Below are 72,089 nucleotides of genomic sequence, written 5' to 3' on the forward strand. Positions count from 1 at the left end.
GCTGCTAGCCTCGTTGCTGTCATTCTTATTGCTGTCATCTTCAAACACTGCAGTATCTTCAAGCAGTAAATGCCACCCTCATTACAGCGCAGGCAAAAAAAAAAAAACATCTCCCATTGCTCCCTCCAACAACGGACGTTTTTTTATCGATGCCGACTTCCTGCCCTGCTTAAAGCTTTGAGGGTGCCTCTGCGGCTAGCACAACTTTTCATTTGAAAGCAGCACTATAGTAGCATTGCCTTTTAGTGCCATAACGATAACGCCACGCTGCACACCGATACCACAGAATAAAAAACCAGGTCAGATACGACATAGGTCAAAATCACGTCACTTGTGTGCTTCAGCTGCCTACTGGCATGGACAGTAGCGGCTGCAGTACTGACGTCTCTAGATGGCACTAGCTGTGCACCATTTTATAAATTTCAATTAAAAACCGGTGCATGTTTTAAGAACTTCAAATCTGAGCTGACCCTAGAGTTCGGTATATGATTATTTGAAAAGACCTATATATCGGCCTAGATTCGAACAAATATGGTATAATCTACCATGTGCCCTTGTAATAAAAAATATAGAGCACTAGTTCAAAATTAGATGTTTGTGTAATATTTTGTTTGAGATAAGTGAGTGATAGTTGTCCAAATGGCATGGTGAAGTAACATTTTCCTTAAACTACATAATAAAAGATGAGTAATATGAGATGCCATCAAATGGCTTTAGACTTGCTTTAGCCATTCGCTGTCTGGAAGTTGCTCACAAGACCTTACAGTCACTTTCATCACTTGTTACAAAATGACTACTGCAGCTGCGTTTTGATTTTCCAACACCATGGAAAATGTTACATTACCTTGCAACAGAGTTCAGTTTTGTTGGAAAGCTCTATGGACTCTTTTGAATTAAGCACATCCTATTTAACCATGTTTGCTTTTGTTAAGTTATTACGTGATGTTGTGCCACATTTTTATGCTTTGGTATGATGTGTGCTGTGAGCAAAAGTGATTTATACAGATTTTTTCATCTATAGTATGCTTTTGTACACTATATTGTGATGCCTGTAAATAATAAAGAGCATTGTATGTCTGGTTCCTTGAGTAACCGCTGCTTGGGGGATTAACATACAGCTTCACGAGTGGCCCCTCATATTATCACAAGCAATACATTGGAATCATGGGGTGGCACAGAACATGTGTTTCATTTTCTCTTCATTTGCTAATCCACGTCTGCAAATCTGAAAATTAGTGCAGCAACACTGTGTGGCCAACAGCAGTCTTCATTTGCATGCTAGATCTAACTCGCAAAATATAGGTCTGTTGGGGCATATATTATAAGTCCAAACAATGTGACATATTTCGAATGAGCTTTTTCCTCTGAAGACAAAAACATGTTTCTTATTCGACAATCACTTAGTGAAATAGCTAGGGTAATTGAAATGTACACTTGCAGCATGCTAACAAACATCATTAAACAGCATTGCACTTGTATCAATACACGCTGGCTGCTTGTAAATCTGCATATAGACAGGTACATTTAATAAGAAACAAGCAGTGCAGTAGAGTGAGAGGTGGTATTTTCTTTCATATTGTAGGAGACGGCTATCCTGACTCCCTTTAGGATAGGATGCATACTCGTACTGTAACGAGTGTGACCCAGCTGACCCTCGGGCAACAATCACGATGGTTGTCAGTAATTCGCAGATAGTTGCTGTTGCCTTGCTGCAGTGTGCCTGTACTCTATCCTAATTTACACCTCTGGAATATTAAGAAAACATGGATGCCTGTTGAGAAAATGTAGAGCAGAAAAACATGGACAGATAAAAGAAACTAGATGACAAACAAGCATTCGTATCATTCTTTTTGTCTGTGTTTTCTCTGCTCAGTTTGTCAATATGTGGAACAACAAGCCCAAACAGCCACAATTCTGAAGAACGCCTGGCTTTCGTCATTCCATCTAATACTGGTGTCACAGAGCCACTTTCGATTGCAATCAAGCCTGATATGGATCAAATTTCTTGATTGCAAGTGACAGTGACAGCTGATAACACTGTCCAAATAAGTGATCCTCATGGAGTTTCAGGTGTCGCAGGTCCAAGGGACTTGTCAAATTTGTCTAATGTGCTGTAAAAATTTCAACATAAAACATTTTTTAAAGGAAAATATTTCGTTTGTCATTGAGAATAGGGCCGTTATCATCAGCTGATTGTATGACGCTGTTCTCGACGTATTCTTGCTCCTCATTATTATTCGCTCTATTATGCTATTCCTTCATTCTCTCAGTTTTCTGTTTCATTTCTATATTTATGATTTCAGTAGTCTTCAGTATGTAAACAATTGTCCTAAAACATTTAATGCTACTTATAGTGCTTGGATCCACACTAACCTTTGGCTAAGCATCGAGACACTGTATCAAACAAATGGTAGTCAGCCTACGATCGCGATAAAGAGGCTCGAACGCGATGCGCGTATTATTGATCCTAATGGAGAAAGATCACGATTGAAAGTGACCATGTGGTACCGGTATAATTGCAACGTAAAAATACAACGCGAGATCAATGGGGACGCATTCAACGGAAAAATCATTGTCAGTGCACAACGGAAATTCCGTTGAACTCTCGTTGTAGTGAGTCAACTGGTGTTGAAGTTCCATGTAATTTGACTTGACTCAATTAAAGTACAACAAATCGACAATGGAAATTCAACACCCATTTTCGTAAGGGGTGTTTCCCAAAAAGAAATTAGTCGCCGTATGGCTGCCGTGTACGTTTAACATTGCATTTCATTAGCCACTGTGAAGCGTTGGAACAAACGCTTCAAAGAAGGACGTGAAATTTGCAAAGACGATCCCAGACCGGGCCAAAGCCATCGTGCAATCACCCCTAACAAAATTGCAAAGGTTGATGAGTTGATGAGACAAGAACGGAGGATAAGCATCGATGAACTGGCAGAGCGTGTGAACATCAGTCACGGTTTTGTTCACGCCATAATTCATGAACATCTCGGCTATCGGCTCTTGTGTGCGCAATGGATGCGCAAGATCTTGAACCACCGCCAGAATACGGAGAAGATTAGCGCTGCCTTTACTCATCTGATCCGGTATCACAATAAAGGTGACGATTTCTTGTCTGCAATTGTGATCGGAGATGAACCATCATGCCACTTCTAAGAGCCTGAAACACGACGGCAAAGCTTACAATGGAAACATTCAAATTCACCTTCCCCAAAGAAAGCAAAGGCCGCCATTTCCGCCAGAAAGGTGTTGTTGGCTTTTATTTTTCGATCGTCAGGGGCCATTACTGATAGAATTTGCTAAATCTTGAGAGACTATCAATTGTTTCCGATATTGTGAAACGCCGGATCGGCTGCGTGTCGCAATCAAGAACAAACTACGTGGAAAATTGACGAATGGGGTCATCTTGTTCCACGAAAATCCCCCTTCCCACGTCGCTGATGTGGTTCATACAAAACTGGCAAAGTTCAAGCGTGAAACGCTGCAACATCCGCCATACAGCCCAGACCTGTCGCCTTGCTACTTCCACATTTTGGGGCAACCGAAAAAACAGCTCAAGGGAACCAGATTCGTCTCGGACGATGTCGTGAAAGTCAGTTGCAGACGTTTTGAAGCAGCAACCCAAGAAGCTTTATGAGATGGGAATTGCGCGACTCTTTAGTCAATGGGACAAATGTCTAAATGCTCATGGGGGCTACTTTTAATTAAAGTACCCCGTTTGTTATATATTCGCATTGGCTCACTTTCATTTGACTCGCCCTCGTATATTCTGCAGAACGTGGTCTACGTTATACGTGGTCTCTGTTGCAACTATAATTTCGGTGCAATTACTCAAGATACACGACCGGTGACAGCTGCTGCTGCGTAATACATTGGAACAAATGGCAGCGTCATTAAGAGTTTTCACTGGCCGTTGCATATGTACAAGAATGTAAACAAGGATCTTGAATGACAAAGTGTCATTAACATATTTGTCCTCAACTTGTTCATTTCATGGCCTTTACATTTTTCATATCAGCGGCATGCACTGCTTTGCTGGCTTCGAACTGATGTAGTTCTAAAGTTCGTGAGATATTTTATTTACTTATTAAATAGACAAAATACATGGAAGCATTGACATCAGTTATGTTAGTTACAATTTTTGGCACATACGAGTATATTCTTTTGTAAACAAATACATATAATACTTGTATTGACAGTGCGTAGCGCTCAACACTTCGTTTGCAGCATCTTTGGCAATGGCAATGCAGTTATTATTCGTGTATTTGATCCCTAGGCAAATTGTTTAAGAGGAAGTTTTAGCTCGGGCCCAACTCCAACGCGGCCTATTCAGATACATGTAAAACGCAGAAACGGTTTTCTGAGATAACTCCTGAATCGCTTTTATTAAATTTGTTGCATTTGAGAGAGTATGTTAAATTCTAGTGTCTGTTGCAAGCGGAATTTCTATTTAGGGCCTGAACTTTGTTTAAAATATTTTGAAAAATTCGAAAGTTCGAAAAAAATTGAATCACGTAGTTTAAATATTAGTAGCTCATCATCAAGAAGAGATATCGCGGTTCTGTAAACGGCATCCATTACACCATTCAAAGCGGACAAATTCGATATGTCAATTGGTATCTTACGTGAATTGGTTATGTTATGTCCAAGGGTTCTGCAAAGCCGTATTTCCATAATACTTAATTTTTAAGACTCATGTGTAAAAAATCAATTTTGTCCGCTGTAGATGTATTATTATGTGCAATTCACAGAACTGTGATATCAATTTTCAATGCTGATTTACAGAGTTGTAAACTTAATTGTTTCGTTTTCTGAAAATTTTCGATTTTTGCCACTTTTCAATAAAATATTGACGACCTAAATCGAAAATTCGAAACAAACAGTCACTAGAATTTAAGTTTTTCTTTTAAATGCAACAAACCTCGTCAAATTTGGTGCACTGGTTGCCGAGAAAAACGAATTCTCCTTCTACATGTATTTAAATAGGAGCATCCGACCTAATGTTTCCTCTTAAGGAGGAGGTCCACCTGCAACGTGAGCCCCCCCCGAATGAAATTTCTGGCTACGCCACTGATTCCAGCTAAGATGAATAAGCGGGCTCAGCTCAACAATGGCTGGCTGCTGAGACTAAAGTTGTAATTCTTTCTACTGGCGTAGCGATCGTGTCAGCTATTGAACAGTACAATGAATATTGTGATCGAACTTGATGCCTCGAATACATGGCGTGATATACAAATGAGAAGATTGCTTTAGCATGTCTTGCTGTTTCCCTGATGATCATCTAAATGAACCTTTCTCAGGAACTAACTCCAAACATCTCGTACATGTTTCCTCTGCTTAGCATTCCAAAGCAAATATTATCGAGCATTTTCTCGAACATTTAAAAGAAAGCGAGTTTATTCTTCCTGTGATTGATTCGAAAAACAACCTTCGAGGAGAGCTAAGGCACACGTGCTCTTGCGTCTAGAGAAATACCACCCTTCCGGGCTGACCCTCGTCACCTCCACCAGGCATTCACAAACCCCGTACACAACCAGACGCCTGGTACGGGGGACGTCTGTACCCTTTTCTGGCGGGTGTCCGTCGGTGGGTTTCGAACCAACCACCTACCGAAGCCGTGGCGGACATCCTCTCAAATACGCCACGCCAGCGGTGAAAAGCAACCTTCATAACGCTTCCATAGGGCTTCGTCGTGGATGCTATCACAAGTCACGAGGAATGTCAATACTCGCTTAGGCGACGATTTATTGATGGTTTGAATGGTACAATGGATATTGTCCTAAAATTTATTACCCAGAATAACGCGCGTGATTGACAACAGCAGGAGACTGCCATTAACGTAAACTAATAATCTCCGTGATAGGCGTTAATTGTGCAAATCTATGAATATTTCCCGCTCCTTGTTTATAGAGCATTTTGCAAGATTTAAGCCCTTGCTCAACTGTCTTCAAATACACATAATTATTCTCATGACTAATACAATAAAGCGACCTCCATAATGCTTACGAAGGCATTGTCCTGCCTGTTGTCACAAGTTGAAAAAATGACTGCTTGCCCGGGGGATTTCTCAGTATATAATTGATTGAAAAGTACAATCGCTTTTGTCAATAAATTGACAAATAAAGGAACTTGAGTTATATGAAAAAAGAAGAGACGGTAGTTAATGCAAGCTGATTGACTCCTTCTTAGGTTGTCTTAATTTCACCTTTTTCAGCTTCCTTGTCCTTGAAGATATCGCAATGCTCAAGCTGTACCTCAGCCATCTGCAAGACTTCAAAACACATTTTTTGACGAACGCAGAAGCGTTCGCCTAATTATTTCTCCCAAAATCTCTGTTCCGACTGCCGTCAAACTCACATGTGCGGCTACATGTCTAAGGGGGCTGAATTCTCGCAACGTTTAAATGTTACACTGATTATTTCATTAAAAAGTACATAAAATGAAAGACGTGATTTAAAACACTCGAGGGCACCGTTTCATTTAGATGGATGGTTTTCATGATAGCCTTTTCTAAATACTCGCTTTGCGGAGCCTTCCTAGACGTTCTGTTTATTGAATATTTTGCAACATCCGAGATGTTGCTCTACTAAGATCAAACTAGTTAACTTTTTCATGACCAGAGTTTGACTTAATTGCAGCTTGCGGCCTTCCGCAGAACTGAGTAGTAGTTAATAAAGGGAAAATGAGACATCCACGCAAAGGTAGCAAATTGCTAAAAAGGAAACCCATTATTTATCTTGAACTGCGAGGCTTTTCTTTCAAAGAACCCATAGGGGTTTCCTTTGTAGCAATTTGGTACGCTTGGGTGGACATTTTTCCTTTAATAACTACTTCTCTCCACTTTGCGGGCTTAAGCCCAGCTATTACGTCAAACTCTTGTCTTTGCTTCAAGTTGTTGACAAATGCGATTTCTCCCTGCCATCTGCTAGCCGCCTGGTTAGCTCAGACGGTAGAGCGGCTGCCCCGGAAAGGCGGTAGTCCCGGGCTGAAGTCCCCGATCAAGACGAATTCTACAATGAATTCTCTACAATGAAAAATGTTTCTTCGTAGGATTTGTTGTTCGCTGAAAGTAACAGCCGTACTTTTTCATGCGATGCAGTTTTGTTTCCAAAAAATGCCGTAAGCGTGACCCGGCAGGATTCTGTTGGCTTATCTGGTAGCGTCTCAATGTCTCGTTTCGAAATAACGCAGCAGTTTGCGACCGTGTCTAATCTGCGCGTCATTGCTTCAATATGAACCGTCGCATTCTAGTCGTCTGTTATGGTATGCACCGTTAAATTTTCCAAGAAATAGTCCTCGTCTGCTTCTTTACGCAACTCACGCAAATCTCTGCGTCTCTGAACCGCGTCTCATGATGGCGGCGGCGTCTTGCATACTTGGGCAAAATGGTTCCGCCTGCCGAACTTCTTGCAAGTCTTCCCGTTTGTAGGGCATATTCCGCTGCGATGTGTCTGGTAACCGCATTTACTGCTGATATTTTTCTGTTACTTCCTACTCTATGAATTCTCGTGCTCTCGTTTCCTGAGCGCTTGCGGCTGCTTCGCTTATCTGGCGAAACTGCTCTTTCCCTTGCTCATGGGCGCGACAGATATTGACAGTCTTCTCATACGAAGGGTTTTCAGCGATCAACTTTTACTGCAAATTCTTGTCTTGAGTGTCCAGAATAACGCGGCTGCGCAGCATGCGGTCTTCTAGCGCTCCAAATTCGCAGTTTTCAGCTACTACACGCCGTTCGGTCAACCATTCACTGAAGCTCTCGCCTTCCTTTTGGTTTGTTGATCCGAAACGGAATTCCTGAAAGGTTAGATTCGGTTCAGGCTTGTAGTAATCCTCAACTTTCTGTAAAAAGATGTCGACGTCGTTTTTGACTTCTGCTTCAACCTTGAACGTGTTGTACGCCTTTCTAGCCTCCTCACCAATCGTTACTAGCAACGCGGCTGCCTCCACATCTTTGCACTGTTTGCTTAGCTGAGTGGCAGTAGAAAACAAGGTAAACGCGCTCTTCCAAGTTTGCCATCCAAGCCAAGCGTTGCCTGATGTGTCCAAGGGCTTTGGCGGTGGAAGAAGGGACGCTGGCATCGACATGCCTACTAGGGACCGCTGCCACCATGCAAGCAGGTCGAATGTCGGTGAAGAACAACTTTATTGCCCATGGGACGCTGGCATATACTGGAACAGGAGCGTGACGTCACAGGTCACGATGCCGCGTTGATGGCAGCTCTGCTACAATCATATGCTTGGGTACTTACGGCGCACGTTTCCCAAAGCATTGTCTACGTTAAGAGCACAGCTTTACAAAACTGCAATGTGTTTGAAACTTGAATATGCACCTGCAGTATGGGATCCCAGTCGCGTAGTCTTATTACTTCACCTGAGCTAATAAAATTTACTCGTTTCAGACATTCTAATTATAACTGTACTGCGAGTATAGCCTCGATGAAAACTAACCTTGCACTTACTCAACTATATCTAACCGCCGTAATATCGCCCGTCTTTCGCTGTCTCATGAAATTTTTCATCACACCACACTTCACAGGGACTTCACACTGCGGCCTCAGCACATTTCAATATGCGTCGATCATCGCAGTAAAGCAGGAGTTCATTCATGTTACATGAAGTCTTTTTCTCAATCTTTCATCCCCCGTACATTTCAGGAATGGAACTACCTTTCCTCAAGTATTGTAGCCATCACCGATGACAAACGTTTTCGCAAAACATTAGCTAAAATTGTACAATGAGGAGAATTATTAAATTACCAGAACTGACCACACTTCTTTGTCCTTAGCTACTTTGTAACCACTCGCCTCTCTAATGCCATATGACCCTGAGGGTATTTTAAATAAAAAATAAAATAATAGAATGAACTGTGACTGCCAGAGTTTCAGTCATCATGAAGTATCACTTCCTCAAGATTTCATTGACCATTTGCATTGCAATGACCTGAAGATTGCATTGACCGCGTTCGACCGTTTTAAAATTGTTTGCATTTTAATGTAACACATTATTGTTGTGAGGCAGCATGTGATACTTGGTGGTAACGCCCATCAAGCTCCTTTGCAAAGAGCAGATTACAGAGTTTGTGCATTAGCAAGTAGGAGCTTGCTATATTCTTTCTGTTCCGTTCGTCATGGCTGTAATGACTTGAAAAGAAACAACTTGGGATTCAACATGTTACTTCTCCGTTTGTCTTTAAAAACGCCCTTGAAAGGAAGTAAGCTTGTACGCAAAATTGCTTGTACGGCAGGAAGGCAAGCCAGCGGCAGGTGTCAGGAGACAGAAACAGCTTAGGCTATAGAAGGGCATAATATCAGAGCTGCTAGCCTTTTTTTTGTGTGAACTGCGCAGGCGAGCACCATGACGACGTCCTGTGCCATAATTTTGACAAAGCGTCTTACAACAGAAAAAAATTATCTTGTTTGGGTTTGCCAGCGTCGTCGATTCTAGAGTTCGGTCAACTAACGGTAGGTGTCAGGTTATGAGGACTACAAATAGGGCACCCAGATACCGAGCACGGCGCTGCTGTCGGGGTACCCTAACTATGAATAGTCCTGGCCCACCACAAAGTCATGATTTCGCGTTCCGTTGAAACATCGTTCCAGCGAAAAAGGATGCGAAGTCGATCAGTGACTCACCAAGAGTGAGGGAAATTTGGATTGTATTGTACTCTCAATGTTCTGGAGCGAAACCTTGTCACAGTTTTTTAAATGAGAAGCGACATGACATGTGCACCACGCCGGGAGCTTGATTCAGTAATTAACTAAGGAATATGGATGATCAAAGCCTCAATGGTTTATGTTTACTATCGAGACGTAAACGCTGCTGCTCGTTTGAATGCGTCAAGTTGTGAATAAAGCTATGTCGTATTTTTTTGCCAAAGAACTAACAAATTCCCCCCCGCCGCCCTTTAAGAAAGAAAAGAAAGAAGAACAAAACGGTGTTGGACAGCTGCCTACTGCTGCGTTTTTCTTTCTCGCCAAAATATAGTTTCCGCGTCCACTACCCCCCAAAATTCGCCATGTCTGGGATCACTAATGCGTCTTAAAAACGTTTGCTGTTCCAGCAAGACTATGTCCTTACTGCTCAACGACGTGTTGCGCATTAGCCCTTGCCCCACCGCCATTCTAGTAGAAGTCAGGATGAGCAGCGGGAACCATCCCTTTCACGCTGCGATATATTCGAATTTCTTTGTTTTAGTGGTCAATATAAATGAAGAACGCCAAGCCGTGACTAGTTGCTGAAACTCATTGTGTAGACTACTCTGATGCGCTAGTAGAATTATACTTTCTCGCGAATATCACCAAGAAAGATGGCAATTTCTTGTGTTTATTTGAAGAAAAAAGATACACACGATTTCTGCAGGTCCAAGTGGCTACCAAAGAAGTATACTGAAGCAGAATTTCAAATTTGCTTTAGAAAACGCTTCCAAGGAGTATAGACACAAATGCAGATGTAATAAGCTAGAGTGCATGCAGCAAGAAATTATCTTTATTCCTCAGGGAAAAAATCAATACTGACATTATCGCTACAGGATAATTGTGGGATTATTGCATTTGTTTGTCGGTGTCGTATATATCGAAAAGATGAGGGTGTTAGCTACAGGCAGAATCGATACTAAATGTATTTTTAATAACGGTTAGTAATTTTGTTATTAAAAATAATTTGTTTGCGCCGCTTTAAAATCATGCTAAACGAAATCGGTAATAGTTGGTAATTGGCAACTGCCTGCACTTCTTGCCTTTGGTTCACGAATCGCAGAGGTTAGTCGTATTGTGCTATTGACGTCAGCATTTTTACGTTGCGCACTTTAGAAGCCCCATCCTATAACAGACTGTGCAATGCTGGCAGTGAATAAATTACCATTAAGAAAATATAAGATGAGTTTCACACGAAAGTTTTATGAGTTTTGACATCACAGCCATTAAACTTTCTGATGAGTTTCTTCGGAATTTTCTGATGTATTCCAATCAGAAAACATATTGGCCACCGTCTTTCTGTTGAATTCTTGATGAGTGTTTTTCTTGTGAACATGAAATGGCTTCCTAATGTGCGCTTCAAACTAGTTTTCTGGTGATTTTCTCATGTCTTCCTAATGAATCTCTAAAGAGTTTATATATTAGACTGGTGGTGCTCATAGCAGTGCTATAACGAAATTGGCTACCACGTCTGGTGACATATTCTGATGTGTTCCAATGGCAGTCAGACCTTATTTAAAATCTTACCTGTGCGTGACTGTCTTTGGTGCTTGATACATGCAGCCTGTATGCATGTATGTATGCCCAGCGAAGATGCAGCACTTTTGACATGTACGTGGGCCCGTACATATGCTGCATGTTAGACATTACTCAACGAAATAAATTTAGTAAAAACATTAATTGGGCATATTAATGCTTCCTTACATGCAGAAGGAGGTTAAATGAAAGGAAAACACAGTATCAGTCTGGTTACGGATGTGATATTTTCCTTTCATTTAATCACGCTACTTATCATTGAGGAGAAGCTGTTCTTGAGGTGGAGGATCGTTGTCTTGGAGTGATTGCACGTGTACCCTGCATGGTGTAGAAGGGACAGAAAATTTTAAAACTTGGCAATCAACCACAGAAATACTAGCTGTATCACTTGCTGCTGAACGATCTGGGGATGTTATAGCTAGTTCTGCGAAAAATTTATGTCATGTCGCTTCACACAAAGTTGTTGAGGAACCAATGTGTGGCCTATGGGTGCAGCAGTAACTACAGTAAGCAGAAATCGCTCTTGGCTGTACCAACGTGCAACGTGGATCAGCTGTGACGTGTGTACATGTTGTGAACTACTTCGACTGTATCGATTTCTGCTTGACAAAGGGCACCAGTCTGTGGACTGCTAGCGTGAATTGGAAAATCTCACTATCTGATTACTTGGGATGGAAATGAGCACAGGAGTGCTCGTTCTCGGGCAATCCAATGTATCCTTGAGAAAACCAACTGCCACTTGTTATAGAATATTTGCATCAGCTACTGGCATAGTTCTCCTACATTTCAAGCCTACTGTCATGCCTGTGTTGGCCGCCGGTATGATGGCATAAACCCCAATAAAAAAATACACCACACCATGTCTGGTTTTTTTTATCGTTTTCACCCGAGCGCTGTTTCAGAGGGAGGGCACAAATTGAACAACAAATGCATAGAAGCATGATAAACAAACTTGCATGAAAAGAATTTAATAATTAAGTATGGTGATTGCTATTCCATGTCATTAGAGAGTATTCCTCTTTGTCATGCAATCATAATGAGCGTTGACTGACACACGTCCCATATTTAGATGTGGTATTCCTTACTGATTTTGTTGTATCAATCGGTTGCCATAGGCGAACAAAACAGATGAACAATCTAAATCCAGTGCACAGCTTGTCGTGTCAATGCATGGTCAAATGGGACGAGCACACTGGTCCTTTGTACGACAGACAGCTGAGCTTGTTGGGAAGGATTCATTACGCAAAAAAGAAGTGAGGCGTGTCCTGTGTCCTGTCTGCACGCCTCACTTCTGGTCTTTTGAGTGAATTATGGTGCTCTCCTAGGCGCATGCTGAGGCACCGGCTAGTCTGCATGCCCGATATACAATGGACCAAATATGTACGTGGTTAAAAGAATAGACTACACTACCCCTGACTGATACCAGACAAATTTTTGGTATCTAAGCAAGCTTCCAATGCCTGGGTGCCTTTGTCAATTCATTTGTAGACTGCTATGCACAACAGTTCACAACTGAATTGAGAAAGGCAAGGAGGCAAGCGAGGTTTGCTTGGTTAATGATAGCACCAAATTAGTCCAGTACGTGTCAGAGGCAGTGTACTGTATTCCTTTCACATGTGGTCCAATGTACATAGGGCAGACTGGCTGGTGCTTAAATATGTACGTATGAGATCAGCATATTTCACTCAAAAGACCAGTATGCTCGTCAGACTTGGCCACACATATCCGCCATGGGGTCTCAGGCCGGATTAGGACTGTTTATCTGTTTTCACCCATGGTTGAAAATTGGCAAGACAAATCAGTCAGGCACACCACATAAATAACAATAAGTGTGAGCCAGCCCCCATTATCAACGCATGAAGGCGGCCTTTCTAGATTACAAGGGATATAAATTAGTGTGTGCCTATTTACCTGCTTTTTTTATCCAAACACCGTTTAGCGCGATTTTATGCCTTCGTATTACAACTTATGCCCCCCCCCCCCCCCCTCTAAAAGTAACTTGTGCACAAGACAAGCGCACATCCAGAGCTATTTTCGTTAATCCTTCCATCAACTTAAACAGTCAGTTGTTAGCCGAGGTCATGTTGTATGGTCTCCTTTCCCTCGCTGCGTAAATATTGTCCTGAAAAGTTACATGAACTGACCGGCAAATTCAAATTGACACTACAACTTTCGCCGAGTGGACATGGCTGGTTCTCAGAAATGCACAAGAACAGTGATGGGTATCTGTTGGCACATTGTAGTGTGTGCAAACTAGCTGCGACATTGCTGCAGTAGACACACTCACAACTGCTACAATGCCTAGTAGCATGAATGGGGGCAGCTTGCAAAGAATATGAAGAAAGTGAGAGAAAATACAGCAAGCTTACCAGAAAACACCTCACTACTTAAGTAACTGCAGCACAATGAATACTGGCCTTCCTATTTCATTTCGAGAAATTCGAGCTCATCAAATGTATATTGGCCTGTGGCAGTTATTCTGAGGACAAGACAGAAGTAATTGTAAATATATATGTTAAACAATGGTATGCACACCGCGTGCTTAGACCTGTGACATATATGGTACACAACACTTCAAATTTTTACATGGACAAAAGGGGCACATGTGTAGCAAAAGCAGAACGGAAAGTATGGATATATATGCTACAGCATAGGAAACAGTTCCAAGCAAATAAAACCAAAATAGAAATAAAATATACTGTGTAATAAGCGAAAATAAAATTTAGCTAGTAGCCAAGCAATTGATGCGAGAAAAATACTAAACGTCAGGACATGTGAGGTGTAGTTTTAACTGAACAAGATAATGTGTGCATAATGTCTACAAACACAAGTAAATAAAGCAAGTGGAATAAAGCTGTATAAATATTTAGCCTATTTAGCAAGCTGCATTAAGTAATATGTCGATAAACTTATCCACTAATGATACCGAGATCCTACTTTTGTGAACACGTACACTCAATGCATACCTGACATGTCCATCCAGATTACACGCCGTGCTGCTGCAGCCATGGCCACGGGTTATGTGGACACTGTAGGGGGTCACGGCTTCACCACTAAAAAGAGAATTATGTGTTAACTTATATCTGTGACACAATAAGACTGTCACATCGTGAACACATGCAAGGTGCATGTAAAACAGTCAAGAAAACAATGGCTGCACTGGTGCAGGCAGGCAACAAAGCACAAAGTCGAAGTCACTGATGAATGTCATGATAACAGGGACCCCTTCAACAGAGCAAACTTTTGTACACGCACGCAGCAGCAGCAGCAGTGCATTACATGAATGTTTGTTTACATAACAATTCTAGATTTTCTTTCATGACTTTAAAGGGAAGCTGAAACGGTTTTCAATTTCCATGAATTGCTGCGATGGGGAAGAACAGCCCTAATAATTTACGGTTCCGTAATTATTTTCTTCATTTTATTAACATAAGGGGCGGAAATCGCTTTCTAAATCACCCCCGTGGACACGCCCCCATCGCTTCCCGGAGCGCCGGGTGAGGTGGTTGCCAGAGGAGAGAACCGGCGAGAGTGACGTCACTGGCGGGGACCGAGCTGCCGGACCGGCGTGCTGGCATGTGCTGGCATGCCTGTTTCCGTCCTGCGCTTTACTGAACGACGCTATGAGAGATCTGCCGCCGCCGCCGCTCACGTTTGTTTTCTTTTGCGATTTTCGTAAACTGTTCTTTCCTTCTGTGCTGCGTGAGTGCCTACAGCCAAGGGCGCCCAACATGCCCTCGTTCTGTGCAGCATTCGGCTGCGCGAACACAGGCGGGCGAGACGATGTGGTGTTTCACAGGTACCCGAAGGACAAGAAGCTTGCAGCGCAGTGGGTCCGTGCGGTGAGGAGAGATAAGTTCGTGCCGATGAAATCAACTGTGCTGTGCTCTTCATCTTCCATCAATACGCAGCACATGCAGGTGCACCTAGTTTAATGAAAGCCTGATTAGGCCCACATTGATGCACTCGAGAAATGCGAACATTCGCAGCCGTTAACGTCTGGTAACACAGTTTTAGCGTAGCCGGATAGCCTTACGACAAATGCGGAAACGCGTTGTTGCTAGCGTTGCTGCACTCCGTTTCATACATCAGGTGCAACGCTGTGGAGGCTTGAGATACTTCTTGCAGTGGCTGCGTTCGCACTTAGAAAAAGTTCGGTGTTTCTTGACCCGACTTTTGAGAAAATTTTCCATATATAAGCTCAGTTCTGAATGAAAAAAAGAAAGAATTTACCCATAGAAACAATCCGGGTACTTATACGACTGCTAACACGTTTTCTTAAATCAATTTTCTTTTCGGTATTTTTTAATTGCAGCCCGTCGCGGCAGCTTCACGTGCATGCTCGCGCGAGCAAACGCCGCTGGCACGCTGCGAAGCATAGACAGAAACGCGCGCAGTAATAAATTTTGGTGACCGGACTTCGTGCGTAGCTTCCACAGCGTTGCACCTGAGGTATGCAATGGAGTATAGGCTTGCCTAGTGACATTCGACGTATGGTTGCAGTTATTGTGTTTACCACACGGCGGTGCTAAAACTGCCTAATATCTTTATGTCAACACTAGCATGCAGCACGCATACCGATTTTTGATCGAGCCACAATCGCAAAGTCGTCGAACCATAGTATAAATATTGTACACATAATACCTCTGGCCATCTCTGGATTTGTATGATAAGCTGCGCGGGTGCGGCCCGCGACTACGACAACGTAGTCCCTTCGGTCCAATTAAAGTTTCTTGTCTGTCTGTCTGTCTGTCTGTCCGTCTGTCTGTCTGTCTGTATGATAAGCAACTTCCATGACTGTACCCCGCAGCACTGCATGTGCACGCTTTGAAACGCGGCACTTATGTTCGCGATCGTGTATCAACACTCAAAAAACCACGGGACTACTTCAGACAAGCAGCGGCAAGGTGCTTGACATCGCGGAACCGCACGCGTGTTTACAATCTAATGAGAAGTTAGTGCTTCAGCATTCTTCCAGCAGCAAGTTCCCAGTGGCACATAGCGCATTTTTTCTCCCGGCATTGGAACCTGCAGCTACATGAGAAAAAAATACATACGTACCAGCTAAGATTTCCAACGCGCGAGAAGGTGCACACATCGCTCTCGCTGTTGGCACACTCAACATCGTCGTTGCCGCCATCGTTTTCCGTATCGGCTGTCGGTTCAAACATGTACGGCGAAAATACAAGCTGTCCGAGACAGCGAGAACGTTCCATAATGCTTACAACTATTTGAGTCGCTTCGGCTATATACAGCCAGCAAAAGCATAGCCTTCGAGATCAGAAAATGTTATCCCTATAGAAACCCGTCGCTGTAGCGTTATTAGAACGATTTGCACTTCGGTTACCTCTCTTAAAGCCCGTGAATTACGTATTTCGCTCCTGCCCATGCTACCTGCGCGATCACTTCATTTTAAATAACTTCCTGCTGTCGCTAACATCAACTGTATAGCCTCAGACATCGTTGACGCAATCTCCGAGGGACACATGTGCAGTGGGCGATGTTTCAGTGCCCGTTGCAACAGTGTCAGACGGAAAGCATCACATCTGCTCGTGTGGCGCAGCTTACACCCCTGTCGTCCGTATCTTGCTTTCGTGTTATTGTGTTTTATGTGCGCGGGTTGCACTCCTGTCGTCCGTGCCTACTGTGTTGATCGTGCGACCCACGATGATTCCTCGAAAACCCGACATGTCTCGGCAGCGTGCATTTCTCCTATGTGGTATGTGCCAGGAATGTGCGCTGGCGTACGATGCGTTTGCAACCAAGTACTACAGTGCGTTCCAGCAAATAGACGCTGCCGCTTACGCGCAGTTTTCCTTGTCATGATAATGTCAATCTGCACAATTGTCGGTTGCCACATAAAGACAAGTAACACAGCCAAGAAATCAAACTACGCAGAACAAGGCATACACTATATGTTTGCACTGTTTACCAAATGTGATAACCGGGTAACACGAACTCACAGTGCTCTTTAAAGAGAAAGGAAATTGACGTCGCTGTTTGTGCCTAGCCCTGAATAATCGAAATCGTTTCCAGAGTACTCGGCGCTCCCGCTGTGTTATATGGTATGGTATGAAGAACTTTATTTAGGTCCTGAGGGATCAGTCTGGGACTGATACGGGCCGCTTCCACGTCGGTACAGAGAGGCCGAGCCCCTCTGCCGTCACACGGACCATCTGGACAGCCCTGAATTGGTCCGCCAGCACTTCGCTGTGCAGCATCCGCTGCCACCACTGTTCACCTCGAGAACCATCACCGGCCAACGCCAAGCAGCGCCAAAGCATGTGTTCTAAATTGAGCAGACCCCAACACTTACTACAATAGACTGAAACCCCGCAGTCCGGATTAATTTCATTCATAATGACCGGGTTGGGGTACGTTCGTGTCTGCAGAAGCCTTAATGTAACCTCCTGTGCCTTATTTAATTTAGAATGTGGCAGGGGGAATGCCCTGCGCCCTAAGTAATAGTGCTGTGCGATTTCGTTGTAGGTTAACAGTTGGTCCCTGTATTCAGGAGCGGGAGATTCAGCCCCTTCAGGGAGAACACGGCACACTACTTCTCGTGCCTCCCTGTGCGCCACCTCGTTGAGGTTACGCGGGGCTTCCTCCACTGTCCCCATGTGCGCCGGGAACCAAGTAACTGTATACGAAGTGATATCTCTACTCTGCAGCAGTCTGTTAGCCGGTTCCGCAACAAGTCCTCTCGAGAAGGCTTTAATCGCAGATCGCGAGTCACTAAACACCAAAACTCTTCTTGAATCAATTAGTGTTAGAGCAATCGCCACCTTTTCGGCAACCACCAGATTTTTGGTATAAATGGAAGCAGCATTTCTAACGCTCCCTTTGCCTCTTAGACTGCTCCCAACGATGAATCTGAACCACTCCCATCAAAGGCCAAGGGTCCGAGTGCCTTAATTAACCATATACTAATTAACTGTACCTTAATTAACATCGTCTTAACACCAGTGGTCATATGTTCGACTCCCACCTATAGTCATGGGTCCGAGTGCTTTAAGTATATCTTAATTGTACATTAATTAATACCACCTTCATTAACACCAATGTTCGTGGGCACGACTCCCACACAAGATCATGAGTTCAAGTGTTTTAACTATATATTAATTAAATGTGCCTTAATTAACATCACCTTTAACAACAAAGGCAGTGGGTCCGAGTGTCCTAATTGACTATATAATTAACAGTACCTTAATTAACATCGCCTTCATTCATAACAAAGGTCGTGGGTTCGATTCCAACCCAAGGTGATGGGTTCGAGTGACTTAATTGCTACATCTTAATTAAACGTGCCTTAATTAGCACCGCCTTTATTAACAAAGGTCGTGGGTTCAGGTGCCTTAAGTAACTATCCTAACAGTGCCTTAACATCGCCTTCATTAACACCAAAGGTCGTGGGTTCGAGTGCCTTAATTAACTATATAATAATTAACTGCTCCTTAAATTAACATCGCCTTCATTAACACCAAAGGTCAAGGGTGCGACTTCCACTAAGGGTGGTGGGTTCGAGTGCATTAATTAGCTATATCTTAAATAACTGTCTTAATTAACTGTGCATTTAATCAACACCAAAGGTCGTGTCTTCGACTCCCATGAAAGGTTGAGAGTTTCTAACCTCTTTGCACATCGTGTGCTCAAACCGACAATGCCGGATTTTCTGCCACATGAGCCATTTAATGCTATCGCATTACAAAGAATTTTTCACGACTTGGCATCGTACACATTCATATATGATGTACTTTGACATTACAAATAACACAAAAAAGCTGTATACTCTTCTCATCAGAAATCATAAGGTGCTTTGTCATTTGAGTCTCTGGTGTACTTGCGATGCCAAAAAACATTAGACGATGCATTTCTTATGAATGTCTGATGTTACATTAGGAACACATAATGTTCTCGACAGAAACTCATGGTTCATTTTCATAAGGGCAGTGAAAAAGAAGTTGTCTATAAAAATTGTAATTTAGTGTAGATCGGCGTACACTTACCAAACAATACCTCGATTGCAGCACGCGCCTTGGAACTGTACAGGTCTCCTGAATTCATGAATCACCATTTGTTCTCAATAAGAAAAAAACGTAAGAAAGAAAACGTCGAAAACACAATGCTTCTTTATTCAAGCAATAAGAGTTCACCGTGCATCGTGGCTGCTGCCACTGTCCATGTGGTCTGTTGTTCCAAGTTTTTCCATGTCTGTTATTCGGGTGCGAACAGAGGCTCCCCCATAAGACCTTGTTTTTCTTTCTTGCCATCTTACTCTTACATAGAACATGTTACGCTTTATTTTCCTTCACGTTGAGTTTTCTTTTTAGACTGCACTACCTCGCGAAATCGGCCCACATTTTTAGGCTGCATTGTGTCCAGGATCGGCGCGCATTTTTTATTAAATAAAGCCACACTTTCGGTTCAGCTTTCAGGCACGCCCAGTTTGAACGAGAGCATCTGTGTTAAATTTTGATCTTGTTTCCGTAATGACTCCACATTACGGCTGAATACGTAGCCCTACAATAAATTGGTGAGTATGTTTCGTTCCCAGTTTCATTTTGGAGGCTTTTCCTTCTCCTACATGCAATATAGAAAGCCTCAAATTGCCTCAGGAGATCTCGCCACAGAAGATCGTGTCTCCAGAAAGCAAGAAAGACAAACATGATGTGCAGGAACAAGGGCCCACGCACTCTGGGTATCGATGTTATGCTAAGCAGTTTGCAGATAGGTGGCTACCTGGCATTGTTCGAGGTTACGCAGTGCCGCCAGGTAGAACAACGCGTTTGTGTAAGGCGAGCTGCTATTTGGCTTAGGCGAACCTGTCAGCGACGACAGCAGTGAGACGACAGTGACAACTATCGTGGAACGGTGACGGCACGATTTCGACGACGGCCACTGGACGCGAACTTACGAAATGCTGATTGCTGGATTCTACATAGGTACTGAGAGTGCGAAAGCGAGAGAAACAAATAATTGTGACGTCATCAATGAATACCTGTTATACAATCGTACACTGCTGTGTCTATGGCATGCGGTCTATGGTAAAAAGCAATGATATTTTCACTACGGTAATGAAACGTTAAATCTTTTTGACCTGGGACGATCATAAACGCAGTAGAATCTTAAATAGCTACTGCGTAGTAGACGACACGATATTGGTAATTAATGCTTGACAAAGACGAGACGATATTGACGATATCGTCTCGTCTTGGTAAAGACGAGACGATATTGGTAATTAATGCTTGACAATACAGAGAGCAATCGGAGTGAAGCTGCGGGCTTCACATGAAGAAGCGCATGCGGACCCTGCCTCCTGGCGCTGGTCGGGGCATGTGGTGCAGCCGCTGCACCTCGGCCGTCACGACGGCGCAAAGAACGAAAACGGCCGCTCCGTAGCTGGCGGTTGGCACGGCATCCTCGGGCAGGAACGTCCACGTGAGAGCGCACGCCATGAGCACGTCCATGGCGTACTTGTACATGTTCGCCAGTCCCTGGTCCGTCTCGCGCGCCTTGGACACGAAGAAGACGTAGGCGAACGCCGTCTGGCTGGCCATGCTCATCTCACCCATGTCGACCTGGGCGCACAGTTCGCACCAGTGTTGTGCACTATGCCACAACGTGGCTACCGAAATTTTAATTTTCACAGGCGCTGATGACCTCGGTGGCCAAAGCACAGGACCCGCCGACCTAATTCGCAGTAACTGAAGATGCATTCTTATAAAGATTGAATTAAGAAACGCCCTTGTCCAGAGCAGTGATGGAAAATTGTCGATAGTGCTATCGATATTTGAGATACTGTCGAACTATCCATGGTGAAAAAAGCCATCGACTGTACTTTTGACTATATAATTCTAAGCGTCTTACCGCACGTGGTCACTATAAGGTAATCCCGGCGATGTTTCACTGCACGTTACGAGCTTAGAATGAAAAGAAGTAATGTTTTTGGCCTTGTGCAACAGAGGCTAGTTTTAGCCATGAATATGCGATAGTCATATCTGGAACTTAGATGTCGGAGACAATTTTATTTCAGTCGACAAACCATTGCAGCTACAATGCATGGACTGTGTTAGTTGCAGTAAGTTATAATATTCTGGCTTCATTGCGATAGCAAATATAGGGACACTCCAGGCGCATTTCTGCAGTCACCGTCGGCGCCGCCGTAGGGCTCCGTATCAAGTCTTAGGGCGATAAAATCGTCGCCGCGCGCCGTATGCTGTATGTGCGAGTGAAAGCGCGCGAGGTTGAGCCGGCGATCGCCTCAGTCTCGCGCACGCAGCGGACGAAAGCGGTGAGGAAGCGCGCCTCAATCTGTCGCGCGCAAGGCTTCGAGGGGTGTAGAGAGTGGGAGCGAGTTCTACTCTGGGCGGCCCGGGGGGCCGCGCGCGCCCGGCGGGTCCGCTTTACCTTGAAAGTCATCTGCGAGGTGTACAGCGTCCGGGCTGCACTATGTTTTCGCGGCGTTTTCGCGTTAATGCGAGAGGCAGCACGAAGGTTAATTCGCTCGCTGCAGCTGCGGCGTTTCCTCACTGTAGCGTTTTGACAGAGTTTACGCGGTCATTTGGTGAGACGTCTTCATGTTTGCTTGTGCGAGGATGATACAATGTTTGCAAATTTAGTTAGTATGTCTACGTTTACCGCTTTCACGTCCGATAAAACTAATAGCTTCACTTCGCATGGCTCTCCACTTATTTGATTTCACAGTCGATGCCTTGAATTTCGGGCGAAGCTGCGAATTATTTATTCCTAGAATCCCAAAACTCTCTATACCTATAAAAATAGCAAAGATTAGCAAAATAGCATAATAATATCGGTACCATCACATAGAGCTAAAATACTAATGCTGTCAACAGTCAAGTAAATGATAAATTCAAAGGAATGGTCATGAGCTTACCAGAACGGCGATCCTTTGTCTATATGCATGGCTCTGTGAAAAACCACGCCAGTCATCACGCTATTCGTGAATGGCAAAGTGGTAACGCGGGAATGATTTTTACAGGTCGAAGTAGAAGCAAAAAATGTGCAGAAATAGAGATGTGCAACAATGCAGGACGCCACATGCCACTACACACAACTATAGACTCCAAAACCTAGTTGCTCAGGGTCGATGCTCATGGCCTTCATGCTGTAGGTTGAACGGTAGCGCGCCTGCGCTCTCCATAGTTTCTCGTGGCGCTCGCGATGTTGAACGTCAGCGCGCATCCTCTTCCTCGTAGCTAGTGGCCCTCGCGCTGTATGTTGAACGGCAGCGCACCTGCTCTCTCTCTAGTTGCTCATGGCGCTTGCGCTCTTGTTGGTTGGTCGTGGCACTCGCCCTGTTAAACGGCAGCACAGTGCTCTCTTGCGTTGCTCGTGCTTGTTGCTTGTGGCTTTCGCGTTCTATGCTGAACGTGAGCGTGCTTGCGCTCTCTTTCTAGCTGATTGTAGCCCTTGTATTGCATGTTGAGTTGTGGCGCACCGGTTCTCTCTCTCTAGTTAATCGTGGCCTTGTGGCCCTCGCGTTCCATGTTGAGCAGTGGCGCAACTGGTCTCTCTCTAGTTGATCGTGGCCCTCAGGTTGCATACCGAGTGGTAGCGCACCTGCTCTCTTTCTCTCTAGTTGATCGTGACCCATGCGTTGCATGTTGAGCAGTAGCACGCCTGCTCTCTCTAATTGATCGTGGCCCTCGTGTTCCATGTTGAGCGGCAGCGCACCTGCTATCTCTCTCTAGTTGATCGTGGCCCTCGTGTTGCATGTTGAGCGGTAGCGTACCTGCCCTCTCTCTCGCTCTCTAGTTGATCGTGGCGGTCGCGGGGCATGTTGAGCGGGGGCGCATCTGCTGTCTTTAGTTGATCGTGGCCCTCGTGTTGCATGTTGAGCGGTAGCGCACCTGCTCTTTCTCTCTCTCCCTGATTGATCGCGACACTCGCGTTGCACGTTAAACGATGGCGTACCTGCTCTCTCTCTAGTTGATGGCGGCCCTCGTCTTCCATGTTGAGCGGTAGCGCACCTCTTCTCTCTCACTAGTTCATCGTGGCCCTCGTGTGCATGTTGAGCGGTGGCGCAGCTTCTCTCTCTCAAGTTGCTCGTGGCACTCGGATTGCATGTTGAGTGGTAGTGCACTTGGGAAAGTATTCTATAAAAGTCCACTTAGTGGACATGTCCATTTTGTCTGCAGTTTATGTTCTGATTGGCTGGGCTGGGCTGCACGTCCGCAGCAACCAGGCGCCACAGCCAATCAGCACTTCAACAGCAGATGAAATGGACATGTCCCCTAGGTGGACTCTTACAGAATACCTCCCCTGCTCTCGCTCTAGTTGATCATATTACCTGCACTGCTATTTAAATGCAGCGCGCGTACCCTGTTGTTGCTCGTGGCCCTCGCGAGGTATGTTCAACAGCAGCGCGCCTGCACTCTCCATAGTTGCTCGATGCGTTCGCGATGTTAAACTGCAATGCGTGCGTTGTGTTGTCCCATGTTTCTCTTTCTGTCTAGTTGCTCGTGGCGCTTGCACAATGAACGGCACGGCACATATTCTCTCTCATTCCTTCGGATTGTTGCTAGTGGCCCTTGTGCTGTATGTTGAACCGCAGTGCGCCTGCTTTCTCTGAAGTTGCTTGCGGTGTTCGCGCTATATGTTAAACGGCAGGGCCCCTGCTCTGTCTCTAGTTATTCGCCCTCGTTGCCCTCTGTTTAGTTGCTCGTGGCGCACGCGTTGTTGAACAGCAGCGCACCTGCGGTGTCTCGTTGCTCGAGCTCATTGCTCGTGGCCCTCGCTCTATGTTGAACAGCAATGCGCCTACTCTCTCTCTAGTTGCCCGTGCACCGCACGCTGTTGTTGAACGGTGGCATGCGTGCTGTCTCTCGATGCTCGTGGTTATTGCTCGTGGCCGCCGCACTGTATGTTGAACCGCAGGGTGCCTGCTTTCTCTCAAGCTGCTACTGGCACTCGCGGTGTTGTGGAACGGCAGCGCGTGCACATGTTCTGTCGTTCGTTGCTGGTGGCCCTCGTGCTGTATGTTGGACGGCAGCGCCTCTGCTCTCTCTCTATGCTCTGTTTCAGACATCAGATACAACACTGTGGAGAATAGACAGACTTGTTCCAGTTGTCGCGTCGGCACTTAGAAATAGTTTTAGGTTTTTGTCTGCAGTTGCGCCAAACTCGCCTTTATATAGGCTCAGTATTGAATGGATAAAGCTTTTGTTCTAAGTGTGGAATACCGCTGCTAATCCGTTGTAATAGATCAATTAGCTTTCCGTAGTTTTTTTTTTATTTGTGTTTACAGCCGGTCGGGGCAGCCTTACGAGAAGGCTCGCGCGAGCGAGTGCCGGTGGCGCGCAACGAAGCATTAGAGAGGTTTAGCTTGTCTGGTATTCCAGTAAAACGCAGGCGCAATCGCGTTGCTGCCAAAAATTTACACCCGCAACAAAGTAAAATACACTGGGTTACTGCAATATTAGCTGTTTCTGTCTGCTTGAGCACTGCGCCACCAGGTGGCCGTGCAGACCGCTCACGTTTACGCCTCCGCTCCAACGCCCCGACGCCCCGTCCACCTGCGTTTTACAGGAATACCGGACAAAGCTAAACCTCTCTATTTACGGAACGCGCTGAGCAATACATTTTCGTACCGGCAGCGTGTCAACTGGTTTGGGAACGGCAATATGTGCACGGCAGTGCCATTCTCCAGAAGCTGTCCCACGCAGAATACCTTTTCTTTATTTTGGGGGGCGAAGGGGGCGGAATATCAATAAAGGTGAGCGTCTGCTGTACCTGTCATCTAGAGCGTGAAACAAAATGTTGACATAAAACGCCTTTTCAAATGCCAAATACGTTTCACACATAATCCGCAAGACATTTTGAAACATTGAGTTTTAGGAATGCGCCAGTTCAATGCAACAGAAGCCACCGTGCTTAGAGATGCGTGAATGAAAAAGGTCTACTGTTTGTCTTTCCGATAGAAATTCAAAGGAAGCCACTGCGCTTAGAAACGTGCGAAACAAAAGCAAGTACTGTTTATTTGTTTAGAATGTGAAGCCTGCTAACGAAATCCTGTGGCGCTGAGTGCCATTCAGTTTTCGGTAGGAGCGTTTGTATACAAATTATATCCTTTTTTTTTCTGCTAGTTTTCCTCAATACATACGCGCCATGTTTTGTGCAACCGATTTCAATGGCTTGATAGACTAGTGACCGCACGTTTCACCGCGCGAAAGTACTTTAAAAAGGAATGTGCATCACATGCATTTCTGTTTACGATTGTGACGTCATTGCGCGTTTTAGAAAAAGCAAACGTTATGCAGCTCGTTGTCGGAGTCTTGCGCACATCTCAAAAACACTTAACATCACATAGATGAAGGCCACATTTAAAAGAAAGAGAAATGATCCTTGTTTTGGCGACAGTTACCGTCAAATGCTAGAGCAAAATCTCGCAATGGCTTATAAAATAGGTTAATTAAAGTGTTTAATGACAAACAGTGCATAATTACCAATTGTGAAAAGTGGTACTACTGTCGGTTCGACGCCCGCCCGCCTGAGACACTTGCGGACTGCGGGTGGAATTCCTAGAGAACGTCCTTGAGATTTGCCTTTTTAGTTGCTGCCAGAACACGCTATTGCATACAGCGTTTCCAAAAGTCCATATTGTGCACTCAGTGATGACAATGTTTCTCATCAGCAAGACCGGCAGCAGGCTTCTTCCTGAAAGCGGCCAGCATAGAGCGAGTGCGCCCGCAAGTAGAAACCTCACTAAGGTTTATCGCTGTATATGTAATGGCCACTCAATTTAACGCACCACATGGATAAAAAGAAGGCATGCGAACAGAAAAGAGCTCGATTTTACTGTTGCACGGCTCGCAACGCCTGCCTCAATCGTCTCTGAGTTTCCCCTGAAACACGTAGTTCAGCCTGACGAGTTTGACTCAGCGGCTCGTGTTTGAGAGGCTGTTGTGGCACTTCACAACACAAAAATACCGTGTACGAATTGGCATCGTGGCAACACAACCACCGGTATAACACGTGCTGCAAGGCAAGCGAGCGCGAGGTCGGACCGATGAGAGAAGAGGCGATAAACGAAATTTGAATTTGCGTGCTGGGGGAGCAGTCGGCGCAATTGTAACGGGCGAAACTTGTTTTATTTGTAAATTTGCATGTACTTCCTTCCCATCCGTTGCACCCTCGCCACCGTCTCTGTTTATCTGACTTTCATTTTGCTGACTGCGTGATTTTATCAGATTTCCATTAGCCTGTGCTTGTTTGCCAACATTCTTCACCTCTTCCACCATTTGCATGCACGATTTTGTGGTGCGAAGAAAGGCGCACCTCAGCCACCGCATTATTTTCATGCGTATTCTGTCTATTTCATCGAACGTAATTTCGCTCTGTACTTCTCTGAGTTCAAATGAGGCCTTATTTATATCACCCTGCAGTGCCACATTTGTGGTTTTACCATGGGACTCCGATACCGCCGACCTTTCCTTATATTCCACCCCCGATAAGGTCTTTGATTTTAGGAATACATTCTGTGAATTTTAGCGCTGGCACCATTGTTTTCTTTCCCCAATTGCTCGCATCACCTCATGATTATAACAGCTTCAAAGTGCTTTACGTTTTACGGTAGCTGCATTCAGTTATCGGTGCGTCGCAGCTGCACTCATTACCCCTGCGTTTAGTGGGGCCGAGCAGTTTTTTAACACCGAAAACAGCGCATTGTGATTGATAGAGTATGGGAAAGGATTAGAATTGGACTTATTTCTGTGGAGTCCAAAGGCTGGACGAGTTCCCAGTAGTGGGTAGATATATATAAGTCTCGGGGATCGGTTCACTGTTTTGTGACGGAAGATCTAACCACCTTATGCCTCGCTCACAACACACAAACTCTCTTAATGTGTTTGATGACGCAAAAATAACGCCGACGAAAGGTTTAAGATTCGTTTGGATATATCTCCTTCCGCTCAGAAGTCGTGGTCAGAGATTTCCGTCATATGCACTAAGCAACAGGGGCACGATCATCTACTTAATTCATACATAAAGGCGGGCGATGGGAAAACTGCAGAATTACCAGCCCTGCAACCTTGTCAAGGTTGCTTAAATAATGTCTACTAGTCATTAAGTCGAAGTACAGGTTTGTTGCAGTTAGCCTCTAACCTGCAATGCATAGGAAGGCGCATGAGCGTTCTTGCATTACGCAGTCATTGGGATGCGGACGTCGTGAATGCCACACTTGCACACGCCACCTCGTGTTCCACGCCAGAACGCCATGTATGCTCAGCCAGAGCGGCGGGTGGGTTGAGCTTCCAAGCAAATGAAAGCGATACGAGTGGGAGTCGACGCAAGGGCCCGGTTACCTTGGTCAGCAGCGCCTTGGGGCTTTCGAGCACGTTGCCGGCGAGCAGGGTTGAGAAGAGGAGCGATGTGAAGGACGAGTGGAGCAGCAGCACCCCCTGGGGGATATCCTTCGTGGTGTGCGCGAAAAACTCTTGGCCAGCGACCAGGCAGGCAGACAGGAAGGCCCACCCGAAGCTCTGCAGTCTCTGCGAACCCATCCCTTCGTCCTGGTACAACAGTAGCCCCATGGCCGTTACCAGGCACGTCTGCAGGGGTTAAGAGCGGCCAAGCTTAGTCAGCCGTTTGTGGTACTTTGCTGTGCTATAAGTGCGGCAGCAGGACAACAGAAAATACGGCAATAGACAAGCATAAACAAAGTACACGTAACGTGAGGTAAATATTGTCATGCATAAAAGAGTACCCGCTATTAGAAAGAACAGATAATAGAACGGATAATCCCCTATTACTTGTCCGTGTCTATGTCTCACTGCCATTCTTATAATAATCCTTCACGAAGTAGATATAGGTCCCCCTATCGAAACGGTGGCCACGCTTTTTGAAGCACTTTATACCTGATGATGTCACTTCTATAGCGCAGCCTGATTATCAGTTACTTCGATTTTTTGTCGTTAAAAGTACTTATATCCTATTTGAGATCATAAGAAAACAATATGGCATAATAAGGGGCCCCGTTGACCAAACGATCTTGCCAGCAAGTTTTGGTGCTAGAAAAATCTTACGAAAAAAGCGTATTCGCAAATTAACGCAAAAGCCGTTAGTTCGATCAAAAAGCTTGCGATGCGCACTGCAGCAAGGAATTTGCGCTGTAGTCGACAAGAACCGTGTATGTGATGGTAGCACGGGTGCGAACTTCAATGCTTACCCCAATAGTAACAGTAAGTCGATTGACAAAACTAAGCAGCCGGCGCAGTTGCCGACGTAAGAAGGAATTCCTGCGATAGGCGGGCAGCAGTCTTACGAACATATTTATGTTTCTATGGGCCGCTTGATGTGACGCGGTTAAGCGGTGGAACCTGCTGTTGCAGCTGATCGGCCAGAGGCCACAATTGATAGCTGGGGATTGCGCGTGCTTTCATCTTTGTAGCGCGCTCTCCTTTGTCATATCAAAGTGCATTGAGTAGTTTTTGGGCTTAAGTGTATGTCACAGTGCAGCATTATTCTATTCGGCGAAGCACCGATCAACGGGTGCCAAATGGTTGTGGAAATGGGGACCTGCGATGAAGAAGGGTATTGCCGGCCACTCGGGCCACTGGGGCCGAAAGAAGTCGAAGGCAGGTTTATAGATTATTATCTTTTTGTCGTCGTAGCGACCGTGACACCCAGAGAGGTTTTTGTAGAAACCCCTGTGTATTCTCTGCCCCGCATTGAGAAGCTTACTAAGACGGCGGGGGTGCAAATACCCCGAAATATGCGGTGTGTCTGTGCAATCCTGTGTCCACGCAGTGCTGACAGTGTATGTGTGCCGACAGCGCGGTATGGCCGGACGCCGTCGTTTCTCCTGTGTTTGTGAACGAACAATAGAGGCCCGCCACGGACTCAAGGGTGTGCGTGTGTGGTGCAATACGAGTGCGGGACCTCAAAATGCCCCGGGGAATCACCCGTTCCCTTACCCCTAATTAAAAGGGGCGCGGCCGACACCTTGGCAGGAGCCGGGATCCAACTGGGTGAATTTGATTGGATCGTCACCAATATCTGCCGTTGCCCAACACATGGAACTAGGGAAAGGAGAAGTTATATAATCGTAAGTTTTAGACTGAGGTAAGCAGTCTAGAAGCTGAGCCTACAATATGTTGAATAGCGTCAAGGAGCTAGTGCCGTCGAGTATTGCCGGTGCCGCCTAGCCGCTCTTAACTGCGAGAGTTGACGTAGGAGACGACAAACCAACGTCTGCATGCAAGCTCACTGTAGTTCCCCTCAAGTTAGCTCAACCTGCTTGAGGGAAAACGTCAGACCTAGACTCCCGGGAAACCCAGCCCAGCAATCGCATCCACCGTAAAACGAGATCGGCTTGCCAGCGTTCATCGGGAAAGCTCTGCCGTCGACTACGCGCTTGATAGACATGCTGCTGCTGCCCGGCCAAGCGTATGCCATCATTTGTTTTGTTTTGAACTCTGTTTAGTTGACCAACGTTAAGTGTGTTTTGTGGAGTGTTAATTTCTATATTTACTGTTAACTGTTCGTTCTATTTCTTTTGTATTCATCATTGATCTAGATTAGGTGCAGGTGTGTTAGTGTTTTTGTTTTTTTGTTTCTTTTAATCTTTGTGTGATTGCCAGTCGATAAATATTTTTTTTCTGTCTTTCTCGGGACTTGGACATCTTCGCTGTGTTCGCTTGTGCACAGAACGACCAACCGGCTTATGTACCCCTACGACGAATTTCGCGCCGGAAGCGAACGGGGGACAAGTGTATGCGGCGTGCGCTGCTGCTGAAGCCGTAACATTAAGGGTGTGCGCCGAAGTTCTGCTTAATCTCTGATGTTCTCTATCTGTTGCTGTATTTGCGCAATAGCCGGATTTTTCACACTCTTCATAACACTTTATGGGGTAGCAGTGCGGTGTCCGTCACTGACAAACATCAAGTTTTTTAATTGATGTGTTTTCAGCATTTTCATCATTTTTTTTCTACATTGGACTTTCCTCGGTCATATGGCTATGAATCATTATTTTTCGATACGCCTTCGAAGCTGCACTTCTCCATTCACGACGAATAAACGCGGAAACGCCTAAACATTGCTAATTATCAAATATTTTTCCTGTTGGGCAATGCGTTGTTGTATTGCTTGCTGTGAGCCTCAGCGTTTTTATTATCTTACTCATAGTTTCAATTAAGCACTAAGTTGAAGTGGCGCAGCGTTTGGGCTCCTGGCTTTGCTGACCCTGGAGCTTAAGGTGTGGACAAAGGTATGCGTACGACGGACGGCAACGTGTCTATGATACGGAGTCTGATGTTAATACAAGGACATAGCAAAAATATCTGGCAAATAAAATCATGTACCACAATTAATACGAAAATGACGTGGACTGTTCGGACAAGCGTGATGCAGCGAAGAAAATACATCTTGTGAACGGAGCGAATAATCCTAGCATGAGTCCTCTTGTAGCGAATTGCGGTAAGGGAAAGCGTACGAATACTCTTTTGTGTGGGTGACATCTTTTGAGCGGACAACACTGGTCAATTCTAATGGAGTACGAAAATTTATGGCGCCATGAAGGGCTATGATAAGGGTCACCAGATTGTTGGCTCAGCAGGTTGTCATACGGCGGCCTGTGCTCCAACATGTAGAATGTAACATAACGACAACACTTGAAGTACGCTTACGCATACTTAGGCAACTCTAGTAGATTTTATGCATTTTTTTCCTTATTCCATCCTTGATGTCTGCACACAGCGGTCAGCTTGAATGGAGGTGCAGTGGTGAGATCGGCCATCTTGTCTAGGGCAACCTAAACGGTTAGGAAGGCTTCCTATCAGTGCTTGATATACATGTAGAATGCAGAATCGCTCTGATGTGCTCATCCTGGAATCAATTTGGATCAAATTTGGTGAACTTAAAATTATTCAAGCGTGAAATTGCGACTCTTAGGAGCAGACTCTTCTTTAGGCCTTCAGAGCATTCACAAAATATGACAAGAATAAAAAAAAGACAGGAAGTGAACTTTAAAGACTTGTGTCTGCACATAAAAACCTAAAGTCTCAGTTTTTTAAACCACGTCTACTGTGACGTGTACAGTGGACAATATTGGCAAATTTTGCCACCAGTCAGTTTCATAAAATAATTCGTGAATGTCACTTTTTCAAAAGTAATGTAGAAAGCAATGACGTTACGGAATCCGAATATATTGAATTCGTACCTTTAAACGCTTTCATAGAGGATTTCACGAAGTTGCGAAGGCTGTTTTCGTACAGGCGTGCCGTGTTGGTAAGCATGGTAATTAAAATTTGTTTCTGCTCATCTTCCACTGAGAATGTGGTAACAATTAATGAACAATATAGAATGTATACTCTGACCGCTGACTACTTTCCTTTTAAATGTAATAAGTTCCATTGAAATCGTTTCAGCGGTTGCCCAATAACACTGCTACACAACAAACAAAATTGACGAGAGGAACGATGGCTGTCACAAAGGTAAAAATGAGCACGTAGTCACTCCATGTACGAACTATTAAATTGTCCATACACTCGACCTTTAAGTGTACATACATTATGTAAGTAGTCGTAGCTTGTGCAAGTCAGGCAACAATTTAATGAAGGCCCTAAGATTTAGACGTTTTGCATGCGCTTAAGTAGGAAAGCCAGAGTTAACGCCCAACATCGCAAGCGTGCGTTACTCACCAGCGAGAAGACGAACCATACAGGTCTCCGTGTCGTTGACCCCGCCATGGTGGGTAGGCCTGCCAGAACGGGTGCCATGCTTGTCAGCGCCGCAGAGTCTACGATGCGGAGATGTATCAAGGACATGAACCTGCGAGAATGAACGCAGCCTTTGGGTTTAAGTGGAAACAGCTGCTTTAAATATGGCGAACAGATCCTTGGAAGGCTGCGTTTTCAACCACAAATAAGATTGTTCCTCTTAAAAAAAATATTAAGCTACAATGCACATGTCGAAACGCGCATGGGAAGCTTCAGCCTTAGTGAGGCGGTAAATAAATGTAATGCTAAATAATTGCGACACGCGCATTGCTTTTATGGCATGCAACTTAAAATTTCATGCAGTGTGATATCATGCAATGTTTACATTTATGCACTGCAGAGGCCACAACGCTCACACTAATATGGTGCAAGCTTGTGTTTAGGCAGCGCACCGCTTCCAATCTGTGGCGGAAAGCAAACGCCAAATCAGCGCTACGCGCAATGTGAGACTTGCACGCAGCGAGGCCACGAGAATGAAGGCAATGGGTGATGCTCGTCGGGGAAAGGATTAAGATCGGTACCTAAACACATTTAGGCATTTCATGCACCTTGGGTCACAGTGGCATGCGTACCAATAGTAGGGAATCGGACATGAAGTGGAAACATACACAGTGGCACGTACCACAATGGCCCAAGCATGGGGTAACTGAAATGTAGGAAATTTATGAAAATCAAAGGAGCTGATGATGAGCATGAGCTTTCTTTTTCAGTCAGATAGACACTTAGCTTGATAACAAAGACATCGTTCTCTAGAGGCACTTGTGAGCCCATGATATGCTCAGTATTTATGCGGGGTAGTCGTATTCAAGCTTTACGAAATTTTTAAAAAATCGCCCATGGCAGAAAGCCGACTTCTTGTTGTCAAGCAGGATTATTCCAAGAGGCGGACATTGCTGGCGCGAGAAATCAACACACGTACACTACTAATGAACAGTAATTGACTAATTTACTTCTTAATTGATTACTTCACGACGACAAATGTCGCTATTTACGACTTGTAGCCGGTGAGCTCGCAAGATTCATCCACTTCAAATGAATATCTAGGATGACAGCAGTTTTGTGACATTATTTACCGAAGTGTGGGACCAAATAAATGGGATTTCCAGTTAATTTTGTACTTCAATGCATAAGAGAGCGTTTTGTTAAAAAAGTTAATATAACAACAGTCTATTTACATAGAGTATGATGGCGCATTTCTCCCAAACTGGTGTCGTTCTGGAATTTAATTTCAAGTTGATACGCCTCGCAATCTCATCAGCTACAATCTGGCAATTATTTATGGCACAATGTGTGCCATAACTAATTATTTAGAAGTTAATATGACAGCTTTTAGTAGTTAGTAGAATATGTGTTTTGACTTCTCGTGCCAGTAATGTGAGCCTCTCTGAATAATCCAGCTTAAGGACTAGAATTATGTTATCTGCAACAAGCATTTTTTTTTAATCCATAAAACTGAGAAATGATTACCCTGTACCGTAATTCATTTCTTAATTGTGTAGCACACAGGTACACTCATTGCCAGTACTTTGTCGGTCAACATTCTGTGTCCGACGAGAATCTCGGGGAAAGAGGCAAATGAATCTCCGGGTCAACAATACCTGTTCCCAGTGCGTTTTGAATTCACGAGTGTTGGGTTGAGAACGGGTTGATGTTCGACCCCTGCATGACGGCGGTCACGTTGCAGTTACAGAGCAGTGAGAACACGTGATGCACCACAGCACATGTGGGCTGATGCAATGGGACGCGCCACTATAAGTATGCAGCCTATACGCCTGCATGCTTCACGATAAACTGCAGTAAAGCGTTTCAAGAGTTGGAACTATTCTGTGTGCTGTAAGGTTGGTCGTGCAGCGCATAATAAATGTAACATACGTGTTACAGTATATTTCAGGGAATGAGCTAGCGGTTGTGCGTCCCTTTCTGTTTTTGTCCTATATGTTCAGACGCATCTGGATAAGTGGTTCATTTTCAACCAAAACAAGTAGCAGCCTTTATCCACACACCTTAGTACGGTGGCACTAACAAGTTACGAGCTGCGAAACGGAATCATCAGATAAAATGCGGGTTCCCCGTGGCCATCGCTACATCTCGTCATTACTTAAATGCAAAAAGACCTGTTTATCCAGGACTTCCTTTTCTGTCAAGTAACGTTACATACTGTCTGAATCACACTTTTCAAGAGTGGTCAAACGGTACAGTTGTCCGCCACCTTTGGAAAAAAAAGAAGCACAGGCCGAAGCTGCGATGAGGCCATGCATGGTCGTGCCGCAAGCTGTAGCCATTTGCTATAGGTAAAGCATATGTGGAAACAAGCCACTACAGTGAGGTAGCAGCTACGGACGCTGGCGCAGTCCGTAGCCGGCCGCTCGACCACTCTAGAAAAGTGTGGTTCACACTGTCTCGTGTATCAAAGAAAGGGGACCTTTCGCATAAACGGCGTCAATAAAGTACTCTTTGCTGAAAGTCGTTTTTGATTAACCAGCCCGCCTGCATTTTATTATATTGCCATAGCAATTATATGGACACTCCAACCCAATGTTTTCCACTGTTGTTGCCGTGAGCTTGTGTATATATTTAGGCATATGCAAGCTATACGCGATGCCATGCTACATGACATGCGGTATATGCGGGTTATACTGCCCTACCATTCTATCACTATGCTAGATTTTACATTCGCGACAGAATGATTCCTCAGAACTTTGAGAATGGGAGCTGAAAAACAAATGTCATAAAACAAAACAGCCACAGCGCGTGCCTTTTATCTTCTCATTCTTCAATAATAAAAGCGAAAACAATAACAGAAGTGAAACCTGAAAGTGACATCATTTTATTAGCACGGCTGTGCACAACCTCCGGGATAGGCTCAGCAGAGGTTTGAAATATACACGATACGGAAAAGTGGTGGTTAAGTCGCTAAGGAAGACTTTGGCTTTTATTAATAAATACATGAAGTTGTCCGATGCCAGGATTCAAGCAGAGAAGCCCTAGCACAACAATTCGTTTTTACTTAGTCAGCCTACGTTTACTTAAATTCATACTACTTAGTCAGTCTACGTTTACTTCAATTCATACCACTTAGTCAGCCTGCGTTTACTGCAATTCATACTGCCACCAGCGCTACGAGTCTCACACTTCGTTTAATATTCTAACATGTTTGCTATCGCGTTCATTGCTTCGCCCTTATGGCGAAACTGTTCCATATTTTAGAGGTTAGAATCGTTCAAATTGTGCCGACATCCCGGTAGCAATATCTTCCAGGACGTCTGCGAGCGCTAGGATTGTTGCTGCTGTGCGTAGGAATGAAAGATCATTTTCTCAGTTAAGAAGGCCACCTACTGTTGGCTAATCTTCTGCATCATCACCACCTTTACAGATTGCAAAAGATTCTTCATCTTGCAACGAACTTCGCCAAACAGTTTTACTTCAAGCTCCAGACCTTTTGCAAAAAGTTATGGAAGGCGACAAAAGTGGTCTCTTTTGAAAGCCAATGACGAGATTTTTGCAGCGATATATTAAAATTGCTTACTGTTGAATAGCCGTGCAAGAGTTATCATCCAAGTGTGTTAACTTAGTGCTGAATGAACGCTTTGTATAAATTTCTATGGCATAACGAAAGTTGGTCCAAAGCTAACTCCATGCTGTGAAAGGAAGCTTTAGCTCAATGGCTTTTATCTAAATACAGTGAACTCTCACTTGAGTGAACTTCAAGGGACCGAAGGAAATAGTTCACTTAACTGAAAGTTCGCTAAACTGAATATTGACTAGACCAACATAAGACATGACATACAAAGTCAAAAGCTTGAAGTGCAATTCGTGGAGCAAGAGACATGGCATGCGTAGTGTTAGAAATGTGTGAAATGGAATTTGTACACATCAACAAGTACAAGGTTCATAACAGTTATAATGCTGCCTTTCTCACTTAGAAAAATATCTGTAATCTTCTGCACTTGTGCTTTTAATGCACAGGAAGTAACAAAACTGTCCAAGAAGTCAATTGCCGTTGTTACTTAAAACTGGAAGGCTGAACGGAGCCGATGAAAAACACACCACGTGGGTCGTTTGTGTGCTCACGCGGAACCGACGAGACTAGAAAGAAAGAGACGGGACGACCACGCCACGACTAGCCAGTCAGAAAAAAAAAACACACACCACGTGGTTTGTGATGTGATAGATCGCCGATTGCTCTGGCGGCGTTGTAAGCGCCAGCGATGTTGCTTTGTTCATGGCCTCCGAGATTACATGCTTGCTCATTTTGTGCAGGTAATCTCGGAGGCTATGCCTCGTTGCCGTTCGTTCTCCGCGCCGCTGCTTTGCCCTAGGGACGCTGTAGGGCCAGCGACGTTACATTGCCGTTGGAGCGGCGGTTTGATGAGGGCGGGCATCGGTCGCGCCTGCAGTGCAGGGCGCAGAACTTCGTTGAAGTGATCGTAAAAATAAGCCTTGGTCCTCAGAGCGAGTTCGTTAAACTGAAATATTCACTCTTCCGAAATTCGTTTAAGTGAAACATTTTTCCATAGAATCTATAAGAAAACTGCCGGGGATTTTTAAAAAGTTCGTTATTCTGAAATATTCGATAAACCGACGTTCGTACAACTGAGAGTTTAGTGCACATGGGAACGGATAAATTTTCTTTCTCGGCAACCGCTGCACTGATAGCGATGAAACTCTGTGTAATAAAAGGAAAAAAAAGTTAGAATTTAGTGATTGTTGAAAGCAGAATTGTTATTTAGGCCTCAACATTAGGCCGTAAACTTGTTGAATAAAGGTTATTGAAAACCACAAAACACCAAAAAACGAAACTCAGTTTCACAACTCCATACTGAGCAATGAAAAATAATATCGCAATTCTGGAGACTACACGTAGTAATGCATCTAAAGAGAACAAAGCTTTTGTAATATACATCCCTTTGAAATACGATACTGAGGATCAACTAATACGTGGGTAAACATAGGTACTTTGTGAAGAAATGTCGTACACATTGTAACAAATTGACGTAAGCTGTAAATTATTGTGTGAACTTTCTCCGCTTGATCTACTATAATATATCCAATTTAGAAAACTGCCACTTATGTTTTTTCTTAGTGTGTAGTTATGGATTTGATATCTGCATGCTTACATACTTACTTCTTAAAATTGGCTGACTATTCTTGCAAAAATTAAGGGGTCTCAGTGAAAACATTGCTTGCTACAATAAGTAGTATTTAACTTTATCTCTGAATGGAGAACATTTCACCCAAGTCAGTCATGATGTTGTGCAATAAAGCGTTTCTACGCATTACGTTCACCAAATTCCGAAGAGGCAGGATGGGCCTCGGCGGCGAGCTATAGCTTTCTCTTAAAAACCGTGCTCAGAAGAATGAATGCACAAGTGTACCTGGCAGCGAACGCGAAGGCGGTGGTGAAGCCGCGCACGACCACGGAAGCGTTGACGGCGATGGATCCGTGGGGGCGCGTCATACGCAAGGTGCAGCTGAGCACGCCCACGAAAGCGCCCAGGCTTACGAAGAAGAGAAGGCGGGCCGTGTGCTCCACCGAGTGCCTGCGCCGGCCCAGCACCGCCAGCATGGTCCACATGAGGCTGGAGCCCAGCATCAGCGTGATGCGCTGCGTTGCGTCAGCATGACAGGGTGTGTGGCGATTCAATTGCAGTTGATGATCACCGCAATCGTAATACATTGCCCTGACACACGCACACACGCATTGGTGTTAAGACGCAAGCTGCAGTGAAGAAAACCGCAATTCAAATGCGTTTGTTTCTCTTCGAACGAAATGTCCACAACATGAATGTGAAACGCCTACACTCCGCATCAACATAAAATGCCACAGGTAATCGGTAATCAAACAGAGATACTCACATTCGGAACCTTATTCATTACTATTTGCTATGAAGCATAGCGTTTCTAAATAAATACCCAAGAGAGAAATGTGGCGTAGTGCCTATGGGGGCTCTCTTGAGCGTGCCTCAACCTACATGGGAATCATGGGAAGTACATGCTTCGGATTCGGCTTCGGATTGACTTCGATCTTCAGACCAGCTGCGTTTGATGAAGGCGCAGTAAACGAAGCTATACTCAAATATTATCTCGTAAAATTGAATTTTATTTCTGCTGTGTCTTATATGACGCACAACACGGTAAGTAAACTTTGTATGTCTGAGATTGAAGCACGTTTTGCTTTGATTTACACCAGGACACACCGGGTATGCATTGTTGTGCAATTCTGTTCCCGATTATGTGCCAGAGTATAATTATTTATTTGTTTTTACAACAGCAATAAGAACCGTGCATGTACTTATATGTAAACTCATCAAGTATTTATGGGAATAAAAAATTTTTATTATGCGAAAGTGGTGCGCCTTTGAGAGGAATGCTACAAGTGTCGTCTACTACGACGCCTGCTCGCTGCGATCGCGAGATTTTTCTCTCAGACGACACGAACTTATTTGTGAACTCTCTCGCTCTTTCGAAAGGCTACGTCGCCTGTCACCATTGCTGAACGTCTTCAAGTACTTTTAAGCACATCTGCTGCACTGCTAGCAGGGATGCTTGAGGCCACCTATGAGTATACTTCATTTTAATTTTATGCTGACGCACGGCTTCCAAAGCATTACGGCGTGCCTTTGCACTTCACCCATTTTGCGACACCTGACTACAGCCAGGAAGTAGCAACCTTTCCTACCACAAGTAAGTTTGTGTTCTTAAAGTCCTAAAACACGCATTTCAATCAGCACCTAGACACGTAATTCACAATGAAACCCTCAATAAAATTTGATTGTCAAGCGACAATTGTACAACTGTCTATGTCTTGTATCAGTAGTGCCTCTTTTTCCTATTCTGAAGTTTCATAAAGCACGTAACGCTACAGCGCCAACCTAACACACATAACACACATAACAAACCAAGGTCCAAACGGTCGAAACATGTTCTTTCAATGTTTACGATGCCATCGCTTTCTCGTCAGAGCTTCGACACCACACCGCCACACAGACATCGTCCCAGCCGCTGGTCCAGCGCGCTATCGCCACTTCGAGCAACAGAACAAAGGCAGAGAGCTTTCCGTTGCACTGTCCCGCTACAGGTTATAGCAATTGCGGTTGAAGCGAAACCAAAACTGCCAAAAATACTTGTAGACTCGTTCGCCAGTCAACAGAATGCCAATCCGTAGCCTGTACTTCCCATCATTCCCATGATGGTTGAACGATCGCAGCGCCAGATTTTACCTCTAGTTATACTGATATGAAACTCTATGCTATGAAGTTTGCTATGTGCTATTTGCTCTAATCACAAGTGCACAAACAGGCACGAGGCAATGAGATTGACAACGTCGGCAGCGTTGGCCACTGTTTACGCGGACTTCATATTATTCGCCAATGTTCTATGTCTATTGCAAAAAAAAAAGACAGAAAATAGGTCGAGCTTCTTGCCGACTCTGCCCTGAATCTCTTGTTTAGCAAATAGCAACGAACAGCAGTGGCAGCACACCACAGAACACGGTTGCAAGCAGCGGCTATGCCTGCAGCTATGCTGTGAAGGGAGCAGTCTCGTTTTGCCATGCCGTTACAAGGGTGGCGGTCTGCGCTCTACTGCAAGTCGTTACACGGCGCTTGACATTTCTAATATTCTCTCATCATCAGTGAATTTTTATGTACATTGCAAGACGGAGGCCTCCCCCATCGATGCCCAGTTACCCATGTCTGGTGCTAGCTGATTATGTACTTGCACATGAAATTTTACAGAGAAGCTGTTTATGTCGAGGGTCTCGTGGATTTTTCGTGTCAGTCAACAAATTTGCCTGTGCAAAAACTAAGCTCTCGAATTTAATGCAAAATCGCTTCATCTTATGCAAGAACTTACGCGTCTCATTACTTGAATATGCATTTTCAGTAGATTAGTTATAAATAGACACCATTTTCGGGATCTGTAGACTTTCAGGTAGATATTATTTTTTTGCTTGCTGAGGGAATATGAGCCATTGCTTAAGAGGGCATGAGCCATCCATTGTCTTAAGCGAGGGAGAAATTTCCCTTTGGGTAGGCACAGACATGCTTACGCGTTTAATGATACGCACACACAGGTGGTATGAAAATGGGTGTGCGTACATATCGTCGCGATGACCACCGATCAGGAGAAGAAATGTGTTGATACCTTTGTTCGAAATTCTGCGTCACCTCTGTGTTGAGTGCTGAACAGCTTCGCTGGTAATTCGTCTGGCTCATGTTTTTTCTTAATTTCATCACACCCCCTAATTTTCTGTGGTATTTGACTACGCTTCCCTTCCCTTGGCACCAACTCTGCAACTCCAGTTTTCCACCGGGAGTCTGTCCTTACATGGCCTGCCCAACTCCACTTCTTTTGTGGAAATGTGAACAAGCATGTCGGCTATCGCGGTTCGCTCCCTGATCCCCACCGCTCTCTTCCTGTCTCTTAACGACACGCCTGGCATTTTTCGTCCCATCGCTATTTGCGTGGTCCCTAACTTGGCTTCGAGCTTCTTTATTAACCTCCAAGGTTCTGCCGCGTACGTTAGCACTAGTAGAATGCAATGATTGTGCACGTGTCTTTTCGATGACAGAGGTTAGCTACCAGTCAGGATAATATCCTCAAGTTTTCCTTAAAAGGAATGGCACATCTGAACCTACTTATCGTCAAGCAAGCGAAGGGATTCATTTTCTTCAACCAGCGGCCACAACTCAAAGCTCGCGCTCGTGAACAAAATGTAGTACGCCGCCCAGTGAAATCACGACAGTACGTAAACAATACGTGTGAAGAGACATCTGGCTGTTTGCAAACAGCGCGAAGTGACAACGAATGCCCCCCCCCCCCCCCTCCGCTCGTTTCCCCCACCTTCGAAGTGGGCACTGGCTGACAAAAAACGTTATGCGACATGTTCTTGCTGCTCAAGAGATCGTATATCCACTGCCGCGATTGTAATTTCGGCATATTGCTATTTTTTGAAGTGATGGCGTCTGTGAACTGTGCTTAGAAAGTATAATCGTCCCTGCTTTACCGACACAGCCACGTAGCGTTGTTGTTGAGTGCACGGTTCCCTTAAGTTAGCATGTAGTGATTTCGTAAGCATGCGCCTCTTCGGTAGAACAAACAGCCACAAAAAGTTAATACTATTCGAAAGGGAACATTTCATCACAGAAGATGCACATTTTGATTGTGCCGAAGTGATACTGCGCTTAATCACTGGCCTTCGGCCAAAAACATTTATTGTATTGTCATGAAGGTACTAATTTGCGCCCCATTTACGCTGTTGTCTTAAGCGAGCTACAGAGTTAACTACTTCTAAACTATGAACCATACCCATCACGGCGGCGCCTGAATTCAGACGAGGCATGAATGCAAAAACACTTGTTACTGTGCTTTCGGAGCATGGTAAGAGACCTCACATGGTCAAAATTCATCCGGAGCCTTTCCTTACAGTGTCCGCCATAAACCGCTGTGCAACTTAGGGATGTTAAACACTATAATTTAATTTTATTTGTTAGCCATGGTCATGTGAACGTACAAAGCAAAAGTGCACACAATCCGCTGCGCAGCACCTTCGCTGTAGCCGATGCTTCCAGATTATCAGGTGCCTCCCTTTGCTGCTTTCAACTTTAAAGGACCCAATTTTTGTATGTTTAGTGCTTCATCCCAACATAAAGTTCGTGCCGTAGAGTAAAACAAGAAAGGGAAAAAAAGAAAGTTCGTATTGACTTAAGACCCATCGGATCTGCGCTAAAATGCGATAATTTCAGCTGTTTGTATTTTGTGCATTCCCCGTGGTGGAGGTTATACACGAAGCTTCGGCAGTGATCAGAACATGCTACGAGCTCATTCGTAGTCTTAACTTTCAGTCGATAGATTATGCTCAAATAAATCTTTTTCTTTTTTTTTCCAGCGCACAGCGCAGATGGAACGGACATACATGCGCTAACTAATCATCGCGTCCCATTCTTTGTTGCCTGTTCAAAAATTACGTGCCCTGAAGTTTTGTCGGCGCCTGATGACTACGAGTGGCCTCTTACACGCAACAGGCGTCGACAGTCTCTTTCTTCTCTCTACCTCTCTCTCAAGCACGCACACACACACATGCACACGCACGCACAACGTCCGCTTCCCTACGCAAAGATGAGCCGTCATTGCAATTGTTTTTCGTCGCACACTTTCCCTCACCACAGCCAACGTGGTACACTGCCATGCAAAAGGCGATATTCTTCATTGCGCAATCCATCACAGACCACCACGTGGCTCAAGTTCGCAAGCAAAAAAATTCCAGCGTCACCCGATTTCCATCATGAAGTTTATCACACACCGATGTTCTCCGACACTAAATACTGCTAATCTGGCTAACAAAATAATTGTGGAGGTTAACGTAAAAGGAAAGGAGAAAAAAAAAGCGCCTTCACGTGGCGCCCACCCACCCCATGTAATGTGCTACTGTACCACGCAGAAAGACGGCGGCGGCTTCGATTTCCCAATCAGGATCCCTGCGCGTGTGCCGGCGCACAGTACGCTGTGACGTCGTTGCGGCGGCGTGACGTACCCCAGGAGAGGTCATGTGACGTATCAGCACTCTTGCAACTTTCAATAGAAATATACGAAATATACGAGAACGTCGCACACCGAACAATGCAATTGGAAAGAGTCACGATTGAGAGTAAACTACCCTCACACTATTTGCGTAGTTCCGCAGAGTTACTTGGGATGAGAAAAAGTACAAATCCGGAGATTTTTGAGTGGCGCCTTCTCGCATATGACGTCAATGAGAGGACTCCGCTGCCGCACCGCGCGCGCGCTCGCTACTTGGAGGCGACTTGAAGCTGGCTGCCGACCTCCTCTACTGGAGTTTTCAAAATGTCACTCTACATGTTTGCTCGGACCAATATGTCCGAAGTGTACCAGGACACTATTCCCTGCGAAATCAGCGGAGTAGTCGTCATCACGCTCAATGTGGGTTGCTCGTGGTGTCGTCTGCTAGTTATCAGTTATTTTACTGCAATGCCGCTAAGGCATTGCAGTAAAATGTCGTCTGGAACGTCTGATGGAAGCACGGACAAAATTAGTTGCAAAACAAAATTATATTGTCTTGTGCGGCAGTATTGACCTACGGAGCATATTTAATCAAAATGAATTACTTCCAACGTGACACAGCTAGCCCCTGTATGTTAGTCGGCTTAGGGTAACCCTTTCTTTCCTCGCTCCTGCCGAGGTTAGCGTGCACATCCCCTTGGCTAAATTCGTCCAGCGTTGATAATTAATGCTATCGCGTGACAAAATCAGGTAAAGAACATGCGCGGATCTGTTATCGCAAACATCAGAGACCAGTGGAGCTGGGGGAAGGCCAGTAAAGCAGTGCCAATCCACACACAAGACCGACGAGCGCCGGCAGCGCGTCCATACGGGGTCCGCCAAAGGCGTCTACTACGGCGTCCGCGATTCGCGTGGCGAACGCTCTAGTAGACGCGGCCGTTGTCTCCACTCTACGTGGCGGCGGGAGAGGAGGACATCGAGGTATCCTAGCATACGCCGGGGAAGAATGCACCTCCTCCCTCGCCAGACCCCCCTGCGTCGCGCGGCACCGGAGAGGGCTTGCATCCGCGCCGCGTTCCTCGCTCGCGTGCGCGACGCTCCGTCTCCCCCGCTAGGCTCCACCCACCCTCGCCGCGTCGCTATGCTGCGCAGTGGTATTTTAATTCTCTGCTTTCACTCTCTCTCCGCGTTCTACACCCGCTCGGCGAAGCTGCGCACGTCAAGAGAAACCCAGGGAGCTTCTAACAGGTTCACTCTAAAAGTCACTTCCCACCTCTTTGGCATGGAACTCTGCACTGCTAGCACGCAGCGCATTACTCCTGCAGGTGTATGCATCACTCACGTAGTCATAGAAGACGTTTCCTGCATCACCGAGTTTATTTGTTGCCATCCTGTTCTCGTGATCCCATCCTCGCGTGAGACTTCCCGTCATGTCATAGTGTAATCATCGATTGTTCTCGCACGCAAGTGGCCCTTTCGACGTTATGCGACTCACCAGCGGACGGAGGTGATCTGGGTGTTTGCAAAGTCTTCGTTGATTCTGATACTGATTTACCTCTGGAGATGTCTGTGCTTGTCACATTATCGTGTACTGCCATGCCAGACTCCACCATGGCATCTTATCTTTACGTTCGCCATCCTCACTGTTATGGCAGAATCCACTTTGATACCCATATCTAATCCGCACCTGTGCCCAGTGATCATCCTGTGAGGTGAGACCTTATAATATGTGTAAGCTTTCACGTGTATTAAATATCTTGACGTTCACGATGGCACCACCCCTTTACATCTTTACGCCATAAATTCTGTCTCAACAACGCCTTCAGCAGTTTTCGACTGCGGCGATGCCACCTTACGCAATCACATCGCACCCAACTTCTTTCCATCCTTAACGAGTTGGTATCTTCATTCGACTGCGATCCACCATTCTTGGGTCGCACGATAAGTGCCTCTCATGTCATTGACACTGGTTCACATGCCCCTGCAATAGCGTGCGTATTGCGTTTCACCAGGGGAGCGCCGAGTTATCACGGAAGAAGTGGACGGCATGCTGCAGAGCAGCCTCATGCAACCTTTTGAGAGTCCTTGGTCATTACCTGTCGTTCTACTGCTCAAGAAAGATGGCTCCATTCGACTTTGTATTGATTAACACCGCCTTAACAAATATACATTACCCGCCGCGGTTGCTCAGTGGCTATGGTGTTGGGCTGCTGAGCACGAGGTCGTGGGTTCGAATCCCGGCCACGGCGGCCGCATTTCGATGGGGGCGAAATGCGAAAACACCCGTGTACTTAGATTTAGGTGCACGTTAAAGAACCCCAGGTGGTCGAAATTTCCGGAGTCCCCCACTACGGCGTGCCTCATAATCAGAAAGTGGTTTTGGCACGTAAAACCCCATATATTATTAACAAATATACAAGAAAAAGCGTTTACCCACTGCCTTGGACCAACGACGCTCTTGATTGTCTGCAAGGTCCACAACACTTCTCATCTTTAGATCTCCGTTCTGGCTATTGGCAGGTTCCCATGGCTGAGGCTGACCACCCAAAGACAGCTTCCATCCCTCCAGATAGCCTGTACGAGTTTAACGTTATGCCATTTGTGCTCTGCAATGCGCCCGCTGCGGTGTAGCGCATGACTGATACCACCCTTCGCGACCACAAGTGGAACACTTGTTTATATTACATGGATGGCATAGTTGTTTTCTCAAGGAATTTGCGACACATCTCGTCCATCGGCATGACATCGTAACATCTCTCACTTCAGCTCGCCTACAGCTCAACCTGAAGAAGTGCCATTTCGTTGCCCGAAAATTAACTCTCTTGGTTCACGTTGTCTCGAAAGGCGGCATCCTTCCCGATCCCGACAAGCTTAGCGCAGTCGCAGATTTTCTGGAGCCCACGCTTATCAAGATCCTGCGAAGTTTCATAGACCTGTTCTTATTTTCGTCGCTGTGTCCCGAAATACGCCTTTATCAACGCACCATATTCTGCCGAGCTAACGCGTCTAAGTGCGCTACAATTCCAGATGTTGCCCGATAGGCTGAAGATCCACGCCAGCTGGCTTACTCGCTGACTAAGATACAGGGCATCAGAAAACACGATGTGACAGTCATCAGGTGACACCCAGCTTCCCTGCCGGTCCGATTGTTTGACTTTGGATACCAAATCACACCCCTTGCCTTCCTTCTAAACGACTTGCACGGTACCACGGTCCGTACGGTATCAGCGAGGCCACCTTACCTGTGAACTATATCGTTGAGCCAGTCACCCCATCGCCGGAACTTCGTTGTCGGGGTCGCGAGGCAGGGAATGTTAACCGCCTGAAGCCATATTACGAGCCCCGCACCTTGTCTGCTCTCTGAGTCGCCAGGATGGCTCTGTTTTCAACCCGGCGCCAATGTAATGAAGCAGACACGCTTCGGGGTTCCAGTTGCATCGCAGAGACGATGACGACGATCGTGCAGTGCTTAGAACAGACCTCGTGCTGATCGCTGCGGCTAGGCTGCTGTTAGATTTATTACCGCTTGTGTAAGTAAACTTCATTACACATGGAAGAAAGTAAAATTCTTGTCTACATGTGGGGATTGAGCAAGAAGCTACGCATGAATCGAAGATGCAGAGGAAGGAAAGATTCTATTTTGAGCTTTGCGGTCTGTGCTCTTAGGTGGATATTTCATTTTCTGTTTTCGCGGAAACGGGCGTTTAGTGCATCCAGGCCCTGGTCAGACCCGCTGCCAAGAACAAAGGCCGCACCTGTATGGACGAGCTGTCCATGATGGCGGCCACCGTGGCCGGCATGGTGACCGTCATAGTGGTGGGCTCGTGGGTGCGCGGCCGAAACGAGGCGAGCAGCCGCACCCAGCGACGCCACGTAGACTGCGACGCCGAAGTCGCCGCGGGTCCCCGTGGTGAGGAAGACCATGGGCTGAGTACTTGGTGCTCGCCGTCCTCGGATTTCATGGCGAACTCCGTTGTTCTTCTTGGTGTTAATGATGATGATTCCTTGTACATTGGCACAAATTTGCTGTAGGGGTTACGCCATGAATCGGGTGGTAATCTAATAAGTGAAGAGAGAGAGCAAAAGAAATAAAAGTTTATTAGTGAACCAGAGAGAGACCAAGAGTTTCTCTCTTCGCTCTCAGGTGGGTGGCTTGCTAATTCTAGGAATCCGTGAGCTGCAATCCATGAGGGAACCAAAAAGAGATGTCAATGAAGGTATGAAAGAAACTGATAATAAATCAAAATAGGCAGCGTATAATAGAATAGTCGGCATCGAATAAAGAGATAAATGTAAAGAGAACATTAGTTATCATACGAGTAAAGAAAATGGTTGATGTGATCAATAACCTAAATTTTGAACACCCTGACTCTATTATTATGCTTTAGCTTTTGTCATTTCAATTTTTTATTTCAATAAAAGACAAAGAAGTGAATCCTGAAAACGAGAACTACCATTTGGGTAATCTTTTTGTGTCCCGTATACAGCTTCGCAAAGTGTCTCAGATTCATGACCTAACCAAGATCCCAACGCCGACGCTTCAAGACAGAGATGATGATGATGATTTTCCTATATTATGGCGCATACCAAGGGGGATAGGCTACGTATCGGGCGCCAGGAGGTAGCTTCAGGAAATTCTTATTTCAAGATTGATTGATTGATTGAGTAACTTTTATTTTACAGTCCTGCAGAACGCGTATTAGCACGTCGCGGGCCGCTCCCACGTCGGGACCGACAGGCCTAGCCTGCCAGCCGCATCGTGGGCCTGCTGGAGAGCCCAACGTTGCTCAGCCAGGAGTGGGTTGCGGAGGGCCGCCTCCCACCTAGCTGAGCTGAGGTCAGGGTTTGCTATAGAGATACATCCCCAGAGCATGTGCGAAAGTGTTGATCTATCCCCGCAAGCAGGGCACGCGTCATCAGTGTAAATCTCCGGATATATCGCATGTAACGTGAACAGGTTGGGATAGGTTTCTGTCTGCAACAGTCTGAATGTCAGTGCCTGAGGCCTAGTGAGCTTGGGGTGAGGAGGAGGGTATCGTCGCCGCGAGAGATAGAAGTGTTTAAGAAGTTCATTATAAGTGGCCGGCGCGTCCCTACCCCTCTTCGGCCGTTACAGCGCCAGCGCGGTCAGTCAGTGCGCGCGCGGCAGCGTGGGCCGTCTCATTGAGGTTCTTGGGGACACCCGCCATGTGCCCAACGTGGGCTGGGAACCAAGTAAGCGAGTGATACTTGATTCTATGCGGACCTGCCTTACGAAGCAGACCAAAAGCCTGTTCTGAGATCACTCCACACTGAAATGCCCTAATGGCCGACCGTGAGTCACTGTGGATGACGTCGCTGCTGTCATCAAGCATCGCCAAGGCAATGGCCACCTGCTCGGCTATCGCCGGATCTCCGGTTAGTACAGATGCACAGTTCGTGAGTCGCTGTTTGGAATCCACCACTACTGCAGAAAAGGAGCACCCCTTCCGATATGCGGCCGCATCAACAAAGCAGGCTCTACGCCCCTCTGTCTGGATCTGTTTGAGTATGGTTGAAGCTCTTGCTTTCCTTCTACCCTTGTTATATTCAGGGTGTACATTTCTTGGTATCGGTGATACGGAGATCAAATCTCGTATGTCCCGTGGTAACTGGCATTTTCTTGGTGCTTCTGCAGATGGTGGGTAGCCGAGCTCTTGTAATATCCTCCTACCGGCGGCGGTCGTGGAGAGTCTGGCAAGTTGCGCTCTTTCCTGAGCCTCTGCAATCTCCTCCAGAGTGTTATGCACACCTAGCTGGAGGAGGCGATTGGTGTTGGTGAAGATCGGTATACCCAGGGCTCGCTTAGTTATTTTCCTGAGCAACGTGTTGAGTTTGTTCCTCTCTGCTCTTTGCCATCTGTGCATAGCCGCCACGTAGGCAAAGTGGCAAAGAACAAAGGCGTTAATCAACCGTAGCAGATTGTCCTCTTTAAGGCCATGATGGCGGTTAGCCACCCTTCGGATGAGACGTACTGCGTTGTCCGTCTTGGTCGTGAGCTTGATTATTGTTTGCGCGTTAGAGCCAGTAGATTCGACCACCATGCCGAGTATTCTTATTGCGTCGACCCTAGGAATCTTGTCTCCCTTGCCCGTGCGAAGACAAATGGTGCTGTCAGACAGTGGTCTCCAGCCCATGGGCTTACGACCTCTTCTTAAGGGGCGGTAGAGTAAAAGCTCTGACTTCTTAGCCGAACAGTTTAATCCCGTGGGTCGAAGATAGCCCTCCGTGACCTCGATGGCCTCCTGTAACGCACTCTCAACCTGTCCGTCACCTGTCATCATAGATGGTATGCCTGATGCCCTCGACTCGTGAGAGGACAAACGTAATTAAAGTGAAAAAGAGCAGTAGTTCTTCCTCTTCTTCACGATCTAAAAGACAGTTCACTCCATATGTGCCATCATAATGATGATGCCCCTATAGGTTGTGGGGCCTACCAAATATGTGGGATTCGCCAGGATGCGTGTGGCACCGGATGATATTACTTTATGGTGTGTTTGTTTTACTATTGTCTATTGCACTCTGCACATCGGGTATTACGGATAGGAATGCTTGGTGAGACATTACTTCCGGTGTGAAACAAAATGGCTACTGTGGTATTTTCTTTGAGTTAGGATTTTGCCATATCTCTTCAATGTTTTCTTTACATGGATTTCTTTAAAGTCCTAGTTCTTTACTACAGCAGTCCTTTATCAAGGAATCCTTAACGTCTAATTGAAAGAGTGAGTTAGTTTCTATTCCCAATCACGCATAATTTTTACTTGTTGGCATCTCTCTTATTGCGTGTTTTTTTTTTTTTGTTCGTTCCCATGACGCAGTTTTTATTTTCACGGTTTATTCGGGCCACCCGCTTCTAAGCCTCTACCACAGTGGAACCATGGCTGCGCACCCCAGTTCAATGCCATATTATTTATTAAAGCAAATACATAAAGAGCTTTCTTTTAAACATTGATGAAACACTCTGGTTTAAAACGTAACTGTCTGCGTGCGCTGTTTACAAGTGAACGTAAAACCTTTGGTAGTCACCACCATGCTATTTTGCTAAAGAAGGCTTGTGGACTGGGTGGCCGCAGTATTTACAGCTTCTGGACAACAGTAAATGGCCAATATTAACCTTTGCTGTTCCACGCCTACGACACCATGTATCTTACTTAGTTTATTCCCAAGTGTACCAAGGCACGAATGACACAGTTCTTGTATCTAGTGCGCCGCGGTTATCAGGTTTGTTTGTGAACTTCATTTCGAAATTTTAAAGTGTCACCACTAAGTCAATAACTTGGAACGACTTATTTGCTTCGTGAGTGGCCTGAGAAGAGTTCTGCCGCATCAATATCAGCATCAACATCTTGCCAAAATTAAGTAATTTGAGCATATTGAGTGGCGTTATTTTGTCTCCGTCAGTCCCCGCTTATAATGAGCACATAGAGGGTGTAAGGAAAAGTGCCCACAAGAAGTATCACGCTGCCTCATCTACTTTCAACCCTGTAAAGAGACAAAGTTACCAAAGTGTTTTATGTTTTTGATGTAGTGCGCACGAAGGCAATGCCAGCTTTCGCTCATGCTCAAGTAATGACGTCATGGCCCGAGAAAAATTCAGCGTAACACCTCGTTCTCCGCACATGTACCTTGTGCGCTTACAACCCTGTTCCGCATGCGACTTTTGTTAAATACCTCGGACTTCATACTGATAGCATTCATGGTGGAGGTTCATCTTCCTCTACGGCGCCGATTTGTTCGCGAGGTTTTCGACAGCGCTTGTAGAGCTGATAAGATTAGTCACTGATAAACTTAACGAACTCGTCGCCTATGGTAGATGTGGCAGTCTCCGAGCCAGTGTTATAGGCCGCGCTACCTGAGTGACTTGCCTCTGGGAACGCTGGTTTAAGGAAACCAATCTCGAAGACCATGCGTTTGCGTAGTGCAGACGTCAGAAGCAATTGCAGGCTCCGGAAGAACGTCATTCATCGGTGATTGAATGAAACAGAAGGAAAACTCCAACCAAAATTTATTTTAAGAACCCGACGTTTCGGAGCCCGACCGGCTCCTGCTTCAGAGTAGAGATGGCGTAAGGCGTAGCCGTGCCTATATGCGTTTTTGCCGCTTTGACAGGCGCGCAGACACTATTCGTAGACTCTGTGCGTAAACGGCAGGAAGTGCCCCTGGCGAACGATTGATGTTACCCGGTGTCTTCTGGATCTGCCGGGATTGCATAAGGAGCCGCCGCCGGTGGTTCTTTTCTCTCTTCAAGGCAGCAGCACCGTGGAGGCTAAACCGGTGATCAAAAAGCTCCCAGTGTTCTGCCGCTGCGTTGCGCTCTCTGTTTAGATTGCGAAGGTCATTCTTGTGTTGACGACCACAAAAGGATTACCTTCGCCAAAAAAGTAGGATGCACAAGATTTTGAAGCCTTTTTATCTACTGCCGCCCGATTCATGGCCCATCTGCCGCAGTGGGTTGAGACATGCCATAGGCATCAAACCAAACCAAACCTGCGTCTGTGTAAGGGCAAGAGAAACGCTGTTCACAATATTCTAAGTTGCACCTACTTGTAAATCTCAAGTAAATAAAATTAACCTGTTATAAACTCCTCCCTATTGTACCAATAACTTGTGAAAATAAAATTTCAGTAGGAGCTCACGTAAACAATGGAACGATTGTACACTACCACGCTGTGTGTGTGTGTGTTTGTGTATGGGTTTGCGAAACCCTTTCTACGTTTGCTCAGAGTAGGCGCGAACGCAGAAATATACTATAGGTTCGCTATTTGAAAACCCTGCACACTTTAGCAACGCCTTTATGCGTCAGTCTCTAACACGGACAGTTCACAGTTGACATGGTGGTCAGTTTTAAGTCAGTTGTTAATACAAAGTGTTGCATTGAACTCAAATATCACCATGGGTGTCAACTGCAGAAGGGTGGCGAATTTCTTGGCAAGGGCACACAAGCGAAAGCAGAAGCATTGGTGGCCTCGGAAAGTAGGAGCAGATAATCTCAGCAGAGGCAGCGCTGCTGTCCATACTTAGGCCGACGAGCTCGCGCGGCGCGCTCGATGAGTGCGCTGCTAAGGCCGGCACTCGTCGACGTTTCGCTTATAGTTCTTGTGAGACGCCTGCCAGTACTATTAAGAAGCAGTACGTAACGACCGGTTGCGAATTATAAGTCAAACTTTGCAAGAAAGATGCAACGGTGCTTGCAACGCATGCACAAGAATGGGCACAACGTGCAAGAGATGCATTGTGATTATTTTGTGCTCGGGAGACGTAACAATAAAACATATAAAGCATATACTTTCGGTATAATGCATAAGAAAGGCAGAGGGACAGCTGATTTTTCTTGTACGTTGAATCGTGTAAAATGAGCATGTAGAGGGTGTAAGAAAGAGTGCCCACAAGAAGTAGCACGCTGCGTCATCTACTTTCAACCCTGTAAAGAGACAAAGTTACCAAACTGCTTTATGTTTTTGATGTAGTGCGCACGAATGCAATGCCAGCTTTCGCTCATTGCATGTAGAACTATTTCCTTCATCCTCCTTGAAGAGACGTACTAGCGGACAAACGTGATTTATAAATCAGTTCCTTTGCTTAACTTGACTTCTCCATTCACAACCCGAACGAACGCCGAACAATGAATGTCTGTACGAAATGTAGTTTGTGCAGAACTGATAAGCTATCAAAAGTCTTGTACGACTCTATTTGTCTTGTACACGTCAAACAACACTGATTGGGTACAGGGTGCATGCACTCTTTTATTATTCTTGGAAGCAGAAAAACGTACAAAAAGACAAAATGATTGATTGCAACGTCATTTTCACAAGTGTACTATATAACGCTGAGGACACTTGAAACGCGAAAAAACAAAGGGAAACTAAGCATCACGACCAAGCAAATTATGTTACATGATGAAGATTCAAATAGTGCATTACTTCTCTTCTACTTTTGGTCCATTGCTTTTCTTGTTACACCAGATAATGCAGCCGTGTCAGCGCATGTAACTTGCTTTAGTCGGTTAGCCGCATCTGTGCTACGTTTGTTGGAATCAGCTGTACCCATCCTATTCATTATCACTTGAAGGCGCATAGAAATTGTTCCAAGCAAACTAACACGACGGAAGACGCCAAGAAAACAGTAGATTCTTCGTCGCAACGGCCCGCTACTGCTGTGTTATCCGAAAACAGGCATCTGATGACGATGATGACGATAATAATCGAGATGATGAATTTTCATGGAGGGTTTTGTTAACGGGTGGGTTGTTTTAAAGCGGCGTCGGCAGAGATAAAAATTTATACGTAGTGATAAAGAAAAGGACGGAGAGGGGAAGGGTGTGCCCCCACCCTTCCGCTAATACGTTGGCCACCCGACCTGCTCAGCAGATACTGATTGACCTAGAGTCACTAGAGTTCACGTGTTCCCTACAGAGTTCTTAATTTTGCGCTGTTGCCAAGTCACACACCCACTGCTGTGTCAATCTGTCTTTGGTTACGCACAATGCGTTGAAAACGACAGCAACCCCTTTCCTTCACTCCGTCCTCGCTCGCAAATCCCAGTGCTAGCAGCACACTGCCACCGCAGTTCTGGAACAACTTCTCTATATTAATGTCGCTTCTGTGAGTGCGGTACTTCAGCAATGTAGATTTCGCCACGATCGCATTCACCAACCTCATGGTCTCCTCTTTACATACCTGTGTTTTTACGGCCCGTGTATACTAGAACTCCCGGCCCTCGTACGCTTGTTTTCCAAGAAATCTGAGTTTTCGGCGCACAAAGTACACCCACTTGCACCATTGCGTTTATTTGTCAGGTACATGTATCTGAACAGACGCGTGGACCACCGTATGTCGTCAATGAGGTGCAGTCGTCGCTCGGAAGAGAGCTTGCTCCTTGCTTCACACGCCTCGTACGTACCCAACCCAGGTCACCTTGAATGGCCTTGATGGCATCGCGCCCACGACAGCCAAGGGTCATGCGGTCCATTCCTCGTAGCCCTCACGCCAACCGCTCTGATTTTTGGTGTCAAACAGTATATTGAATTTGCGGATGTAAGGCCAGGAATACAAAGAGAATTAACACGGCAAGCTGCGCGAGTTGGTGATTGAACATGTTCCTATGTGTGGGCAGCGCAACTTGGACGAAGGACGAGAGGAAGTACACAATACGAGCACAGACTAACAACTGGTTTATTTTTTCAAGCAACGGACTATAATATACAGAAAATGTAAACACGTGTCAAGTGACGTTTACGAGGGTGTTGGCCTATATTGCCATTCAAAAAAATCAGTTTCTTTATCCTGCAGAATGATAGAAGTCTGGCTGACGCATGCGCCCAAGTTCACATGCATAAAATAGGCCTCTAAAATCACACGGTTGACTTGATTCATATATTTATACAGTAATTCCGTTTGTTCAAACATGGGTTTGCATGAGCAAACTCTACAATGCGCGGCCTGATTAGAACCTGTTTCATTCCTGATCACACATGGTGCTCCCTAAGGCGGATGTTAAGGCAGCGACCCGTCTGCCTAAAGTACTTTTTGCCGCATGAAAGGGGAATGACGTAGACCACTCCCACCGAGCATGCCACAGAAAGGGGAAGCACCCCAAACACAGATCGAAAAAGTTAGAAAGCACGCAGTCATCCCTTATGTACATCAGATAGGGCATGAGTTAAAAACGACAGCCATGAAATTATGGTGTTCAAGTAGTCTTTTCAGCAAAGAACTCGTTAAATAAGATTTGCAAACTTGTCAGTAGACCTAAACAGGCGTCCAAAGCTATGTGCCGCGTCAAACACTCGGGGCAGCTTGTGGCATGCTCGGTGGCAGTGGTCTCCGTCATTCAACGTTCGTGCGGCAGAAAGTACTTTGGGCAGACGGGACGCTGCCTTAACATCCGCCTTTGGGAGCACCAATGTGCGATCAGGAATGAAACCGGTTCTAATCTGGCCGCGGATTGTAGAGTTTGCTCATGCAAACTCATGTTTGAACAAACGGAAATACTGTATAAAAATATGAATGAAATCAACCGCAAGATTGTAGAGGCCTACTTCATGCATGTGAACTCGGGCGCATGCGTCAGCCAGACTTCTATCACTAAGCAGGATAAAGAAACAGATTTTTTGAATGGCAAGATAGGCTAAACCCTTGTAAACGTAACTTTCACGTGTTTACATTTTCTGTACATTACAGCCCGTTTCTTGAAAAAATAAACAAGTTGTTAGTCTGCGCTCGTACTGTGTACTTCGTATCGTCCTTCGTCCGGGTTGCGTTGCCCACCCATAGGAACATATGAACAGATTTCTACGTGTTGCGGATTGGCAGGAAACGGTGATTCGTACATAAGCTTTTCCAACATAGAACGTTTGCTGCTTTCTGTGATGCTTTGAGTAGGTTCTCCTTCTGAGTCACCAGCAGGTCTCTTGACGTCATTAACACCATAACGTGGTACCGGTATTGAGTGGTCCACTCTATCCGTTCACGTCTTTGCAGAGACATGTCGGCATTGGGCTGCGGGCCTGACAGCTGGATCACGACACTTTTTTGGCATTAAGGCCCTGGTCAAGGTGGATTTGGCACGTCAGAGATAGTGTGGCTAGCTGCTGAAGGCCATCGGCGCTCTTTGCTAGCAGTATTGTATCGTAAATATCAGGCAAACCAGACAACGTCTAAGTCACGGAGGCTCCATCGTACATGTGCCTGAAGGAATAGCCGACTCGAGCTGCTACAAGTGCTCGCTCCAGTACGCAAACTTATAGTACATAGAGCATTGGTGACATGACACAACCCTGACTGAGTAGTCCCCGCATTGCCACAGGAACAAAAGGAGGAAAGTTCATTGAAAAGCCAAGAAGAATCGAGGAGGCGAACAGAGGCTGAGATCACCGTGCCTTCAACGCTAGGATATTAGCTGGCCCCACCAAATGCACTGCTACACAGGAGAATCGGCACTGCTGTCTATTTTAAAGCGGATAGACTTTGTAGAAAATTACTTCTACAAACGTTCATGTGCTTTACAAGTGTACCTCACAAACCACACAGGAAGTTTAGCCACTGTTCTGAGAGACCTCAATGTGCCAGAAAATTGCAATTTTGCGGGACTAGACGGAATATTGTGCGTAACGCGTGGAGAAAGTAGAAAGGCCGTTAGGTAATGGCGGTGTGTGCAAAAAATAAGCTTAATCAGGTGCTCAAGAGTGTTATATGACCGTTGTCTGCTATATTTCCTAGTGTTGTGAGAGAACCCCAAGTCATCCCCAGTTTACAGATTGTGAAAACGAAGTCTTGTTAGGTGCAGTAAAGGCGAATTAAACTACAGCGTGGCAGGTCTTAATCGTGAGGTTTATGAATAAGTACTTAAGCGTCCTTTTCGCCTTAGTTTTGCTTTTATACAATGTTTCTTGTCAGGCGGTGAGGTGTGATTGGTGAATTAGACGAAGTACTTAAGTAATGTTTAGTGAAAATAGGCTAACTGTTATGCGTAAAGCATATGCGAGCTACCGAGGGCTAGGGTTAGTTACAGGTTTTGCATTAAATGATGTATTCAAGCGCACGCTGTTATGGGGCGCTTGTTATGTATTGTATACTGATACGTGGGCATCCGCATGCTCTTGTTTTCTGTCATTTCATTTGTCATGGTATAGTTTACCTGGAGTATATAATGCTAAGCATGCTGGGGTAAGCTCTATAGTTATTCTGAAGTTTTTTCTCTGTATTTCTCTCATACACGGATTCTGTGGAACTAGCGTGGATTTCTTTTGTGACATCACGTGGTGGTTATTGTGGAATCACTAAACCTCTGTGGCATTTCACTTGGTTTGTCTTCGAGAACATCTCAGAATGCGGAGCACTGATGACTTCCGTTCTGCCACAATGTATTTGTTCTGCATTCATTAAAGGGAAGCTGAAGAGTCTGTCCAATTCAAGAGGACGCTCATATACGGATGCGGGAACCTTATAAACCATGTAGGTAAAATTTGGGGTTTTTTTTTTAGGAGCGACGTAATCGTCGGTTAAAATTGTGCTGTAGCTCCGCCCCCCGTCGAATGCCGCGCGCTGCTGCTGACGCTGACGATGCGAGCGGAGACCGGAAACCGCGGTGTTGTGACGTCAACACTAGTGTTCCGTTCCTTCGCAGCCTCCGCGACCGTGCCTGCCCGTGCTTGTTTCTGCGTACGTGCCATCGTAATCTGCTTCGATCGACCCTGCATTCCTTTGTCGGTGCATCTGCGTGTATGTACAGTGGTAGTCAACGTGCGCAGCATCAACTGAAGTGGTGGGCCGATCATGCCGACTTTCTGTGCAGCCTACGGTTGCACGAACACCAGCGGCCGCGACGATGTTGTCTTCCATTACTTCCCACAAGACAAGAATCTTTTAACGAAGTGGGAGGCTGCTGTGAAGCGAAAGAATTTCAAGCCGTCACGAACAACGGTGGTGTGCTCCAACCATTATCAAGCACGCAGCACGTATACGGCCAGCCCTGCAATTCGGCCTGCGCAGTTGCTGTATATAAAATATATATGTCGAAATAAAATATATTTGCGCTTTCTTTCGCTCAATTTCGATACGATATTCGAATTCCGAGGGTTGAAAACCATTATGTACAGATGTTCACTCATTTTTTCTGGGAAACCTTTCAGCTTCCCTTTAATTCTGTCAGGGAACGCGGCAATAAAAAATTGCAAACAAAATTGAGGAGCTTCGATGGGTTGTGCGAGCAGCCGCGAGCCTTTTTCAGTGAGCGGGCAAGGCTCCTGGGAATTGTAAACCTGTGCTATTTTGGTGTGAACTCCGCGTGAAGGGAACATAAAGATGATCAGCATTGTATAAGCAAACGTGGTCTTCCTTACTTTCTAGGAATTCGAGCTTCTAGCCTCAGTCCGACCGAAACAAAGCGAGAACAGAACATGTGCCGGACATTATTATTATTATTAGCACGTTAAGGCGATTATAAAGCATGTAACGTATGCCACGCAGCAGCTATTGACTAGTTTGACCACAGCTTCGGCTGAAAGAGTGTAAGTAATGGAGGATCGGAAGACAAAGCAGGCTACTGTCCATTAGCCATGCAGCTGCTGCAGCTACAACATGTGTTACACTATGCTTCCGTTGGTCGCCTTCATAGTTTGAGCATAATTTACCTATTCTGTTCCTATGTTTTCACTTTTTGCTTCCCGAAACATCGAATAACAAGTCATAAGCATTACCTTGCCGAAGAGTTTTCACCTTACTATCACTAAAAATTATTTGATTTATTTAGGTCCTTGCTGCGCTGCTGTTGTGCGGGAGTTCAATCAGACTTGAGTGATTGAATCTTGGGGTCCAACGTACCAATTCTATTCTATGCATGTGCGCGTGTGCCCAAAGGTACTTGAACAGTACTGCGTGTTTAATTTTGCTGGCCTATAATTGTATATGACGGTTGAAGAAGGTCGCCATGACACTGTTCGTTGTAATAATTGTGGCTAAAGAATGAACGACGAAAGCATTTTGCTTCGTGGCTTTAGATCTTGAGTGACAGCACATTTGTTTAACGCTTAAGTCACACACAGTGAAGTGCGAGTAGCACAGGCATGCACAGTTCTGGAAGGATTTGAAATTGCAGCGTTCCCCCGGTATCCAATCTTTGCGACCGCCCCTTTGAGAATAAAAGACAAGGAGGGCGTGGCAAGCGATTTGATCCACAAACACTGAGCATGCGTATCCACTCAAAGGAAAGCAGGCAAATAGTCAATGCGTGAGCCACTGTCTCCGATCTTATTTTGCGACAGTTCCCTCTGCATAACTCTTCACAGCATGCATTGCATATTAGGGTGAGAATCAGCGCTCTTAACAAGGTATATTGAACGTGATGCTTCCGTTCAGAAAACTTCAGCACATACAAAGCACCACTCAGCGGACACCAGCAGTGCGTTTATGACAGTGCACGAAGGTCTGTCTGTCAGGGCCTCTGTCACCAGGCAATTAAACGTGTTTACGCATGCACACATGAGCGATATCGGCGTGAAACAGTAATATTGAACTCACGTGACGACCGCAGAAAAGACAAAAAACATTACGCCCTGCTCAGCAAGACTTCGGAAAAGCACAGTGACCTGATGACAAATAAATAAAAAAACAAAAGTACTTCGCAAGCGAGGACGCGAAATTACCTATGGGACCAGTTCTCAATGCTTGCAATACCAAAAGGCATGCGTTGTGTACAGTCATGAACAGAACACAAACACGGCAGGTAGCGATAAAATAAAGGATCGCTTATTCAAGGCACAAAAGAAAGCGACACAATAGCTTCAACTACACAAAAAAGCTCCAAGACATGTACTAATGTTTCCCAGCGACGACCAATGGCCCGGGAACACTGTCAGCGTAATTGTTGCCCTCGAAAAGGACTCATCGACTATACAGAAAACCCTATCCGGTTTCAATTTTGCTTGTGTGCACGATGAGTATTAAATACGTGTACACGAGCAGGAAGCGGCCGCCTAGCTGCTTCACTCGCGCGCACGTCCCTAGTTCAGGTGAAAAAGGTGCACTTCCTCCTTGGGTTCATCGGCGACCCCAGGGGGCAGCGGAATGCCCGAGCAAAGGCCTCCGAACTGCGCACGGCCTTGTTGCAGTCCACAGTTTGCGGACCGACGGCTCCGCGCAACGTGCACGTCATGTAGCACAAGGTCATAAAGAACACCTGGTCGCCCGAGAGACCACCAGGAATGCCCCGCGGCACTTCGTCGCCACCATCGATCAACGAGTGGCGGTAAGCCGCATAGGCCACCTCGATAGCGGGGATCTCGGGGAAGACGCTGGCTATTTTTCCGGTTCCGCTCTGGTTGTGCTCGGCGTTTACACCGACGTACCTCTGGCTCTTGGCCAGGCAGCCGTCCCGTTCTGCGAAACCCTTCGCCGAATCGCTGAAAGTGAATCGAGGGATCAACGTCACGGTCACGGACAAGAATTCGTTGGTGGACAGAACGCTGTCACCGCACGGAACGCCCAGGTGAAACAGAATGGTCCCTGTCATCACAAAGATTTTTGTATTGTCTTGGGTTGTACGAATTGCTTGCTTTATGCTTGCTATGATTTACGGTTTGTGCAAACGCAAGCCCACTAAGACACATTTAAGCCCAGGCAACACTGCAAATCTTAGATTAGAGGGGCTATCAAACACTTTTCTAACTAATCATAAAATGACCTACCTATTATAGTGCGTCGTCGCACAAATCTCGTTACTCAAATTTTTTTTCGAATCCTTCACCTATAAGGGCAGTTATCTCACCGATACCTGGCTTTCTCTCTTTTTGTCTCCGCTAGCGCGCTGCCAGCTAAAAAGCCTTTTAAGTCTTTTAACAGCCTAGCGCTCTGAGACGTCCTTTTGTGTATTTATCCGTAAGTATTTTTTTTCTATGAACATAATAAACTTGATTTTGGTTCTCACGTCACCATGTTTCTTAAGCTTTTTCTTCATCAAACCTCGTTTTAGTTCTGGTGCCATCGCACAGCCGGAAGCTTACAGTGTGCTTATGGATGAAATGTTTGGATTGTGGTATAACTTGCGAACAGCGTAGTGCATAAACATAAACACTACATGAGAATAAAGTTTTAACTAGTGCGGTGCACAACATTGCAAGAGAAAAATGTTGTGCAACTCGAACTCATCGATTCTGTCACACAAGTGGCTGAAGCTAGTGTAAAAGTAAATAATTTGTCATATATAACCAGAGCGTGCTATCAGGCTACATAGTTGCCATCACGAATAGACCGAAAAAGTGGCCTTAAATTTTTTCAACGCACTCACTGCGATAGAAAGGAGTCGCCGAACGTGCCGCTGGGATGCCATCTGATCCCTTGACGGTCCAAGGAGGCGACCAGTTGCAGTGCCATAGAAAAACCCAGCCCGCCGTACAACATTGCTTTTGTGCCGCCAGCGTAGTAAAGAGGCTTGGTCACAGCGCCGACGGCCACCTTCACTGAGTTGCTTGCGGCGTCGTAGATTAGATACGGCAATGCGTACTTTACTGTATAGCCCCAGACATCGATGCCGGGGCGCGGACGGTAGATGTCAGCGGCGCAGCGGCTTGACTTGACCCAGTACTCCGCGAAGGACGACCCGGCGCTGGGAAAATCTTTGTACAAGCTGTCGAGCGCATCGCTTTCCAGGTACTTCGCTGGGGGCCACAGCTTGAGGCGCGTGGATGACAGCTTCTCGGCGGCGAGCTGCCGGCTCTCGGTGTCCAGCCATTCCGAAGCGTTCACCATGTCCACTGAGGCCGAGACGAGGCTGTCGAAGCAGGCGCTGACGGTCGAACGCTCCTCTCGCGAGAAGAGCGCCACAGAGCCGAGCGCTATCACCAGGAAGCGGTAAGGGGTCTCCACGAATCGCTCGCAAAAGTACGGCCGATATATCGTGACGCCCTGGTCGTAGCGGTTCTCCAGGAGCCTGTAGTCCACCGCGGGAGAAAACAGCTGCACGAAAGACCAGGCTATCAGAGACAACAGTTCGGGGTCTTTGTACGATGCCATCACGTCTTCGAATGCCCGAAAAAAGCCCGCGTCGCTTAAGAGAACCTGGTCACTATGTTCCACGTCAGGCTCGAGCTTGGACTGCCTAAAGGCGTGAAGCCACTGCTCGGAGTCCACCGACGGCGTGCGCGCTCCGATGTCGGCGATTGTCGCCAGCACTGGATGCACGACGGCCGGCCGCATGTTGGTCAGGAGTCTTCTATAGACATCACCTTCCATCGTTAGTGCTGAGTCTATGAGTGTCTTGTTTACCGCAGAACCGTCGTGCTTGCCCCTCAAGACGAAGTGGAACGTGGCCCAGTACTTATCGTATCCCCCTGAATGTTTAACCGTGAGGTGATGTTGGTACATCAGGGGTATAAGGGAACCAGGATCCATAGTGATCCGCCAGTTTGGCGCAAATTCTAAGCGCAGTGCCCTCACTTGAAAGAAGAGCGGGACCTGCCACTTCAGCGCCAGCGTCATCAGTACTTCGAGAGCAGAGGCGCCACCTGGCTCTGATTTTTCCGGCCAAGTGAGCCTGCATTTGTTCAAAAAGTTCCAAAATATCTCCACGTTAGAGCCGTACTCTGAGCGGTCGCCCATGCAAGACGAGTACATGGCTAGTGGCTTGAGGCCGGCGAGAATTATCTTCGACCCCTGACGTAGCACGTCATTGAATCTTGGGAACCACGACTTGCGTACGTCATCCATAGCAGAGTTGGAGTGTTCGAGGTAGCCCTGGGGAGGCGACCACGCAGAGCAGACGTAGGCGCTGAAGTTGTCGCATGGATCGAGACTGCGGTTTAAATTGCCGAAAAGACGATAGCTGTGACGCAAACAGTCTTCAGTCTCGCACAGCGGCTCGGAAGGCACAGACCGGTTTTTTCGCATGAACATGATCGCAACGATAATTGACGCGACTGTGATGAAAAATACGAAGATGCTGGTAACGACGACTTGTCGTTTGGTTATCGGCACCCCTGCTACCGTGACCACGAGACCAGAAACACGCCTTGCCTGCAGCGAGAACAATAGAAAAGAGAAGTAACAGTAGTTCATCTGGGTAGTCTATTTACTGAACAAGAAAAACCTCCATAGCTGTTTTGTTATTCGTGTTAAAATTCATCGTCACTAGGTGTGTATGACTGGTCCTATATAGTCTTGCTTCGCAGTTGTGCAATAAAACTTCGAAACCTGATCTTGAACGCTCTGTATTAGCCACCGCGGTAGCTTAGCGGATATAATGTCGCGCTGCTTAAGACTAGGTAGGTCGTGGGATCGAATCGCGGCGTTGCGGCCACATTTCGATGAAGGCGAAATGCAAAAACGTACGTGTCCCGTGCGTTGGGAGCACGTTAGAGATTCCCTGGAGGTCTAAATGATTCCCGAGTCCCCACTTCACGTGCTCCTTAATCGAATCATGGTTTTAGCGCGTAAAACCCGAGACTTCAATTCTACAAGGCATATGAAAGAAGCACCTACATATGAAAGAAGCACCTACAAGGCATATGAAACCGACCATGGCAAGAGATACCAGAAATAAGTTACGTCATGCATAGTTATATAAAGTCGCAGTTGCACTCTGTCACCTGATGGCATAGGTGTTGCGATTTCGTTGTACGGCGAGGAAAAAAAACTAGATTTTGAAAAATATGTACATCCTTCCTGTGGCAATCGGGCGATTACTCAATGCCCATAGATGTGTTTTTACCCTAGGTTTCACAGTACAGCTGCAGGTGACTGTTTGGGTCGGTGATCCTTAATCTGTGTTACTTAATAATAATAATTATTGGGTTTTACGTGCCAAAACCACTTTATGATAATGAGGCACGCCGTAGTGGGGGACTTCGGAAATTTCGACCACCTGGGGTTCTTTAGTGTGCACCTAAATCTAAGTACACGGGCGTTTTCCCATTTCGATGCCATCGAAATGCAGCCGCCGTGGCCGGGTTCTATGTTAGTTGTCAGCGCGGAAATGAAGGCGCCATTCGAGCAATCATCTTGGAGCTTGTAGTTTTAATGCGCAGCTTTGTCGCATCGAAGCGGCAAAATAACCCCAAATTCCGTTTAATTGTGCAGCACAAGCTACGCACAGGATAAGGAAGAGCCGTTGCTGGGAAACAAAACGCAAATAAAGTTAAAAGCGAAGCGCGAGAGAATGACCAAGTACCCGTGATTCTTCACATGCGTCGTATTCCTTGCTAAATAAAGGAGGCAGGTACTCGTGCATGAGTGCAAAAACTTTTTCATATATCTCGAGAAAAACTTGTTAGATTACAAAAGAAACAAACATGAGGGTTCGAGTGACGCATGCTGGAAGTTGGAAGGGGGGAGAGCGAGAAATCTTATCAAACGAAAGCTCATTGGGGCATCCTCGAACAGGTCCCCTCACGGCCCCAATGCGCTCAAACGAGACGAAGGGGAGAAGTGGGCGAGTGGCGCGCCATCTGTCGGGCAGCGCCGTACATGCGAGGAGGCGATCTTCTGTGTTTGCCGCAAGATGGCTCTGCATGTGCGCCAAGCGCAGAAGATAGCGGAAACGTACTTCGGTATTCGTTTAACTGCGACTTCTGTAATTTACATGCTCATAATTACCGATATGCACCGCAGTATAACTTTCTACGGCAAGTTTCTAAAGCAACACCGCATTCACTAGACGCGCTTTTGTCCCTCTTTGAACCATCGAACTAATGGGTGAGTGGTAGCGTCTCCGTGTACGCTCCGGAGACCCTGGTTCGATTCCCACCCAGACCATCTTGCAAGTTGTTTTTATTTATGAATTGCCTTCCGGGATTTTTCACTCATGGCCAACGCCACCGACGCCGCCGACACCGGATTTTCTGCGACACGAGCTCCTTAACGCTGTCGCGTTAAAACCGTATCATGCTCTATCCGCCATCGGCTTCGTTACTCAAATTGTGCAAGGCAACTTGGACATTAGGTCCCATTTCGCTGTTGTCGCTGTTACGTGTAAGGCCGCATGGGAATGTGTATAAAAATATAAATCACTGCCTGTGCGAGCAAAATTACCATTTGTACAATGGTAAATAGGTGTTATCCATTGATTTCACGTTTTTTCTTGCTCATCTTTGTTTAAACAAATGAATCTTATAAGCGAGTATCATGATCAACTCAGTTGTGGTATCATTAAAGCAGCCCATATTGCGCGGGAAGGCAAACCATCTGCAAGCAAACCATGTAGTAATTTATCTCTGAAAGAGCTGTCGTTTCGGAGGCAGCGTGCGAATAAAATCTGGGCAAACACAATGTAATGTTTTATCTAGTTTTGGATCTGTGCAGCACTTCTTTCGGATCCCTTCCTTATTTGTTTGCATTATGCAATCCGGATTCCCAGGTTTAAAGTCGGCGCTTGACCTTGTGTACCCTTCAGTTTGTCTTCGTCCAATGTAGCACTCTGATTTTGAACAATGACTAATGGTCTCTCCTCCTGGTAATGAATTAATATTTGCATTACCAGATGCGAATTCCTTTTCAGAGAGAGAGAGAGAGAGAGAGAGAGAGAGAAAGAAAAACAGATGTCTATAAATTAAAAGAAGAAAAATGTGCATTTAGTAAAAGGCAACCCCAGTGGTTTAACCAGCTAAGTGAAGAAACACGTCAATGGGGCGACATTGAATGTGAACTAAAAAAAAAAGAAAACTAACTGGGCTTTCTTTGCTTACTTAGAGGTCTTAAACGCTCAGCGCTCATTGATGTCGGAGGCAAAAAATGCTTAAAGCTGAAAATCTGATTTTTTTTCGTTACATCAATTCAAACATTATGCACAAGCACTTCTGTATATTGATATACTTGCCGGTCGAGAAATGCTCCAGTTAAAGAGCTCTGTCTGCACAAGGCCTAAGCTATCTCGTCACTTTGTCGGTGTAGCAGGGTCTGCGTAGAGCTTAGTGCAGGAGGATACTTTTATTGAGGTAGGAGTGCCGCACTGTGGTACATAGGCGCCATACGCTGTCATGCCATGCCAACTATAGCGTCAGGAGCCCACTGCCTGCTTTTGGCCTCAGTTGGGGCATTCAACTGCAATCAGAAGGCGAGCAACGGCCACTGATTTGAGGGTGCATTCTCATTTATACTCGGCAAACTAGAAACGTAAAGGACCAATTAGAGGGGCGCAATTTCCTTGTATGCCTATGTCCCACGTACTAGAGTATGCCTACTTTTCTGACACGTGCTTCCTTTTAGCCTGTCTAGCGTCAGCCGACATCGTGACGAGGTCAAATGTCCGGCGGGCGTCTTGTGCCTTGTGACTGTAGGACGCCGGTGTGTGACGCTAGAGATTTTGCAGCTCGGGTCTTGAGGCCATGATTATTAGGGTCACAATAAACTAAACCTTGTATTCACCCAGATATGATTGATAAAATCGGTAAATCCCTCCTAAAGACTGCGTGAGTACGTTGCACATAACGCTGCATATTTTATAAGCGAAATTGTTGTTTGGATACTTGCGTGTCCACATCTAGTGCGCGCGTAATATACACCAATGTAGGCTCAGCTGGCACATTGTGGGTGCAATATAAATCTAGTCAACAGAAGAACTTACCGCTTTTATATAAATGCCAAGAGGGACATGCCCCCGTATTTCAACGTTAATCAGGCGATGAAACATATCAGTAACACCTTTTCCCATTAACGTGTGACACAACGGACAGGCGATTACGATAGTTTCGCAGATGTCCGCTACGGTAATAAAAGAAGAGCAAAACATTACGCAGATACTATGTACTGTGGGAATAAAAGTTTTGCGAAGCATGTCGCGGGTACCTGACTATGGCAGTGGCCCTGAGAAGGCACGCCTCGACCGGCTCTGTGACTCTCTCGAAGAATTCGAGCAGGCGCTTATAATGCAGCTCGGGCATATGCTGAGGGTTAGAAATAAACTGGGCTCGCCTAGCTGCTCGATCATTGCGGACACCTGCCTCTTTCTGTGCGCTCCGCAGTACATCAAACTCGATTTGCCCAAATAAACCTCCCATGAACACAATATCTGGGGTGTGTTCATGAGTTGGTGCGGTTGGCGAAGAATCCTTCGCATTAAAAACATACAGAGTGGAAGCAAAGTATGGTAACGCCAACCTTTCCGCGAGTGCGTAAGGCCGACCGCTCAATGACGTGCAAAAGACAGCAAGATACACACACACACACACACACACACACACACACACACACACACGCACACACACACACACACACACACACACACACACACACACACACACACACACACACACACACACACACACACACACACACACACACACACACACACACACACACACACACACACACACACACACACACACACACACACACACACACACACACACACACACACACACACACACACACACACACACACACACACACACACACACACACACACACACACACACACACACACACACACACACACACACACACACACACACACACACACACACACACACACACACACACACACACACACACACACACACACACACACACACACACACACACACACACACACACACACACACACACACACACACACACACACACACACACACACACACACACACACACACACACACACACACACACACACACACACACACACACACACACACACACACACACACACACACACACACACACACACGCCCACGCACAAACGGCTGAATATTTATGCGTGTTTGCGTCTTATTTACGGCTGCTAAATGTTATGTCGTAGTCGGCATGCGCAGTCGAGACGCCCGGAGGAGCATACTAGCGAGTGCAGGCTCTAAAGAACGAAGTTCAACTCCTTGTTACCCGCCGTGGTTGCTCAGTGGCTACGGTGTTGGGCTGCCGAGCACGAGGTCACGGGATCGAATCCCGCCCAGGGCGGCCGCATTTCGATGGAGGCGAAATGCGAAAACACCCGTGTGCTTAGATTTAGGTGCACGTTAAAGAACCCCAGGCGGTCGAAATTTCCGGAGTCCTCCGCTACGGCGTGCCTCATAATCAGGAAGTGGTTTTGGCACGTAAAAACTCCATATTTTAATTTAGAACTCATCTTTATTGCATGCTGAGCGGGCATGCATAGGACATGGGACCAGGTGCGCCAGCAGCGTTTTCCTGTAGCTTCATTGCCGCTTCGGGCGTTGTAGTCGGTGGATACCGGAAGTGACACTGAATTCACTATACCACACTATATAATCATCACGTTGTCAACCCTCGAATACAAGAGCCGAAGGGTACGTGCTTGCGTTAATTACTAGTACCGGCAGCTCTTCTGGCTAAATAAAGGTAAATAATGGGAAGAGGATATATAATTTCATTCCTTATTAAGGATGGTGTTTATAAAGACAGTTTACTTTATAGCAATATATTCGGTTTGAGTGACTTAAGAGAGGGCCTTTCTTGCATCCTTCTAGCAAGACTTTAACGGTGATCTGTTTCACGCGGTTGAGTTTCGGCACCCGTAAGTGTTTCTCGCGCGTCAATTTCCCGGCACGCAGTGACTTGCACTCTTGTGTTTCCTTTATAACGGCTACGCTTTCTCACTACCCTGTAACTATCATCGTATTTAGTATCGCGCGCGTAAAGTGGCATTTACGCTGAGAAACAGAAACGGCCACGTTAGTACGACTGAACCAAGCGAGGCTACTCACGTCGCATTCGACACCCTTGGACGAAAACCCCCTGGGCTGCTGTTCTTTGAGCAGGTGAAGGACAGACGAGAGGGAAGCTCGGTGCTCAAGCCTCGGATCACGTGGCCCCGACAAGCTTCGCGAGTAACCTGATTTAGAATACTCTCCGTGCTCCGCTGTTTCAGGAGCGACCAGCTTGGCGGTGGCGCCTGGGCTAGTACTTGAAGGCACAGCGACAGACATTGTCGCCTTGCTGACGGTGTCAGGTAAATTCGGGCGGCACTCCGTCAGATTCGCGTCGCTGGCCTGATGCAGTGGACATCTAGTGGACTGTGCAGAAAGTAGCTGCGAAGAACTCCCGCCTTGTTCCTTGACCCAAGTCCGATGCGAGGCGTGGGGAGTACTCTCGGCAGCGGCGGCGGCAGCGGGCTGCGATGAAGACTGGAGCTGCGACGAGTCGCGTGCCTGCGAGTGGAACCGATTCCTGGGGGGAAGTCTCAGTGCCATCTTGAATGTCACCGCTGGGGATCTTCCGTTTTGCTTTGCTCTTGCCCGAGGAACTCGAGGAACGAGACATGTCGCTTGTGATCGAAGCCGATGACTGCGTTCGAGATGCGCGCAGCTTCTTGCTCCTTTCTTCTGTGGTGCGAGGAAGCATATTTTTCGTGCGTATTCTTGCTCTAGCAGATTGTGGGAGTGCGCTCTTTGAGTGAGGTCTTCTTCTTCTATTGCAGCCACGTAGCTCAAACGGCGCGTGCAATAGATGACCGATTGAGACGAAGATGATATCAGTGGAACTGAAAAAAAAATCTGCTCAGTAATTGCAGCAACTTAATGCGAATGAAATTAATAATTTTTAGAGGAAATGCAAGAAACGCGTAAATATTCGTCGTGATCATAAGTTTGATTTCAATATCGATTTCATGCTGAGTGATTCATTGATTGATAACTTTATCATTCCACCGAGCTGGGGTGCCCACCTCTTAACCTATACATAGGTAGGGGGGAGGAAGAAGCAGACCCCGCGGGTTGAGGGCGGTGAGTCTTCACGGCCTCAATGGCCAGGCGGATTGCTCGGCGCTGGTCGTCTTCAGCCTCGCTCTGGAGCAAGGCCTCAGAGGCTTCTCTACTGTCAGTGTTTTCCTTGGCCTCTGGAGCCAGCACACTCCCATAATAATAATAATATTATTATTATTATTATTATTATTATTATTATTATTATTTCATGCTGAGAGCTTGCTCTCCGCCATCGCTACGTAGGCCAAAGCATTAAGAGATATTTTCATGTGACCTATGTGGCAGCGCGATTTGCAGAGTCGACGGCACTCCCTCTCTACGGGAAAGCGTTCAACCATGCTTGTCAATGTGTCGCTTGAGTGCGAATGACCGCGTTTACCGTGGTCGGCACACCTTTGTGTGGTAAAGCTTTGTTGTATTAGTAGGAACCTTTCCACTGCCCGTCATACCATGCAGGTTACCAAGAACTTCCAGTATGGAGTTAGTATAACCAACTCTAGAGAAAAACCTGCCCCTAGCGCTGATTCACTGACATCGGCAACCACAAGGGCGCCGCCGTGTTGCCACTCTGTACAGACGCTCAGGCGTAGACGACGAGCTGCTATTCCGGCGAGAGACGCGCAATCGACACGACGCCGAGCGTTCCTTAGCGCGGCGATGCGATCTAGTTCAGGCGCCTGCAAACTCATCATGCACCGTAATTTCTTTCATTGAAATGTTATAAACAGCCATCGAATATTTCTCAAAAATATACGGAATGAACTTTAGACATTGCCCATACGTATGTGCTACGTGTGAATGCTTGCTTTCGCATCATATGTTGATTATTTCTTGCTTTACAAATATGAGAGGTAGTAACATGACGGCGTTTTTGCGGTTGCCACTTTTCTTCACCTAGGTTTTCCTCCGCAGTCAGTATGACCTCTATGGCCAGATGATGATGATGATAATGATGATTTATTGGTATTACGTTTGAAACGGTGCGGCGACAAATAGTCATCTAGCCTGCTTGAGTTGCTCAGGTACGCTACTTGTGCATTTCACTCTAGCATTTGTGTATAGGTCGCATTAACCTTCGTTTTATCTTCCTCCTAGACAGCAGCCTATTTTTGTGTCGGCAGCTTGTGGCGCTGGTTTTAACCGCGGTGACGCTGAGCTTAGCAACAGTTTTATGGCACAGACCAATGATGCTGCATTAAAGTGCTGGTAGAAGGAGTGGTCACTGACACAACGGTTAATGTGCAGTCCACTCTTTCTGCTCTTTCGACGAAGATAACCACTTAATTCAACAATGTTGCTGGGGTGTTGCAGTTGGACAAAGCGTCACAAGATGTCGCCATAAGCGCGCTTATCCTAAAGCCCCTTAAACGCCGTAAAGTAGCGACACTCTCCTCCTCAACCTTCCCTCCTCTTCGTTTCTCCTCTCTTTCACGCTCCCTCCCCAACCGTGGCGCCGCCTAGACTGCTCGCGCGTAGCAACGGCGCCGCCAACATGCGCTCCTCGCCACTCCGTAGACGCTTCTCGAGCAAAAATGGCGCTGATGCACGGCGCGAGGGCCCACGTGATGCTATTAGGCCAATAGCGACGCGGCGTCGGCCTCGGCCAGAGCGCGCGAGGAGGAGGCGGCATTCCTCAAAGCGTGGCACTACTTTACGAAGTTTAAGGGGATTTAGGTTATCCTGCTGCCTGTCTCCGATCAGACGCTATTCCGTGAAGCCTATAAGCCAAACCTAAAGGTTTAAGCTTCTCTGTAAACGTGTTGCACGTTACGCAATGCCGGTTTACTGGATGTCTATCGGCAGGATGGATGGATGGATGTTATGAGCGTCCCCTTTAGAACGGGGCGGTGGGTTGCGCCACCAAGCTATTGCTATTATAGTTCCTAATGTCCTACCAAGTTTTAACAATAAAAAAAACACTATGAACTTCCACAACCAATTCTTCTGACCCCCCCATTGCGAACTATGCTTTCGTACGTCTCCGTTTTCTGTCGTTTCCCTACTTTTCCTCCACCAATCCTCCGATCGCCTAATCCCTATTGCGGACATGTTTACTTTTGCACTGCTCTCGCTGAAACCAAGGGCTTCAAGGAGGCCAGTGGTGCCTAAATCGACCGCTGGGTAGACGTCTTCGCATTCTAATAAAGCATGCTCCGTAGTTTCCATAGCTTTAACACACCAAGCACATGCTTCTTCTTCCTTCTTATATCTCGCTTTGTAGGTGTGTGTTCTAAGGCATCCCGATCTCGCTTCGAAAAGTAATGAGCTTCCCTTTGAGTTAACCTAAATTGTTTCAATTTATGATAACTAACATCAATATTAGTAGCGCCACTAATGGCGACGTCTTGCGACCGCTCCCCAAACCACAAGGTGTTGAAACGTTTTTACACGAATGTTCTAATCGCAAATTTTTAGTGAAGCTGTCCAAAGCATTCCTGCGGGAAAATTCTTGGCAGCGAACTGAAAATTCCCTGCGGCAAAGCCAACTTGTGAATTCTTTGTTGCTCTCAATATTGTCACGTGGTGGTGACGTTGAAGAACACAGTAGCAATACTGTCTTCTTACTGTGAAAAGTGGTAGGGGTGGTTTTCCTTCATGTACCGGATGCCCCCTACAAGCCGTGATCCAAGCCCGGACCGTAATAAGTACACCAACGTAGTCCCAGACCATCCAGCAAGCCGCCGTCTTCAACAGCTGCCCCCGGATCACGGACTTCTACCTGAGAAGACCAAGAAGATTGTGGCCAAAGCAATTTCAATGGCAGCCCCAGCGTCCTCCATCGCCCTGCAGCATCCCAGGGAGCCTCCGACACTCCGCGGTTCAACATTCGAGGACCCGGAAACCTGGCTTGAGACGCGTGAGAGGGTCGCGGCATTTAACAGCTGGAACAGCGACGACAAACTGCGACATGTCTGCTTCGCATTGGAAGACGCTGCCAGGACGAGATTCGAGAACCGAGAAGCCACCTTAACGACCTGGTACCTTTTCCGAAGCGCCTTCCTGCAGACATTCACAAGCGTCGTACCCCGAGAACGAGCCCAAGCACTACTAGAAACCCGAGTGCAGCTGCCTAATGAGACAACCGCGATTTCTACAGAAGAAATGAGCCACCTATTCCGCCACGCCGATCCGGAAATGTCCGAGGAAAAGAAAGTCCGCCTACTGATGCGTGGTGTAAAGGAGGAACTTTTCGCTGGAATGGTACGGAGCCCACCGAAGACCATGGACGAGTTTCTACCCCGTCCATAGGTTAGATTAATTGACCATGCATTATCAAATTTGGCATATTCACCAGAGGCAGGTGTTATAATGACCGACATAACTGATCACTATCCTATATTTTTAAACTTTCACTATACTCATGGCTCCGAAAAAATCCCGTACAAGTAGATTATATTATACAAACAATCATTCCTTGAAGCCATGTCGAACCCTGACTGGTCCCCCATC

General features: G+C 46.1%; 2 protein-coding genes across 2 annotated transcripts; both read right to left on the bottom strand.

The window, feature by feature from the left end:
- Positions 1-20,512: 20,512 nt before the first annotated feature.
- On the bottom strand, positions 20,513-46,450 carry LOC129383007 (uncharacterized). The gene is made up of 5 exons (XM_055067198.2): positions 46,240-46,450; positions 37,339-37,568; positions 31,886-32,015; positions 27,551-27,796; positions 20,513-20,806 (listed from the first exon to the last, which is right to left on the bottom strand). Exons 1-5 carry the CDS (start codon positions 46,444-46,446, stop codon positions 20,513-20,515), a joined length of 1,107 nt encoding a protein of 368 aa, XP_054923173.1. The 5' UTR covers positions 46,447-46,450.
- Positions 46,451-59,005: 12,555 nt separating this feature from the next.
- Positions 59,006-68,129, bottom strand: LOC129382884 (endothelin-converting enzyme 1-like). The gene is made up of 3 exons (XM_055067115.1): positions 67,644-68,129; positions 60,284-62,007; positions 59,006-59,399 (listed from the first exon to the last, which is right to left on the bottom strand). The coding sequence occupies exons 1-3, from the start codon at positions 68,127-68,129 to the stop codon at positions 59,006-59,008; spliced, it is 2,604 nt and encodes an 867-aa protein (XP_054923090.1).
- Positions 68,130-72,089: the final 3,960 nt, after the last annotated feature.

This window comes from Dermacentor andersoni, chromosome 3 (assembly GCF_023375885.2).
Source record: "Dermacentor andersoni chromosome 3, qqDerAnde1_hic_scaffold, whole genome shotgun sequence".
NCBI lineage: Eukaryota > Metazoa > Arthropoda > Arachnida > Ixodida > Ixodidae > Dermacentor > Dermacentor andersoni.

Coding starts and splice junctions, on each gene's coding strand:
- LOC129383007 (XM_055067198.2), bottom strand. CDS start 46,446: ATGAAATCCGAGGACGGCGAGCACCAAGTACTCAGCCCATGGTCTTCC. Junction 32,016..37,338: donor GCCTTCGCGTTCGCTGCCAG/GTACACTTGTGC, acceptor TCATTCTCGCAG/GTTCATGTCCTTGATACATC. Junction 27,797..31,885: donor TATGGTTCGTCTTCTCGCTG/GTGAGTAACGCA, acceptor TAACCCCTGCAG/ACGTGCCTGGTAACGGCCAT.
- LOC129382884 (XM_055067115.1), bottom strand. CDS start 68,129: ATGGCACTGAGACTTCCCCCCAGGAATCGGTTCCACTCGCAGGCACGC. Junction 62,008..67,643: donor CCAAGGGTGTCGAATGCGAC/GTGAGTAGCCTC, acceptor TTCTCGCTGCAG/GCAAGGCGTGTTTCTGGTCT. Junction 59,400..60,283: donor GGCGACTCCTTTCTATCGCA/GTGAGTGCGTTG, acceptor ATTCACTTTCAG/CGATTCGGCGAAGGGTTTCG.